This window comes from Phoenix dactylifera, unplaced genomic scaffold (genome assembly GCF_009389715.1).
Source record: "Phoenix dactylifera cultivar Barhee BC4 unplaced genomic scaffold, palm_55x_up_171113_PBpolish2nd_filt_p 000277F, whole genome shotgun sequence".
Lineage (NCBI taxonomy): Eukaryota > Viridiplantae > Streptophyta > Magnoliopsida > Arecales > Arecaceae > Phoenix > Phoenix dactylifera.
The window spans coordinates 189,381-250,696 of record NW_024067762.1 but is presented as its reverse complement, the minus strand read 5'-3'; the positions used below and the strand labels follow the sequence as shown (position 1 = coordinate 250,696).

General features: G+C 42.8%; 4 protein-coding genes across 6 annotated transcripts; 1 reads left to right on the top strand and 3 right to left on the bottom strand.

Moving 5' to 3' along the window:
• Positions 1-1,885: 1,885 nt before the first annotated feature.
• LOC120105407 lies at positions 1,886-3,950 on the bottom strand. Its single transcript, XM_039117825.1, has 2 exons — positions 2,197-3,950; positions 1,886-2,141 (listed from the first exon to the last, which is right to left on the bottom strand). Exons 1-2 carry the CDS (start codon positions 3,948-3,950, stop codon positions 1,886-1,888), a joined length of 2,010 nt encoding a protein of 669 aa, XP_038973753.1.
• Positions 3,951-13,841: 9,891 nt separating this feature from the next.
• LOC103719116 (PHD finger-like domain-containing protein 5A) lies at positions 13,842-14,473 on the top strand. The gene has a single exon (XM_026809258.2). It carries the CDS (start codon positions 13,866-13,868, stop codon positions 14,196-14,198), a length of 333 nt encoding a protein of 110 aa, XP_026665059.1. The 5' UTR covers positions 13,842-13,865; the 3' UTR covers positions 14,199-14,473.
• Positions 14,474-17,048: 2,575 nt separating this feature from the next.
• On the bottom strand, positions 17,049-25,349 carry LOC103719127 (probable histidine kinase 3). Of its 3 annotated transcripts, none has more exons than XR_005507784.1 (11): positions 23,607-25,348; positions 23,074-23,355; positions 22,273-22,442; positions 21,959-22,171; positions 21,666-21,852; positions 21,481-21,532; positions 21,170-21,399; positions 20,977-21,075; positions 19,780-20,888; positions 19,175-19,536; positions 17,049-17,518 (listed from the first exon to the last, which is right to left on the bottom strand). XR_005507784.1 is itself a non-coding variant. In XM_039117829.1 (11 exons), exons 1-10 carry the CDS (start codon positions 24,000-24,002, stop codon positions 19,251-19,253), a joined length of 3,024 nt encoding a protein of 1,007 aa, XP_038973757.1. In that variant the 5' UTR covers positions 24,003-25,349; the 3' UTR covers positions 17,049-17,527; positions 19,243-19,250. The 3 variants fall into 3 exon arrangements, 1 of the variants encoding a protein (XP_038973757.1); XR_005507783.1 differs by having other exon boundaries at positions 17,049-17,526; positions 23,607-25,347; XM_039117829.1 differs by having other exon boundaries at positions 17,049-17,527; positions 19,243-19,536; positions 23,607-25,349.
• Positions 25,350-32,792: 7,443 nt separating this feature from the next.
• LOC120105406 lies at positions 32,793-35,078 on the bottom strand. Its single transcript, XM_039117824.1, has 3 exons — positions 34,397-35,078; positions 33,340-34,303; positions 32,793-33,168 (listed from the first exon to the last, which is right to left on the bottom strand). The coding sequence occupies exons 1-3, from the start codon at positions 35,076-35,078 to the stop codon at positions 32,793-32,795; spliced, it is 2,022 nt and encodes a 673-aa protein (XP_038973752.1).
• Between the last annotated feature and the right edge of the window lie 26,238 nt (positions 35,079-61,316).

Here is a 61,316-nt window from a genome sequence, read left to right as displayed (position 1 = left end):
TTCACCAAAATGGCGAATGAGGGAGCCCTCACACATCCCATAACCCAGCTAATCCATATCTCGGGGAAGCCAAACCCCTGCATGGATTGCTGCAGAAAATCCCAGCACATCCTGTCGTAGGCCCTCTCCATATCGAGCTTGATCCCCATCAAGCTCCTCCTCATCGGGGCTCTATGCAGGTCAAACATAAACTCCTGGGCAATCATCACATTATCTGAGATACTCCGCCCTCTCAAGAATGCACTCTGCTCCGGACTGATCAACCTCGGTAGAATCTCCCTCAACCTAACAGCAAGAATCTTCGCCGTCGCCTTGTACAAGGTCGTGCACAGGCTAATCGGGCGAAAATGGCCCGGCTCCGAGGCGTCCTGCCGTTTCGGTATCAGTGTGATAAAGGTCCGCTGCCACTCAGTGGGCATCGCAGATACATCAAAGAACTGCTGTATGGCCGCCGTCACATCATGTCCGACTATCATCCAGTACCTCTGAAAAAATAACGGAGGAAAACCATCTGGCCCCGGGGCCTTATCCCCCTCAAGGGACCAGACCGCCTCCCTAACCTCCCTCTCCAGTACCGGCCTGATCAATGCTGCAGTCTCCTCCTCCGTCACCCCAGCTAAAGGCGCCGGTATGTCCTCTGTGCTCCCACCCCCTAACTGCTCAGTCCATCGCGCTCTGAAAAAACTCTCCACAATCCGACTAATCTGAACAGGATCCTCCATCATCTGCCCATCCTCACCCCTGATGGCTCTGACCCTATTCTGGTGCCTTCTGATAACTGTCGCCTGATGAAAGTATCTGGTGTTCCGATCTCCCTCCAATAACCACTGTATCCTTGACTTCTGTCTCCAAAATACCTCCTGCTGTCTGAGTAAAGAATTATGCAGTGCCAAGTGAGATCTAAGCTCCCCCACCTCCTCCTCCGATAAACCTCCTCCCTGGGTCTCCTGAAGCTGTAACCTGGCAATCGCCCCCTCTAGATCCTCCACCCTCCTAAAAATATTCCCCACCTCCTCACGGTTCCACCTCCGCAGCCGTCTCCTCGTCATCTCCAGTCTACGGGATACTCGGTACATAGCATCTCCCCTAACAGGTACCCTCCAAGCCTCCCGCACCATCTCCCAGGATCTAGGATAACTGAGCCAAATCTTCTCGAACCTGAAAGGAGGGCGAACTAGTACAGGTGCATCAGTGCTCACCAGTAGTGGACAGTGGTCCGAAGCAATCCTCGGCAAATGACTAACCTGGTAATCCGGAAAACACTGGACCCACCCCGCAGTAGCACAGGCTCTGTCTAGCCGCTCCCATACTCTGGCCTGTCCCTGCTGATTATTACACCATGTGAACTTTGGGCCAGAAAAACCCAAGTCAACCAAACCATTCATCATGAGAAAGTCCTGAAACTCCTTAACCTTCCTATCACAAGAAAAAGGCTTCCCACCTCTCTTCTCCTGAGGATCCACAATGCAATTAAAGTCACCTGCTATTAACATTGGATACCCCTGACTGATCAACTGAGTGGCCTCCACCCACAAGTTCCGCCTCACCCTATACTCTGTACTTGCATACACCGCTGCCAAAACCCACGGGCTTCTACCCCCTTCCGAAATAACCATGATTACCTCTTGATTGCAAACATTGAATATGTCCATTTGACAACACCCCTGAGCCCAAGTGACAATGATACCGCCAGAAAGCCCCTGAGATTCGATAACATAGAATCCCCATCCTCTCGGAACTGCCCTCCTTGCCTTCTCAAGACTCCTCCCAGATAATCGGGTCTCGAGGAGGACACAAATATCAGGCCTATATTGGTACATCAATCTATGAAATGCCGGGGTAAAAGACGGCTTCCCCGCTCCACGACAATTCCAAAAGAGAGTCTTCATAAATCACCCGACAGATTGGCGTGGCTTACTTCCCCGAAGCCACTACTACATGCTGCCTCATCTTCCATCTGCTCTTTCCTCACAGAACCCTTGGTGCTCACCCCCTTGATAGAGGCCATCAATAGGACCACAGCCTGCTTATGCTTCCCCTTGGTATCTGTCTGAGCCGTAGTCACAGGGCCATCCTCATTGCCATCTCCCAACAAGCCTCCATCACCCAGGGAACCGTCATCAAGCTTGAACTCCCCCCCCCTGAAAGAGATTAGCCACAAGGTTCGGGTCACTGTTGGCCCGTGCCAAATGGCACGGTCTGTCAACAGTGCCTTCCCCGGAACCCCCTGCAACCGCGCCAACCAGACCGTCACCATGACCAGTCTCCTTCCCACGATTCCTTTCTGTCAGCTCCGAGGGTGCACCAATCGTCACCGCCGGCTCCAGCTCCGCCGATTCCATCGTTGCACCCGTCTTGGTCCGCGTCGGCTTCCGTCCGAGCGTCGTCCCACCTCCAGCACGCATCACTCCCCCCGCTACCCGAAGCTCCTGGTCCACCCTGGGGGGACGGTTGCGCACCGCTGACTGAGGCGGAGGTGAACTCCGGCTCCGCCACCGTTGGAATCCCTCCGTCCTCCTCAAAAGCCCCGATGATGGCCGCTGCTGCCCCCCACCAACCTGGGCCCGGCCTCCCACAGGGGCTCTCGCCCGCTTCAACAAGCTTGGGCCCGGTCCTCCAGCCTTCTCCCACTTGGGCCCTTCAGCCTGGCCCGTTGAGGAACTGGCCCCACTCGAGCCCAATTTACTCCCCGACTCGGTTTGCGGCTCGGAGCTGTGACCGAGTTGACTTGGTCCCTCCCCAGTTGCCCCGGCTCCGGCAGCCACGATGTCCTTCTCAAGCGTCCGCCGTCGGGCGACCTTGGAAGGCTTCTGCCATCCCTCGAGATCAATCGGCGATGTAGAGGTAGAATCCGGTGTATCTCCGGTGGCCTTTGGGGTAGCTCGCCCGGGCGACGACACCGGATCCGACCTCCCCTTCTGCTTGGCTGCCTCCTTCCCCCACCTGGATTCATTAGCCGGCCGCTGAAAGCGGAGGCGGTTCGTGACCAGCCAAGGGCCAAAGACACCCTGCTCTCCCACCTCATCTCCTTCCCCATCCGCCTTCGCCGGAACCTCCGAACGGCTCTCCCCAACCGTTTCCTTCCTGGTGCTTGAGCTTCCTTCCACACCTCCCCCCCCCATCGCCGGTGACATGGGAACACACCCCTGCATTTGATGCCCAATCCTACCACATTTAGAACAGGGAGCCGGCAGGTTTTCATATAGAAAACCTTGCCAAAACTTATCCTCAGACCTCTCCGAGCTCCCCTTCAAAAAGATCCCCGGCTTCAGCGGGGCGGAGCAGTCCAACGCTATTTTAACCCTTGCAAAACCAAATCGGCCCCCCCCCTCCGTGAAGCTGTCCATTGCCAAGGGTTCACCGGCCCTCGCCGCAATCCGGAACAGGGTAGACCCTTTCCAGTAATCCAGAGGGAGCCCCGGAAGACGTAGCCACACAACCACCCGGCCTAACCCAGCAGCTCCCGGGACAAAGTTGGGCCGCCACCGTTCCATTGCGAGCAGCTGCCCGGCGACCACCCATGGACCATTCAATAGAGCAGCCTCCCGGTCTTCTTCGTTGGCAAACCTCACTGCAATGAAGCCATCCACCAACGGAAAACATTCAACATCATACTTCAACTTGCCCACCCGGCGGATCTCCTTCGCAACCCAGACTGCCGGAACACTCCTCCCCATACTCCGGACGATGACTGTGGTGTTCCGCCACTCCGACCTCGTCCCCTCCAACTCCTCTGCCGGAACCTCCAATACCTCCGGATACTTTCTCTGCATCGCCTGTAACTCCCTTGGAGAAATCCGATGGGTCGACCACACCGGCTGCCTGGGAGCTCCCTTCGCCACTTCTGACCAAGTGGGAACCTTCACTTCCTCCCCAGGGACCGGGAGGCGAACCCCACCCGTCTTCCCCGGCGTCGTCGTCGCCGCTGCACCAACTCCGGGCTCCGCCATGTCGCACACCCACCGACCGTTCGGCAAAAGGTCCCAGTGACTCCGGAACGGTTCGCGAATCTTAAAGCTCCACCCGCTCACACCCACCACCCGCTCACACCTCACACAAGTTCACACATACAAAGTACATGCCCCGTTTCAGTGTTCCCACTCCATCACCCTCCAAATCATGATCCGGCTTGTCGTTCTCTTTGCCTGAATACTTTTGTTGTTTTGTGTTTGTAAAATACAAGAGTAGGTTTTTTTTGGAATCTGGGGTTAAATTTGTAATAGGTATTTCACATTGTTATCTGGAATACTGGAACCCACCTATGAACCATCAAACATGTAGCACCCATGTCAATATGGTAGAGAAAATTTATGTAATTGTATTCATGCTAGGTTTTTTAGATTTGTGGTTGTCTCATGAACAGTTATCAATCTTCCTTTCCCTACAGATTATTGTTCGTGGATTTCTGGGATGATTAGTATATCTTGAAATCCATCAGGAAGAAGATAAAACTAGATGTACGCTATAGTGTAATTGATTCATAATTCTTTATGCCAAGTTTTTTGAGTATCAATGTTAGTAGGAGCGCTTAGGCAAGGAGCAACACAACTCACCATGCCATGCTGATGGTAGGGCCTGGCAGGGAAAAATATAAATACAAATAAATGTTTTTACAGTTCAAAAAGTTAAAATATTATTTAATGGGTGTTTTGTCGATCATGTGCCAGCGACAATGCTAGCCTGGCATGGTATGCTAGCCAGCATGGATAGGCATGGGTTGACACTTATGACGTTGCTTTACACCAAATCATTGATAAATGCTCTTTCTAACCAGTATAGGCCAATTTACTAAAGCCTAAGAGGCATTATTTACCCTATCCTTGACTAATCCTATGCGTTCTTGACTCAAAAACAATTTAAAGTTCTCTTAGTAATACTCAAACTTCTACCCTCATCCCATGCCTAATGTTTGAAAATGGGAAATATAACTGGAAAGTCATTGGTAAAGCAATTTAAAGTTCTCTTAGTAATACTCAAACTTCTACCCTCATCCCATGCTTAATGTTTGAAAATGAGAAATATAACTGGAAAGTCATTGGTTAACAATTAAATGAATGTGGTCACTATTCAGTGATGGCCGTCAAAAAGCAAAAAATTCAGTATACAGACAATATGTTTATCTTGCATCAGTCACTTTCTACTGTACTGAACTGATCCTCCATATTGTCATGGATGTGACTCTATCTGAAGATTACATCAGTCAAATTACTTATAGCTACCAAGAGGAAAGAGAGGAAGCCATGCCCACTTTTCCCATGTCCAGTTTGACACCCAAGGATTAGCTAGTTCTAGCCTAGAATTGCACAAATAAACCGGAATTGGCCTCTCCACTTTCTTTGTGGAAAATAAAATATGCTACCAAAGATAATCACAAGTCTCCTCACCTCTGATCCTGCATCACTCCTTTTATCTGTCTCAAGCCCTCTTCCCACCGCAAAGCTTCTGGCAGCACCATGTCTTCTTTCTTGTTTCTTTTTCTTTCTCCATGCCTCCTTTCTCTCTATCTCTTTCCTTCCTATCCTCTGAACAAGAACTGCTCTATCCCTATCCTCCTGAAATTTGTCTATTTTTGTAATTTAGTGGGCTAATCCATCATACATCCAAGATGCTGTCTCATAACCTTTTGCGAAGGGAATGCATTTGTTGTATTTAAACTAAAACCACTTGACCCATTGTTGATAAGAAGTTGCTCTATTACTTGATGAAAGGCTAATCATGTAAATATAATCTTGCAAGAAAAAAATTCTCACTTTCTAACAAAACTAGGTATAGCCAATAGATTTTGTATCTGTCTAATACATTCTCAAAGTTTCAGCAAGACAAACACTTGTTATTAACAGTTGAATTAAATGCTATCTGGTGATTTCTATTTGATTATTCATAGTTATTGGATGTCGTGTATTTGAGAGTATTAGGGATGGTTGCCGAGTGGGTCTTTTCGGATATCCGACCCATTCCGAACCCTAATAGGACCTATTTAGCAAAACCTTATAGGGTTTGGGAATGGATTTGGGATTTAAAATTTAGACCTCTTAGGATTTGGGACGGATTTGGAATTTGCCCCTCGAGTACCCGCTACATGAACCTGATTATATATAATATATATTTTTTATAAAATTTTATAAAAGTATGTATATTGTGAGGGGATTCGAACCTCAAACCTCGAGGACATCTAACCTTTACCTTTATCACTAAGCTACAAAACTCATTTGTATTTAGATTGTTTGCCAAATTATTTATACTCATTTTTAGGTTTTAAATACCCGATACCAAACCGCGTATTGTTTTTCCATCAGAATTGTACAACATCAAAACGATACTGGTATCGATAGTGCATACAGAAACTGACATATTTTAAAAAATTGAAAAACCACCAATCTGACCGATACGGTATTGTCAGTATACATCGATATGGTTTGGTATAGATTGGTATGGCTGGTATGTATCGGTACAACTATTTCAACATTCTAGCACTTATACTAGTGCCAATTTTATACCAGAATGATACGGTACCAATTGTACCATCCAATTTCAGAGATTTTTCAAAATCATGGTGTGAAGTATGTTTAGTTAATAGGAGAATAGTTATAATGGACTAGAATAGTTGTATATTCAGCATATGTATGGAAATGGTTATTGAAAGATGCAATTCACAAACCGCACAATCCAACATCCAACATAAAATCTTTTTCTATTCCTAGAAGAATCATTTCATATAGATCTAACTAATCTCCTCATGATTGGAGAGCTCCATGGGATGAAAGCTTCAGATTTTGGTTGGAAAATGGGGCTAGATGAGTGGAAGTGGCCAAGCATCACTCCTGAGTCACTTCCGGAGGGTCAGGATTAGGGAGTGACCAAGCAGGACCTCGAGGGGATGCTGGGGATAGTAATAGGAGTCCAGGAGCAAGAAAGGGGGTGGCTTTAGGGAGGAAGTGAAGATAGGGTAACTACTACCTTCTTTGAGGGGGGACATGCTCCAGGAGTGAGAAAGGGGGTGGCTTTAGGGAGGAAGTGGTAACTACTAGCTTCTTTGAGGGGGGACGTGCTTCAGGAGCGAGAAAGGGGGTGACTTTAGGAAGTGGAGATAGGGCAACTACTAGCTTCCTTGAGGGGGGGGACATGCTCCAGGAGCGAGAAAGGGGGTGACTTTAGGGAGGAAGTGGAGACAGGTTAACTACTAGCTTCCTTGAGGGGGGCCATGCCCCTCAACTAAGATTTGGCTTCACCCCTGGGAAAGTGGACATCTTGATCATGTATAAAATATAAGAAAGGAATGAAAATATTAGTTTGGTGGTGTAGAGAGAGGAGATAAACTAGCAAGCCATTTTTAAGGAGAATAAAGATTCAAGGGAAACATGAAATAGAAAAAAGGAATAAGAAGTTTTGGACTGATCAACCCTATAAAAATAAGATTTATATTGGATAATCAGACAAATAGGAAGGGTCAAGGAATGCAGAAAGAGGTGAGAAGGAGGGAGATAAGTAAAATTCAAACAGGGAAGTCCCATTCAATTATAAAAACTCAAATTTGCAAAGCTTAGATTTACATATCCAAAACTCATGCCTGGTGAGTGTATCCAATTTACAGGGTAAATATGGACTTCTATGTTATTGTAAATAAGACTAAAAGCGAACAGAATTCTTGTCATCTAATCATAAACCACTTTGTAAATACTCAACAGAAAAAAGTCTCTTTTTTTTTTTTTGGTACACAAAGAAAAGCTAATTATATCTCGACATATAAATTGAAGATGCCGTCTGAGTACCTTCCTAATATTTTCACTTTATTGGATGTGAGATAACTATGAGACCTCCATAGCATAAGTCATTCCATTTTTAGAAGAGAATATTAGAAGTTTAGAACGAAATGTAATAGCTGCTCATGACTATCTTCATTAGAACATTTTCAAGATTGGTTGTGACTGTTTTTAGGTCTGCTCTTCCTTCTACCAAGTCTTGGTTTCTTTTTCCCTCTTCCTCTAAAGCAATATACCAGTTGATAGTTTTTCTTTTTTTTTTTTAATTTAAGAAAATGAAAAAACTGAAGAAAGTTATATAGGCTTCTTTTTGAAGGATTGGGAAGAAGGTACTCATACGACAGTTAATATCATATTTACTCTTAACGAAACATCTAGTCTTTAGGAAATTGAATTTTTTATTGGAATGAGAAAACTTTGAAATATACAGTGTATTTGTCATGCCTCAAACCCAGCCACAAGAGCTAGACATGTGACATGGCCATATATCCCACGAGACTGAGCCCCATGATGCATGCAAGCATTAAAACCAGTAAATCCAAAATAATGCAATATAATAAAAAATTTACAGGCAGCAGTACAAAGTCAGAGCTGGTTAAACCTCAAATAATAATTTAAAAAGTTTTAAAACCATCAAAAACCATTAATAATTTGTAATTCACAGATTAAGATTCCAAATAAGTTGCAACTACTCAACAAAATTAGAGAAGATAATCTCAATTAATTTTTTGTAAAGGTAAATCTAGTCCACACTAAAAATACCAAGCCTTGTCTCAAATGACACTCTGACCATCTTAACCTGCCAATCTAAAAGACTCTAGATCAGAAAAGGAGGGAAATAAAAATAATGAGCTTAATAGCCTAGAAAGTAATGAATACCTTCACTAATTTGTTCAACTAGTAAATTAATAAATTTTCTTTTCTAGTACTAAACATAAAAGGCAAAATCATTTATCTTAACAAGAATATATATATATATATATATATATATATATATATAAAATTAAAACTATTCAGGTATGCTTACTCAAATATTCATATTCTTAAGAATAAATTTTGTATTTCCACCCAACAGACTATGAGACTATGACCACATTTATACTCTATAGCAAGGCCAAAGTTTTGTATTTATACCTTGCGAAGGGACCAGAATACTGTATTTAGATCCTGCAAAGCAGGCTAGAATAATATTAGTTCCAAAACAACCAAATATATAACCCCTATGGTGGGGTCCAAAATCAAGTCCGGATAAGAGTCAAAGATCAAAGCATATTAAAGGTATTCATTTATCATTTTAGATGGCAAATTCTAAAACAAAATATTTATTTGTATTAACAAAATATTTATTTGTATATTTCCAAACAAAATATACATAACATTTAGTAATAAAAGTAGAAGTAATTCTTTTAACTTACAAGTTGTATTTTCCATACAAATCATAATTTTAACATAATTGCATAAAATCCAAAAGATTTTCTCATTTAACAATACTAATCAATTTATAATTTATTTGATATCAAAAAAATTTTCCATAGGTAATAAAATGGAAAGCTTGTAGGAAAGGTGAACTATTACTTACTCTGCTGGCATCAATAGTAAATGAACCCAACTAATCCAGAAAGGTCCCTCCAGGATCTAGTAATCATTTACAACCTATTCAAATACAATCAAGATAATGGTAATAAATTTCTAGAATTTGCACAATCTGCGAGTAATTTCCCTGAATTATTTCTAGAAACTTGGAAGTCTTGTAAAAGGTTATAGACCTTAGCAAGTCGTATTCAGCCCCAAAATTAAACTTAGCTACAACTAACTTGATACCCCTCTAGATCTTTTTCAAATTGGCCAATAGTAATAAAACCTCAAAATTAATTTGTATATATTTATTTGTACAAAAATAATATGATGTAGGATCAACTAAATTTAAAAATCTAACCTTATAGTTTTATATCCTGAATTTCAAGAAAATACTTTCCCAAATTTTAGCAGCTTAATTATATTTTAAGCAGAAAACTGATGAATGGAAATTTTATCTTGGAGAAATCAAGTTGTAGAAGTATAATATACAAAATATACTATTCAGTAGTTTAATTTGCTGAAATTTATTGTTCCAAAATTATTATGCAGAATTCTTTCTGTCGACAAATTTAGTTATAGAATATAATATACACAAATATACTAATTAGAAATTTGAGAACCAAAATACAGATATCTACAAAATTATTTTGCAGAAATTTGAAACAGAATTGTATTTTTCAGAAATTGTGTTGAAGAATTCTAATAGACATTGTCCAATATACATAATTTTAAAAAGCTGGAGAATGATAGTCAGAAACTTAAAATGCAGAAGTTCAAAATAAATTTATTTGTTGGAAATAAGTCTGAAATTATTTCATACACAATCTTTTTTCTTTAAAACAAAAAATCAACATATACAAAAGTTGTTTAAATAATTTAAAGTCAAGGTTTGTAGTACCAGTGTGTACTGGACTATATTGGAGCCAAATTGATACTCAGTAGGGGGGTACCAAGTTTTGGTACGCCAACCCAACTTCTATACCGAGCATATCGCCACTGTACCAAAATGTACTAGTACGAGGTTCAGTACAAAGATTGCAAACCTTGATAAAAATGATATTGGTAAGGAAAGGCTAGGCTTACTGTCATATTAAAACTTCCAGAACTACAGCCCCTCTTTGAAGTGTACTATCTCTGGGTGGCCGATTGGGGCGGCCACGTTTGGGTGGCCGCGTTTGTTGCGAGCCACTCTGGAGGCACCCTATGGGCTGGGGAGAGAGAGATGCCCGGAGCTCTTCGGGACATTTTGTATTCTGACTTTTTAGGGTGTATTTGTACCCGTGATGTATGAAAAGCCCGCTTAAGCAAAAAAAAAAAAAAAAAAAAAAAAAGTGTACTATCTCCCTCAACATCCTGTCCAAACACACAAGATATCGTACGTATCCTAAGCTCTTGGCCAATGCACGGGCACTCTTCACACACACTCTAGATGCCAAGGAACATCCACTGTGGCCTTTTATAGGTCATAAACGAGATAGTCCAACAAGGACTGTGTACTTCCTAGTCAAAGACGTTATAACATACTCTCTCACCATCCATTTGTCCTATTGACAATATTCTATTCTACTAAGTCACTAGTAAATACAATTGTGTTGGATTCCTGCATGTACTTGAACGCATGTAGACTTGATCCTTGATTGAGAACAAGGCTATGGCCTCTAACTTAATGTATTCTAAATAACAACTAGTAGCACACAATAGCATCCCACCACAATTTTAGATGAAGACCACCCAAACCTACTAGTAACAAGAAATTATTCACACCCTATTCTTTACCCTCTCCAATTCAAAACTCTCGGCCAGTCAAACTCTCTTTACTTGGTTACAGCCACTCCCTGATACCTTAGATACATTATCTATAACAGGGCATAACTTACCTATCATGGTCATGGCCAGTTACTATTAGGATTCCTAACATAAGTCAAATCCATTACACTGAACACTAAGCATCAATGTATCAAAATAGTTCCTAATAAAATCATTACTGTAGCCATGACTCAACTACTAAGCTCAAACCAAACTGTTAGCAAATGCCATGTCTCAAACTGAGCCTAATTCAAACAATTAACTAAAGTCTAGTTTGATCAATTTTTTTGTATCAAAAATTTGTGGATATTACAATATCTATAAAGGTTCTTATTCCTTTTATAGAACTTAATAAGTATGGCTCATTTTTCCCATGCTCTGCATGAAGAATCATGTATTATATTCTTGTACAGGTTTCCTGTCTGTAAGATGACAACTCCTAACATAATCATCCCTTAAATCCCTCAATGAATCTCAATGATATTACCTGTATATTTTATGTAATGTGGTGATAGAAGCTTTTGATATGATAAATCCAACTCATGATGCACTTCCTGTGAAGTTTTTGAACAATCAACTTTGTTGATTTTCTTTTAAATGATATATGTATTGTGTGTATTGCTAAAGTGGTCAGTTATATATCACAGATGATTTTTGTATTCGTTCATGTTTGGGCTGTACAATGCCTCTAGTTACATAGGGAGCAGGGAAAGCTTTATACTCTGGGGGCTCCAGATCAAGCATCCTATAGACTTCGGTGGAAATTTGGTGGACTTCCACTTTGCTAAGGTGATACAAAAATTTTGTAGATAATGCAATTTTTGTTTTATATATATATATTTTTCCTTGTTTGTAGTGCCAAACCAGCCCAAGTGGCTGAAGGCCTGGCTTGAGAACTCCAAACTTCAGACTAGGTATTAGGTTCATGAGGTAGGCTTGGAACTTATTACAATCGACCAAAATTACATTGGTTGCCAAAGAAGCCAACTTCCAAACCAACATATAGGAGTGAATAATCCTCAACTATATTTTAACCTGTACAGGCCACTGAGTTTAGCACCAACAGCAACTATGACCCATCATCAACACAAGGATCGCCGAACCGGTACCGGTAGGCGTACTCTGGACCGGTTTGGCCTGGTTCATGCATCCAAAAGCCCAAAAAAATATGGCCTAGCCGGTACCGGCTGATACGAGCCAATACCATTTTTTAACGCCGAACCGGATCGGTCAGAGACTGGACTGGTTCGGTACGGGCCGAACCGGCCGGTACGGGCTGGTTCAACAGTACGGGTTGGTTCAGCATTCCTTGCATCAACATAATTTGATGTATAACCCATCCTATACTCTACATATCAATCTATCATCTAACATCGGCCTTTGAATCTTCATCCCTCCCAACATCAACAATATCTCCTCTGAGGGGCATCTTCATCTTTATCCCCTTCTTTTCACTTCCTCTTGGCCCTTCTTTGGCAATTCACATATAGTGGTTGCTTTTGGAGCCAATGGCCTTGGGCAAGCAGTGGTACTGGAACTTTTCTTTCCTCCATGTTTCTCTCTTCAATGCCATTATGTTGGATGCCCTAATGTACTCTTTTGGTCTCTCTCTCCCGCCCTCTCTTTCTCTCTCTGCACTGTGCGCATGCGCATGCTTGTATGCACACATATAGGTGCACACATATGCATGCTGTATGAGCAATACGAGAATGGCAAGGCTACCTATGGTTAATGACCTTGCATAGGCCATGACAACATCTTTTAGTTTTCACAAAATCGAACTCAAGACCAAGGGTTCTATGCATGCACTTTTTGTTCAAGCCCAAACTTCATTTGTCAGCTTTTGCTTGAAATCCTGACGGACAAGAAGCCTCCTCCCTTCAGTTTGCAGTTGACTGATTCATGTCATGTCATCTAATTTAGAAAGCATTCTCAAATTAACTTGCTCACCATGTCCATCCAAATATATTTTTTGGTCTCTCCCTGCTCTTTATCAAACCCCTCCTCTTCTGACGTGAGTCATGCCACCATTACAAATAGTTTTCCCTTGTGTCAGCTTCATTTAATGTCTTTCTTAACCTTCCTCTGATATGCTCTCTTAACCCTATCTTTTCTAATTTATCATTTATCATATGTCTCACTATCCTCAGCACTCTAATATGCTGATCTTATACTTGATTCATGCAGTCTTGAGCCTTAGATCTTACACTAAGATTGGATCATTTTGTCAGCAGCTGTATTTTAATTGAAACTTTAAGAGTTTCAATGGTCTTCCGATTGTCACACCCCTTTGCTTAAAAACCAAAGGTTCAAGTGAGTCTTGGGTGGTACTTCCCAATTATTTGGACTTGAGCAATTATAGTTGTCTCTCTTTTTTGTGTAAAAGAGTTTCAATAAAAGTTATGAGAGGAATGCTAGGCAGTAGCATCCAGATGCATCTAATATTTGGACTCATCACTGCTGATTGGTTTCCTGTTTTTTTATGACTTTTTTGATCAGTAAATAAAGATCTAGTATTTTCTCACTTGCAGCAGTTCATCTCCTCTTGCTTTCTAGATTTATTCTGTTGAGGCAGTCTGCCCTTTATTTACTATCATGCTTCCTGTTGATTTCCATTAGAAATGATACGGTGAGCTCTAACAAATAAGTTAACCTTACCTGCCTGATTTCTGATCAATGAAAGCTTACTTTATCCAGGATTTCTGTTAGCATCTAGACATCATGGCCAAGCACCACCCTGACCTCATCATGTGCCGGAAGCAACCGGGAATTGCCATTGGCCGCCTGTGTGAGAAGTGTGATGGCAAGTGCGTCATCTGTGACTCATACGTGCGTCCATGCACACTTGTGCGTGTTTGTGATGAGTGCAACTATGGCTCTTTCCAGGGCAGGTGTGTCATCTGCGGGGGTGTTGGCATTTCCGATGCATATTACTGCAAGGAGTGCACCCAGCAGGAGAAGGACCGAGATGGATGCCCCAAAATCGTCAATCTCGGGAGTGCCAAGACCGATCTCTTCTATGAGCGTAAAAAATACGGTTTCAAGAAAAGATGATAGGGGACATGGATGGGTGCAAGTCTGCCATCCCAAGTCTGCGATTTGCTTTTGCTGCATGTTGGTACCATTGAAATCTGAAGCTTTTTGTATATTTGAATTACTTTTATTCTAGATTGGACTTTTGTAAGGTGCAGAGACCCACTTACTAGATGGGTGGAACCTCATGTACTGGAAACTGTGAGGCCCAACTAGCACAGGTGATGTGTTAATTATCCATGCAGAACTCTCTTGTGATATGACTATCTTAGTGAACTTTATTGTTCTTGTGTTTCGTGGAGGGGTGATAGCTGATATGCAACTTTTGGTTTTGCCTGACATAGCTAGAGAAAAAAGGGGTGTTTTCATCTCGACATGAGTTTGCACTTACCAAGGAGAAACAGTACAAAAGCTTTTATTAAAATTTTGAAGCATGGCTGGCTTGTGTCTCTTACTGGATGATTGGTTGTATCCTGGTAAGTAGCCGAGCAATTTGCATGGATGTGGACCTGTGAATTTTTATCTGGTTTTTATTCTCCTCCTAACTGATGGAGTAGAAGCCATACCATCGGGAGTCTGATTGGATGAAGCGAGGGCTGCTAAGAGAATCATTCAACAAGTTGCTTCCATCATCCAAATGCTGTGAGGTTGCCCTAAGGTGATGATGTTTCGAAAGTGTTTTTTTCCTGCTGTCCTAAATCTCGTCATTTCAGACTGGCCGATGATGAACAACAAATAATTAGATTAAAGGGTCTTACAATTGAACTTTAGATGAACACTGTACAATTACGCTTTGAAGATTCTGTGTTTAAAGGTACCCAGCTTTTACGTTATCAATTAAAGCTGCAAAAGTTTTGTTGCAGCCAAGATCCGACCTTACAAAGTTGGATGAATAGGTTGTAATGGTGAGCAGCGGTTGGTAGGCTTTGTGGTCTGCTCGGATTGGAAGGTCGGCTCAGAGTAGAAAATCTAACCTGCAAACAAATAAGAGAAATACTATAGGTTGTTGGACTTGATCTGGCGGGGATTTTTCGATGCTCAAGTTAGGTCAAGTTAGGTCAAATGTTGATGGAATAGTAAAAATCCAAGAGTATGAGCTATGTAAAATAGAGTTAGATTCTATATATATAGAAGTGAGAGCATGGAGCCGTTGTCTAACTTTGTCGGGTCGGATTTTAGCGGCAACAAATTTTATTCAACACCTCCAAACATCATCAGCAGGTCTCTTTTAAGTTTTCTCCAAGAGTATGGGCACTCCAAATCTGTGAACCCCACTTAGTTACTCAGTTTGCCGGACTGGGGGCCTTAATGGATCTAGCTCTGGTGATGATGATTGAACTAAAGTAGCCTCTGGAAAAGCTGCTTAACCTCCAAAGCTTGGGTAGCCACTCATGCTTCATCAAAAGAAAATAATAGGGTAGGTATTGGCCCTTCTTAGGATGGTTCCGTGGGCGTGGTATGGGTTAGGTTGCTATGTCCTCTCATCAAATAGCATGCCCCTAACTTTGATTTGAATGCTTTATCAAATAGTATGTGCTTTTTATGATTGCAAGATGCTCTTGGTACATGCTAAAGGTGAAAAAAAGAAATTTTAGTACAAGTTTAAGGGTGTAAATAGGATGAAGATAAAAAGAACCCCAGGTCAAATCTTCTAGCTGTACTAGTTTTGTTCATTTTCTGGAAAGGTGAAACGGATATTATTAGTGATGTAGATTTATTAAAAAAAGAGATGGAGAGACAAGGTTGTCGCGACCAGAAAAGCATACTAAAATGAAGATGGACATGATACCATAGAAACGTGGATAAGAGATATTTTTAGAGCAGGAGTGGTTAGCGAAACGGAGAGTACATGAACATAGGACGAATGCAATGACAGCAGAGATGGTGGATTCAAGGACATATGGTAGAAGTGGAATTAGAGTTGGAAAGAAACATGATCAAAAAGATTGGCTATGTGGACTCCGGAGTGAAATAACCATTTGGGATGATATAGACTAAGCAAGGGAAGAGCTTCAAATGGAGGGGCCAGAGACGACATCAATAGCTCTAGCATGAAACAATCCGCAAGAAAATTAAGTGGGCTTTATTATCAGAGACCATCACTTTAGACTTAGGTGGCCGGTGGACGGCGGATCTATGACACCTCTGTCAACGGCACAGAGCTGAGAGCGGTGTGGGATGCACTCCCATACGAGGCATAATCTAGGTACAGATTGCATCCACCTCGAAGGAGATTCGGATGGGCAACTTCTGCTCTGTGACATCCGAAGGCTCAAGGGGGGTTGTGATTCATTCCGAGCAACCCATGTTTATCGGAAGGTGAACAATGCAGCTAACTGGGTGGCCTTCTTTGTGGCGCATCACTCCGGTGGATTCCTCTAGTGAATCAAGCGGATGTTTCTTACTCTTTTCATCAGCTTTTTTTTCTGACCTTGTTGGCTATACTCATGCATGTGTTGTGTGAAGCACTGGTGTACCGGAAAAAAAAAAAAAAAAAAAAAAAGGAGGAGGGGCCAGAGAGTAGACAGTGACAGCTTGGATGGATTTCATCCATCCTAAATAACTGGACCAAACTTTATTGAAATTATGGCTATATTAGGTAGCCAACCGTCAATGTTCAAAGCCATCGAACAGTTAGAAAATTAAAGAAAATCATGAACATGGATCAAGCTAGTCATCCATCAGCAGACTACATTTGGATTGTTATAATACAAGATGATCATTCTCAAAATGCTGTTCGAGTCAAGCATGCATGGGCTCTCAGCATCCTAGGATGAGTGTACATATGATGCAGCAATAAAAAATATTAACATGAAAGCATCCATAAACATTCAGCAGATCATAAAAGCCACACCTTCAGAAAGCAACTCATTGAACGAAAGAGGCTAAAGTCATTTTATATACAAGAGGAGTCTTACACTGCTTGATGCATCAATTTTTATTTGAATGTGTAATTTACATCCATGAATTTAATCTTTTCTGAAGAATACATGTATTATCACATATTCAAGAAAATAAACAAAAGAAAAAAAATCTGAACTGATTGTTCATCTCTGTACACTCCATATTTCTTGGGGGCAAAGAATTTTTCCAAGACCCATTTTATTTTACACGACAGGATAGTGGCGCTGCAATCCAGGACAAGTGCAAGGTGTCTCTCCTTCACACAGCGCTGATAGCGAAAAACTTTTTTGTTGGAGAGATAAAATGGAGTTCTTCACGAAGTTCCAGACAAAGGAAAAAAAGAAAAGTAGCACCTTATGCGTAAATTGTATCATATGTTAGATATTCCGAATTAGATGAGGAATAGAACATACTTCTTCCATCTTCAAATTTCATCCCTGGCAGGCTAATTCAAAAGGATATAAAAAACATAGTTCTATAAATTGTGCATCAAAATAAATACAAAACATATGGAAAATTTCTTGCAACCAGAAACAACAAATGTCTCAAGTTTTTGAATGTGGAAAGTTTAACTGCATGCCTGATGGAAGCATAAAACATGCTAAATCTATGAGCGCTTAAAACAGAAGCGAAAGGAGGGCATAATCTGATGGTGATTAATAGCACAAAAAAATTAATAGCTCCGGCTGGTTAGATGATCCGGCTGCAACAGCACTGCCAGTGCAACTGGAACAGTCAAATCATAGTTGCAATCAAGAAAGACTGAAGCTCAGCAGTCTAGATGCCGTGTTTCAAAACATGGAGCAGCCAAGACATTTAGGTTTTCAGGCACCAGGTTTGTTTAAGTCACATGCTAGATTAGATAATAGAGCTTGTTCCAAATACTTTCAGGTATTAGTTGAAACACAATTTGAGACTTTGGATGACTTTTCTTGGTAAAAGAAGGATATGCATTATTTTGTTAGTAGATGAAATGTCTAGACTGGTTAATATTTCTTATTATTTAGGTTATAGCCACTGTATATAGAAGTAATACCTTCAGAGTGAATTAACTGAAAATGAAAATCAAGTTATGTGGCTATACAATCTTTTCCATCATCAGTGATGACATCAGAAGTTAAACCCTGTAGTTTTTGGCATTGCAACTTAGTAGTAGTGATACATTAAAGTTTTTACTAAAAGGAGTAGTGATCAAGTGATCATCAACTTATATGAATTCAAGTGTTCTAAAGGCTGTCTTGCATAATTTCTAATAATTTGTGAAGCTTTCATTTTACGTTATAATATTTGCTGCATGTGATGTGAGATCCATGAATGGATACAGAAGAATCCTTCCTAAGTCGATCAATGGATGATACGAGGAAAAATCGGTCGGCAATCATCTTGATAGATTACTTTGGTAGACAAATAGCTATGAAATTTCATGGAATTAAAAGCTTCATCTCATACTTCCTCCCCTTCCACCAATGAAGCACCATGTGCCTAAAAATGGACATTGGAATTATTTCTGTTTCCTAATGAAGATCTTAGAAAAGGGGTGAAGTTGAAGTGATTTGTCATGTTCTAAATGAAGGTACTTAGTGTAGAGGATAGCAAAGCAATTGCTTCATGGATTGGTTATATCTTGTCATAAACTCAAGAAGGAATTCGCCTATGTTCTACATATTATATTTATCTTATCATCTCTAAAATTTTTAGCATTAACTGTTAGGAATACCAATGTGATAGTCATATTATTCGGTTCACCGAGTTACTTCAACACTTCCAAGTGACATTTATTGTGAGAAAAAAAATTACAGTGGTATCTCTCTCTTATTTCACTGCAATTGGACACCTTATCACAAACAAATACACTAACATACATTAACACGGTGACATACAGATGTAAATGATCTGATGTAAAAAATGTCTAAATCACCACATAAATATCTCAAGTTCAAGTGCATGCTTTGCTGTGTGATATATTTTAGAACATGTTACAATCCTCTAAACAATGAGATAGGTTAGTGTTATCTGAAGCTACATCACAGCATTTGAGCGAACAAAAATCAATTTGATCATAGAGGTAATCATATAAAATTTGAAGTTCTTACCCTTCAAAATAACTCTATATTTTATCAGGTCCCGCATGCTGCAACTAATGAACTCTCAAGCAAGTCTCCTCTGCTGTTATGCCATGCATATTTTTAACTCTTCTATTCGGTTCTTTTCATTTTTGAAAAAGCGAGCCGCTTCTCTGTACAGCTGTTCTCCTTCAAATGGCTTCGATACATAGCCATCCATTCCACACCTTAGGCACTCGTCATGCGTTGCCTGGATCACATCTGCTGTCATGGCCAATATGGGAGTGTGCCAATGCAAGACATTTCCAGAAGCTTCCAATGGTACTTCCCCATGTTTTATTCGATCGTTAAGATCACTTTCCATCTCTCGTATCCTTTTAGTAGCTTCAAATCTGAGCAATTTAAGAGTGAAGTTTCACAGTTCAGCAAACAACTAAATAAAAGGTTCAAGAAACACTTGAATATAACAAAAATATAAAACATAGTCAAAAAAAAATCCAGCAATACAAAAGATAACTGCAATGATAAAACGAATCTGTAATTAAAATTTGAAAAAAACATGATAACTGTAGTAGAAGTTTGCAATTCCAATAATATAAAGGAGATACTTGACCAAGCAAGTAAATGAGATGTACCCATCCATTTCTGGCATCTGAATATCCATGAAACAAGCATCGAACTCGTGTGGTGGCTTGAGCATTATGATTGCCTTCTTCCCACTCTCTGTACAAGTTACATCAGCTCCATACTTCTTCAAAGCACCGGCGGCTACTCTTAGATTCACGGTATTGTCATCTACAACCAGAATCTGCTTTCCATGAAGAAGACTGCACAACGACAAATGAGGGACCCCTCCCTTTTGGAAATTGTCCCTGTCTCCACCACCCATAGCCCGTCGCAGAGACACTTGTAGCAAACTTGCTCTGAGGGGCTTGGTTATTATAGTTGAAAAATGTTCTGCAGAGCCAGTGGGGCTGCTTTTGGGAGAACTGCTAGGATTTGCTAATAGAAAAAGTTTCGGAATATTTGTCTGGTCATCCTTACTTAATTTGCTAATAACATGAGGCCAGAGTTTAGCATCTTTCAACCATGTTTCCTTGTCGACAAGAACCATATTTACCATTAATGTTCCGTCAGTTATTCTAGAGAGAACTTGATTTAGGTCACTGGCCAGTTCAGCATGAATACCAAGCCTTTGTAGATGGTACCTTGTGACCTTTGCACTGGCCGGTCTGTGGTCAATCACCAATGCGGTCATCCCTTGAAATTCAGATGATTTGTACTCATTTGAATTGCTGCATGCTCTCATAAGAACAGCAGTAAAGGTGAAAGTGGAACCAATCTGGGGTTCACTCACAAATCCAATCTCTCCCTTCATGAGACCAACCAAACATTTACTGATGCTAAGTCCAATGCCAGTGCCCCCATGAATGCGTGAAATTGATGGGCCTACCTGCATAAAAGGAGTGAACACCCGGGACTGGGCTTCTCGGGGGATTCCTACCCCTGTATCTTCAACAGATATGATTAAGTTAATAAGATCAGGATAGGTTGACAAAAGAGACAGCTCAGTCACGGGCAAATCCTGATTGAATATCTTAAAGCTCTCCCAGCTATGCCTTTTTTCTGCTACAGGAAAGCCACTCAAGGTACTAACTGACTGAGCTTCTGATTCCACTTCCAATGAATTCATCACCTCTTCGACGAGATGAACAGTCACATAGATATGCCCTTTCTCTGTGAACTGCAAAAGGAAAAAATGTGCAACTGCTTATTTATTTAACTTTATAAGAATCAATCTACTTCACATATAAAGAAAGGCAACTACTTACTTTTATGGAATTTCCCATGAGATTTGTCATGATTTGCCGTATTCTTCCAGAATCACCGACAAGAAATTCGGGAACTTGATCAGAAACATAAACTGCCAACTTTTCTCAGGGATCCCATAAGAACAGTGGCATGCAGTCAGGGGATGAAATATTGATAAATAGGGATAACAGAATGCTTAAAATTATCAGTTACCTCTATTTGTTTTTCCTGGGACTTTCCATAGAAGAGTGACAAGACATCATCCAGAACTGCCCGCAAGTCAAATCTGACAGCTTCAAGCTCAAGCTTGCCAGATTCAATCTTTGCTTGATCCAGAACCTCATTAATAAGTGATACAAGAGCTTTTCCACTTTCTTGGGCAATTCTCACATAATCTTGTTGTGTGATATCCAGCTCAGTGTCCATAAGCATTTGCAGCATGCCTAAAGTTAAATTTTGTCAATATGCATCATTCTAAATTGCTCTAATGTTAAGTTGGTTAAGGACATGTTTCGGTTCCTCACCCAAAACTCCATTCATTGGAGTTCTGATTTCATGAGATACTGTTGCCAAGAACTACAGAACATAAAACGGAACCATAGGTATTAGGAGGACAAATTCAAACTAGAACTATTTCAAGAAAAGATTAATAAACTGAAAGGCTACAAAAAAGGTATGTGGTTTCCAGGGTTAACATGGCACAACCTACCTGAGACTTTGCCACATCTGCTGCTTCTGCGCATTTTTTAAGTTCCATCATCTCCCGGTAATCATCTTCCACTTTGGCAATGCGGTTGACCGTAGCATGAAAAATATATCCAATTAGCAAGGCAATCACAAGAGCTCCAATTGATGTTGTTATGGCAAGCCATGGCAACAGTGGCTTGTATTTAAACCTAAAACAAAGTTTTAGAGGAGTGCCAGCAGTATTTCTCGTTGCTGTAAACAAATGTGTATACATATTTTCTACAAGTATTTTATAAAACAAAGTATGTCAAGTACCTGCACTGCATCTCATGATTTCTGAATGGATCACCAAAGTGAAGGGTGCTGCAATGGTATATACCACTGCCCATCATGTTTGAACCATACATTCTGATAGGTTTGTTAGGTTTGGTGGTATCATACACATTGACCATAATGGATTGCTTACACGCAAGTTGGTGAAGCAATTTATCCACCAGTGCTTCTATATCAAAGATTCCTCCTAAGTACCTGCTTAAGCCAAATTGAATGAATCATTTTTTTTTTATGGCATGGATGAATGACTTGTTCTTAAGCAGGAACTTTTAATGAATAACATGTTGGTTACTCACCCTATGGCTGCTTGGATACGTTCCAGTGGGGATGCATTTGAAGGAAGTTCTCTTTTGTACACCGCATACGTCAGAATAACCCCAAGGCGTTTTGATTTTAACAGCGGAAAAGGAGCAGTTAGGACCCCCTTCTCAGATTCCCTAGCTCGTAGAATGTTTTCACAATCCTCCTGCATATGTGCAGATAATTGTAGGTTGATGGTCAAATGTAACGAGGGAAAACACAAAACATAACAAAGTCTGATCTAATTGAAACAAAGTTTTCCAGCATTTTCCAATGAAAACAGGATCGGAAAAATGACAATTTAGTAACCATCAACAAACATAAATAACTATCAAGCATTCCATCCACAATCTGAATTATGACTGACACACTTCAATGATTCCAGAAATTCGTCGTGCTACAACTCCCTAAGCCAAAGAATGGGGTAACCACCCAAAAAGCCCCAAATAGATTAGAAGTTAAACATTTCTTTGCTTACATCAGATTAACCTAATTTCACAATAGAACGAACAGCTCGGTATGCTTATTACATGCTTATTAGATCTGCCTAACAAAAGATGATCATTTTAGCAAATAAGCCAAGAAGGTGCTTCCTTACTTGCCAACACACATGATAAAAAATTGGAATTAAATCAAAGAAAGAAAGCCTTTATGGAAACTGTTTTATGAAGTGTCTCTTTTAGAACCTGAGCAAATTTCCTAACTCCACTATCAGGGAACTTTCATCCAGAATTCTAAAGCAAAATAGGAAATCTAATGGAAGACATGATGGACATGGAACAAAAGTCTGTCTCTACCTTTCCAGACAGCATATCCAGAGATATCACATGCTTATAGGCATCTTGAGCAAAGATGACAGGAGCATATTCTTCTTCAACCGGTGATACCTCCTGGGCCTCAGGGGCTGAATCATCTTTACAAGCCGTGGATTGCTCTGTGGAGTCCATTCTCTTGATAGTCCATCCTTGATTCCTCTCAAACTCTTCTCTTTCTGAATGCAGCACCTTCACAGCATAAGCCACACCGCTCGTCAGTGGCCTCTCGAAAGCAGTTCTTTCTGCATATCTTGCAAAAGTCATCTGCATACCAAGAATCTAGTTAGGCATTTTTCACTTTTCAGACTGTCAGGAAAGGAGTCAAATAAAACAAATCACTTCAAAGGATTACAATTCATTAACAATTATTAACATTTCTTTATGAAAGATTCGATCAAATTAGCCAACCAAACATATTCTAGTTAATCATTACGTAGTTCAATCTAACCAGCAGATTAAGAAACAGTGAGCCAAAATACTTTGAAGGGAAGAGAAAGCTGAAATGAAGTTAGTGCCTGATCAATGGCAGATGGCTCCTTGGAGTGATAAAATGTTGAAATGAGGATTGCCAATGCCTGAAGATGGTTCATGCTCACATTGAACTGGTCCTGAAGCATCCTGGCACGCTCGTCGCACATGCTAGCAAGTGTTTCCCTCCTCTTCTTGATCCCCTGGGAATTCATCACCCAGAAGATCCACAGAGACACTAAGAACCACCCAACCACCCACAAGATCAGAAGCTTCCTCCACCATGTTTCTCTGACCTTCTTCGACCCAAAGTAATGGTTATAAAGGTGACTCTTCCAGCCTCGCAACGAGAATTTGTCACAGGATCCCAACCAGAACTTCCTCTTATCACTAAGGAATCCAGCCTTCTGCTCCATCGTATCAGCATCGAGGAACCAAGTCATGGGGATCTCAGAGAACAGCCATCAGCAAGCATCAAAGCTAAGCAAAGGAACACTATATCCAAGCCCAAATGCATGCAAAGGACTCATCCAATACTTATCTGATATAACACCGCGAAATTAAAATAGAGGGCAAAGCGATTCAATGGCTTGGTGGGCAGAGAAACAGAAAGGTGGTCAGCACTGTTGCCTCTGATGCAAAAAAGGAAAAAAAAAAGTTCCTATTGAACCTTTTCAAACAGTCCTATTTAGTTCAAACAAGAACAGTAACATACTATCCTAGTTGCCTACCACAGGGGCACGTAAGTAAAGTGCCTAAAAAGAGAAATCCTTCCTTTAACCCTCAAATCTCAGATGGGGCAGGAACCAAATAAAACCCACCCAAAGGAAAACAACCCAAAACATCAAAGAAAAGGAGACACTCAAAAATCTCCTCTCTCCGCACAATCCACAGCTCCTTCTAAGTGTCTAAGCAAGTCCAAGCAAGATCCAATTTTGAGGTATGAAACAGGGACCTGAGCCACGAACAAGGAGGAAAAATGCAACAAAGGCCCAGGTCCCACAATCTACCTACAGGAATGCAACAAAGAATGGATCAAAACCCAGCAAGATCCAATTTTGAGCTGTAGAGAAATGAACTGGAGCACAAACCAGGAAATATAACCAAAGACAATGAAGGAATCAGCCAAAACAGAACACAGCTCATCTCCTGCAACCAAACCTCCTGGAATCAAACAGGGAATAGGCCAAACTAGTGAGTTTCAAAGATTGACTAGGAACAGGGGAAGCAAGGGGGAGGATGATGGGGGATTATGGGGGTGGTGGGGCGAGTGGGACGGAGTTTGATTCATGGGCTCCGGGAAAGGAAATTCCTGAGAGAGAATGATGGGGAATAAGGTGGGGAGAGGTGTCTGAATGCCAAGGCCATTATCCTCCCAAAGGAATTGGATTAAAACAAAACAAAACAAAAAAACAGACCCAATAGAGCAATCAACAATAACAAAGGACCAGAAAGGCATCCCCCCCACCTCCACTCAGCACAGATCAGTTGCCTTTCTGTGTTCCCATCCCAATCAGAGCAGTGGACAAGCCCTGCACGCAAGTGCCCTGCTTCTTGTGGGAGCTGTACTCTTCTCTCCTCCAGGACCAAAATGGCCCTTTATTGCTCTCTATTCCCCACTGGAACAGGGGATGTGTTGTTCCAGTTCACAGGGACAGGGGTGTGTGCCACCTCTTGGTGTGGATGTGGAAACAGTGAGTTTGGACAAAAGGGTAGGTGGGTTCAGAGAGAGACATGAAGCATTTGATGGAGAGGGTAAGAACTAAGAAGAGTTGGGGGGGGGGGGGTGCGGGGGGAGAGAGAGAGAGAGGCAGGCAGGGGAGGGTAAAGGAGGCTCCTTGAGAGCGGGCTTGGACTTTGATGGGTGGAGTTGAGCTTGGTGTAGTTTTAGCTGCTTTTGGAATTTGGATATCTTTGATGAGATATGAGGAATGACAGGGTGTGGGGCCACCATAAAGCTCCACCATTTGAGGCAGCTGTTGTTGTTGTTTTTTTTTTTTCCATCTCTAACAAGAAAAAGTGGAATATTCTTAGCTAGTGTGACACAAGAGGATTAGTTCTATTTGGTATGTGTTGAACTGTTGATGCTTGTTGAATAGAGTTTTACAGGCCACTAAATTAGATGTTGATTTCTTTGTCAAAATAAATAAAGTTCATAGTATTGTGATAGGCTTGTCATGTCGAGTAGCCAGTTCAAAAAAACAATGCAGAGCTAGTCCTTGTAGGTAAGGACAAAGGATTATTAGCTAAGAAGCAATTACTAGTTCACTTTATGTTGGCAAAAATTAGCTAGTTCATGTCACATGTATGCCTCACTATTGTCAAGCAAGCATGCACATCAAACAGGCCTAGACTCCTGCTGATGTAGCCTGATTTGAGTTGGTTTTTGTTAGAAATTTGAACATGTAGTAGTTTTTGAATAAAAACCCAGCATAATCTTCAATTATTTCAAGAACAGTTCAACTAAGATTTTATATGAAATTAAATTATTTTGATAGAAGTGTTTTGGGGAATCAATCAGGTCAGGCTTGGGATCCAAATCTAGACACAAAACCTACTTGCTAATTATCTATGTCATTACAAGCATCTTTTAACTTTGATCATCATGAGCATCTACTCACCATTTTCATCTAGGTTTAAAAGCATATGTAAAATTCCATAATTTAGTGATTCATTTATACTTGAGTATTATCTCTTGCTTTTGTTAAACATGATCAAACTCCCGTTCTTGCTATATTCATTTGGTAGACCTAATTATCTGTCTTCTATACACAGACAACAAGCCGGCCTCAACTTATCAGTTCAAGGTCGAGGTCTTAGGAATAAAAAAATTCCTTCATATGAACATATAAGCCCATTTGGACTAACCTTGTCATGAAATAACTTTCACGAGCTTATGCGTGAGATAGCTTCCACGGGTTTACACATGGAATAGCCTCCATGGGCTTATGTGTGTGATAGCAATTTGGAAATCTTACTAAGCTAGAAAAGTCCATATCCTTCCTTGCATTTTTTTTAAAGTCAAAGGCGGCATAGTTTAGAATAGGAGGACGAGGAGTTTGTGCTGCTAGTAGTTAGTTAGCTTGTTATCTCTTTTATTTTGCTAATACCGATGGACATTGAAACTTTGTAATTGAACTAGTTGATTAATTAATGTTAGTGGTTTTATTCGATTGATTTGATTATTGTTGATTTTATGTGGATATTATTCATCTTAGGACTTACATGATCTCTAGGGCTTCGCTTTAGGGATTATGTGGCCACATCACATGTTCGACCCGAGTGACGAGTTTGGGATGTGACAACAATATTGGTATCAAAAATTTGTTTAGCATGGAAATGACTTGAGAGAAAGATATATTATGTATATATGCACACAAATACATACATACATACATATACATACACACACAGATGTGTGTGTGGAACACTCATTCATCCATGACATTATTTTAAAAAAAGCATTTCATAATATTTCCAATTTTACATAAAATGCCTTTCCGAAAACAATACAAAAAATATAAGTGAATCTCTTTATCCTCTCACAACTATAATTTAATATTTTATATCACATTTTACATGATATAGTAGGGCCGGCATAATTCTTAGGCAACTGAGGCCCCGGCCCAAAGAAAGCCCATCGTAGGAAAGGCCTCAAAGACAAAATAAAAAAAAGCCTCTCTGTGAGTTCGCCTTAGGCCGGCCCACTGCAGAAAAGATCTCAAAGACAAAATGACCTTAGGCCCTCAAATACATTGTGTCACTCCTGGATATAGAATGGGTGCAAGAAAACAATAGGTGAAAGTAGGTGGTTGTCCGTCCACTATATAAAGTTCTATTATTATCTTATTAGAAGTAGGAACCCAATAATTAAACTATAAATTTGTAAAAATATTTCTATTTTAGGCTATTGCATTGCGTGGATGGCGAGAACAAAAGCTGGCAATGAAAAAGTGTAGGTGCATGATGACTGCAGCCATATCAATGGGATATTTTTGTCATCGAAAACCTTCCCGTCAACCTCTGCTATTTACCATAACCATCAGTATAACTTTGTAATGGTTGAATGCTGATTTCAAATGATCCTGTTGCTGGAAATTGGACCCGGGGGCGACCGTTGTCCGGAAGGGGGAGGCTCCGCCGCCTGAGTGGGGAGTGGCAGTTCGCCGGCGGGTGGCGTCTTCCTGGAGACCTGCAAGAAGCCGGTGGCCGGGCTCTCCGGCACCGGCCCTCCGATGCCTAAGTCAGCACAGGGGGAATATGTGGAGAGAAATGGAATGAGCGAGGGAGAGTCAGAGTTCGAGAGAGAGAAAGAGAGAGAGAGAGCGAGAGCGGAGAGGGTCCCTCCTTCAGTGGAGAAGTGCTTCTCTTATAGGAGGGAGCCAGTCCACCTGGGATGTGATAGAGTTTGCCGTACGATCAGTCTTTTAATGCTCGATCACGTAAGTCAATGTCATCATCGCAGGAGGTTAGGCCGGAGCCTAAGTCAATCATGGAGTCATGCCGTCATTTATGGGCGCGTGAGTTTGCCGTGAAAGGCTGGACGTCCGTAGGCGATGGAAGCCATACGCCTTAATTGTTGAGTAAGCTGAGGGCCTGTGAATGCCATGCGTTTTAATTGTTGAGTAACCTGGAAGTCTGCACGACTCGTAATCGGTTGTTGGAGAAGTCAACACGTAATCTCCCAACTAAGCTGTGGGAGGATGTGGCCTTAGGATATGGTTCGGGCGTCCTTGGGTTGGCCAAGTGCTGCTGGGCCGGGTCCCGCCCAGGGGTCCGCTCGGCCGGCTCCTGGTCGGAGGAATGCGCTCGGCCGGCTCCTGGTCGGAGGAATGCGCTCGGCCGGCTCCTGGTCGCCTAGCTATAGCGGTTTTTCCCTTAACACTACCCCCCGACTTCCGAGCTCGGGCTGCTCGGGAGTTCGAGCGCGGGAAGTAGAAATATGTTTAAGAAAATTTTGAATTATCGCGCGCTTCAAGGTGCTTTAAATAGGCGACGACTTCTCTTCCCGGAAACGTTTTATCAAGGTACCCTTCCGCCTTTCAAGGCGTCCTCGCGTTGTGGACTCATAATGAGACTGCACGGCCTGATGAGACGTTTCTGCGTTTGAGACGTCGGTTCGGATTGAGGGCGGCTCTTTAATTTTCAAGCGGACGCGCGTCATGATCTGAACGGGGAGCAGCGCTCTGCTCCGCAAATCTGGTTCGTCGGAAGGGGCTATATATACACACTCGTTTCTCTTTCTTCCTGCTTTCTTCCTGTTTTCCTCCCAGTCCGAAATAATCGTTCTCCGGCGAACTTCCGACAGGTCCTTTGTTTGCTCGTCTTTCCTCCTCTTCTTTTCCTTCCTAATGGGGTCCGGTCCAAATGATTTTGGGTCCACCATGACTGAGGTCGAGGTCGGGATAGTCGAGGAATGGTTTTTTTCCTCGGCGGGGGTTCCGCTTGGAACCCGCCGGACCGGAGGATCGAGTATCGAACCCTCCGGAAGGCCGGATCGGAGTGTATCGTGAGGCACTCTAAGCCGGCCTACGGTTCCCTCTCCACGGATTCTTGAACTAGCTGCTCGCGGAGTACCAGTTGGTTCCGGGGCAGCTCGCTCCGAATGCGTGGAGGACGATCGTCGGATTCCTATCGCTGTGCTTGGCGCATGGGATCCTGACATCGGTCAATGTCTTCCGGCGGCTTTTCGTGTTAAAGTCGAACCCGGAAGACGGGGAGTGGCTCTACGTCGCCCTCCGGGCGGGTCGGCCGCTCTTCCACGGTGCTCCCTCGTCCATTCACGACTGGAAGAAAAAGTTTTTCTTTCTGGCCTCTGAGCGGACGTGGGGGTTCGACCCCAGGTGGAGGCCGTACCGACTCAGGGCCGCTAATAAAATCCCCAGGCTCTCCACGCGCGAGCAAGAAGCCCTCGACTTCATTCGCGGTCTCGGGGACGGAATTCTCCTAAACGGCCTCATAAGCGAGGACGCTTTGGTGAACGTGGGCCTGAGCTCGGCGCGTCCTCATGGTAAGGGCAAGAGTAGAAAGCCTTTATTTTTTGTCTTTTGATACTTCGGATCCCTTAGGGTTTTTTCTCTTTCTTTTTTTTTTTGCAGACGTCGCGAAGATGGTTACCAAAAGCGAAGTTATGTACGCTCGGTACAGGAAGAGGGCGGCCGAGCTTGGAGGGGAGCCGCTCGAGTCCAAAAAGAAGGGGAAGGTCGCTCCCCAAGTCGACCCTCCCGAGGTCGCCAAGGGGGGATGTTCGAGCTCCGAGCCCGGAGGCTCGGGGGAGGCGACCCTGGCGCTCCCGTGTCCGACGCCCATCCCCCGGGCTCCTGATCGGGTTCCTGTTCGATCCGAGGGCCCGGGGTCCGAGTCGAAGAGCAGCCAAAGGGCTGCAAGACCAGAGGTGGCGGGTGCGAGCCTTCCCGACCCGGCGGGAGACCAAGAGCGGCGATCTTACGTCGTCGAGTGGACACTGTTCGAGGACGACTCAGCCCTCGAAAACATCAAAACGGCGCGTCAACTTTTCCGCGTCGTACTCCTTCCGGCCGACAGAGCGAGGATTCAGGCCATGAGCCAGAATCAGTTCTTGGACTCGGCCCGCTTCTTCGCTGTTCGGGTAAGTCTAGTATTTTCTTCGCACAACTTTTCCTTCTTTTTTCTCCCCCCCCCCTTTTTTTTTTTTAACTTTCATTTTGTTTGCAGCACCTCCACGAGACCGAGACCTTGATCGCTCTCGTCGCAGACTACCGAGATCGGGCCCGTCGGAACTCGCAGGCATGGGAGGCGGCCGAGAAGAGGGCGGAGGAGGCCGAGAAGAAAGCGGCAGAGCTCGAGCTCCATAAAAAGGAGCTCTTGCTTAGGGTGGGCGCTGCGAAAGACGAGGCCAAGCTCCTGACGATGGTGCTGGACGAGGAGAAGGCTACCCACTCTCTGGCCAGGTCAGAGTTGCGGGGGGCCGAGGCTCGTCTGGCCGAGGCGCGGTCCTTGCTCACCACGCGTGAGCAGACAATAAAGGAAGTGGAGCTTAAGATCAAGGAGCTTCAGGCTCAGCTCGGAGCCCAGGAGGAAGAGGCCCAGAGGCGGGCGGTTCAGGTCTTCCGGGAGTCGGAGGAGTTCCGGGAGCTGCTCGAGGAGGAAGCCGTGAATGGCCTCGTTCAGGGGTTCACGGACTTTCGCAACCAACTACGCCGGCTCTGTCCCGACTTTGATCTCGACCAGCTTCAGCCCGGAGCCGGGGTCGAGGGCCTCGAGGGGGAGTCGGCCGAGGCGGCCTCGGAGGTCCCTGGGGGAGAGGCAACGTCTTCAGTCCTCGAGACTGCGCTCGAAGGCGATGAGGTCGGCGAGCCCGAAGCTACCGCCGAAAGGGTCGAGGCCGAGGGCGCCGCCGGGATGATTCCAGCCGAAGACGCCGCGTTCTAACTAATAATAATATTTTTTTTTTTTTTTTTTTGTAACTCGGGGCCGGTCCGCGTTTGTCGCACGGCCGACCCCCAATTTTGTACTATAGCCTTTGGGCTTTTTCCAATGAATGCGCTTTTTCCCAACCCCCCTTTTTTTCTTTGACTTCTCAAATGTTCGTTCAAACCACCAAGGCATTTTAGGTCGGGCTCGGATTTGCCGAGCTCCTGAGTTTAGATATTCCACGATCGTAGGGCTCGGAGCCTTAGGGAGCGTCTTGCTCTGACCACCGAGCCTCGAGCTCGGCCGCGAAACCGAGCTAAGGTTTAAGTAGACGCGTTTGACTTTTGGCTGAGGACCCCCGCTACCAATCGAGGTCAAGGATATAAGAATGAACGGAGCATGCATATCGAACAAGGCGAACGCTATTGGGGCGTACCTTTTCGGGGCTATATGCCCCGTGCTGCGAATTGGTCCCTGGAGAACGGCTCCGAGCTTAGTCCAAGGCACGGGGTCGTCACTTTCGAGCTTGCACACGGAGCAGCTACTCTAGCGCCAGGTTCAGGATGCCTAGATCACTTGAGCCGGCGAGGATAGGCCGAGCATAACGGCTGTGGGGGATCGTGCCGAGCACGATGGCCGATGGAGATCGTGCCGAGCACGATAGGTAATGGAGATCGAGCCAAGCTCGATGCCTGATGGAGATCGAGGCGAGCTCGATGGTCGATGGAGATCGTGGTGAGCACGATAGGTAACGGAGATCGAGCCGAGCTCGAGGCCTGATGGAGATCGAGCCGAGCTCGATGCCTGATGGAGATCGAGCCGAGCTCGATAGTCGATGGAGATCGTGCCGAGCACGATAGGTAACGGAGATCGAGCCGAGCTCGATGGTCGATGGAGATCGTGCCGAGCACGATACCTGATGGAGATCGAGCCGAGCTCGATGGTCGATGGAGATCGTGCCGAGCACGATAGGTAACGGAGATCGAGCCGAGCTCGATGCCTGATGGAGATCGTGCTGAGCACGATAGGTAACGGAGATCGAGCCGAGCTCGAGGCCTGATGGAGATCGAGCCGAGCTCGATGCCTGATGGAGATCGAGCCGAGCTCGATGCCTGATGGAGATCGAGCCGAGCTCGATGGTCGATGGAGATCGTGCCGAGCATGATAGGTAACGGAGATCGAGCCGAGCTCGATGGTCGATGGAGATCGTGCCGAGCACGATAGGTAACGGAGATCGAGCCGAGCTCGAGGCCTGATGGAGATCGAGCCGAGCTCGATGCCTGATGGAGATCGAGCCGAGCTCGATGCCTGATGGAGATCGAGCCGAGCTCGATAGTCGATGGAGATCGAGCCGAGCTCGATGCCTGATGGAGATCGAGCCGAGCTCGATGGTCGATGGAGATCGTGCCGAGCACGATAGGTAACGGAGATCGAGCCGAGCTCGAGCTCTGATGGAGATCGAGCCGAGCTCGATGGTCGATGGAGATCGTGCCGAGCACGATAGGTAATGGAGATCGAGCCAAGCTCGATGCCTGATGGAGATCGAGCCGAGCTCGATACCTGATGGAGATCGAGCAAAATGGAGATATCGGCGTTCCGAGTTTTGGTGGCGGTCTGGCCTCGCTCGGTTCTATTTACATCCGAGCAGGGTCGTATACACGAACTGGGCCGGGCCATCTGGGAGCATGTAGGCACCAGGAGAAATTTATCACAGTTAGATAATTGTAAATAAGTCTCAACTTGACAATCGATGTGGGGGGATCCTTCGGGACATCATTGGTAATACACCCGAAGATTTTCGGAGCTCCAGCTCTGAGGGATGGGAGTCCCATCAAGAGATTTTAGCTTGTAAGCTCCGGGTCGCTGGACACGTGCGATCCGGTAGGGTCCTTCCCAGTTCGGGGCCAGCTTCCCCTGCTCGGTCGGTTGGGAGGCCCCGCCCTTCTGAGGACGAGGTCCCCCTCTCTAAAGGATTTGATCTTGACTCTGGCGTTATAGTACTGCGCCGTCCTTTGCTGGTATTTTGCCATGCGAACTCGGGCGGCCTCTCTTACTTCTTCGACCAAGTCGAGATTATTCCTGAGTTGCAAGGAGCTAGAGCTGGCATCAAAATGCTCTACCCTCGAAGAAGGGAGCCCGACCTCCAGAGGGATGACGGCTTCCGTCCCGTACGTCAGATTGAAGGAAGTTTCGCCGGTGGGCACCCGGAACGTGGTCCTGTAAGCCCAGAGGACGTTGTACAGGTCTTCGACCCATTGTCCTTTGGACCGGTCGAGCCTGGCCTTGAGCCCCTGCAAGATTGTTCGATTTGTTACCTCGGTTTCTCCGTTTGTCTGCGGATGCGCGACCGAGGTGAAACGGTGGTCGATGCCGAGTTCGGAGCAGAACTCCCTGAAGCGGGCGTTGTCGAATTGGCGGCCATTATCTGATATGAGGATGCGGGGGAGCCCGAACCTGCAAATGATCGACTTCCAGACGAAGTCCCACATCTTCTGCTCGGTGATTCGGGCAAGCGGCTCGGCCTCCACCCACTTCGTGAAATAGTCAATGGCGACAACGATAAATTTCCTTTGTCCAGTCGCCAAAGGGAATGGTCCCAGGATGTCAATCCCCCACTGGGCGAATGGCCAGGGGGAACTGATTGAGGTCAGTAGGGCTGAAGGTCGTCGTTGGATGCTGGCGTTCCTCTGGCACCGGTCGCACTTCTGGACGAAGTCCAGGGTGTCCTTCTGGAGTGTAGGCCAGTAATATCCTTGGCGTAGAATCTTGTGCGCTAATGCTCGTTCCCCCAGATGGCTTCCACAAATCCCTTCATGGACTTCGCGTATTGCATAATCCGCCTCGGACGAGCGGAGGCACCTGAGGAGGGGGGAGGTGAAGGACCTTCGATAGAGATTACCTTCGTACCATATGTACCGGGTGGCCAAGCGCTTGACTCGGCGAGCTTCTCGTTCGTCGCTGGGGAGGACATCATCCCGCAAGTAGCTGATGAGCTCGTCCGTCCAGCTTGGTTCAGCTTCGATGCAAAGGGTCGACTCAGGCTCCTCCGTGCTGGGTCTTTGGAGATACTCCAAGGCCGCTGCCTTCGGGAGTTCGCTCATGCGGGAAGACGCCAGCTTTGAGAGTTGATCTGCTCTGGAGTTTTCCGTTCTAGCGATGTATTGGATGTGGAAGGAGTTCAGAGCCGAGGTGAGGTCCCGCACCTTCCGGAAGTATTCTTGCATAGTGGGCTCTCTGGCCTCAAAATCACCCAAGATTTGGTTCACGACCAACTGGGAGTCGCTGAAGGCCCTTAGGTCTTTCACCCCCAGCTCTCTGGCCAACTTGAGCCCGGCGACAAGTGCTTCGTACTCTGCTACATTGTTGGAGGTGGGAAATTCGAAGCGCAAGGCCTGCTCGGCGATCACTCCATCTGGACTGGTGAGGACGAGGCCTGCTCCGCTACCCCCCGAGTTCGAGGAGCCATCGACATGTAAAGTCCAGATCGGGCTCGGGGTCTGCTCGGCTGGAGCTGGCCTGGCTTCGGGCTCGTCTGGCACTGTGCACTCGACTATGAAGTCGGCGAGCGTTTGCGCCTTAATCGCTGGCCTGGGTCGGTACTCGATGTCGAACTCCCCAAGCTCGATGGCCCACTTTGTGGTCCGACCGGCGCGATCTGATCGCTGCAGGATCTGCTTCACTGGTTGGTCGGTTAGTACGGCTATAGTGTGGGCTTGAAAGTACGGCCGGAGCCTTTGGGCTGAGACGACCAGGGCGTAAGCGGTCTTTTCCAGCTTGGAATATCGGGTCTCAGCACCCCTCAAGACCCGGCTTGTATAATAAACCGGCTTCTGGAGCTTGCTCTCCTTCCGGACCAGGACCAAGCTTACTGCTACAGGAGAAACAGCTAGGTACAAGTAGAGGAGCTCGCCCTGGTGAGGCTTTGTGAGCAAGGGAGGAGAGGCGAGGAGATGTTTGAGCTCCTCAAAGGCTTGCTGACATTGGGCCGACCATAGGAAGTCTTTGGGCTTCTTGAGGGTCGCAAAGAACGGGAGGCAGCGCTCGGCCGATCGGGAGACGAATCTTCCGAGGGCTGCGACCCGGCCCGTAAGCCGCTGCACTTCCTTCACCGTCCTCGGTGGCGTCATCTCCTGAAGTGCTCGAATCTTCTCGGGATTGGCCTCGATTCCCCGCTGAGAGATCACGAAGCCAAGGAACTTGCCCGAGGTGACTCCGAACGCGCATTTGGCCGGGTTGAGCTTCATTTGGTACCTCCGGAGTATGGAGAATATTTCGCTGAGGTCGGTCACATGGTCTTGCGCCACTTTGCTTTTTACTAGCATATCATCCACATAAACCTCCATGTTTCGGCCTATCTGATCTTTGAAGATCCGACTGACCAGCCTTTGATAAGTCGCTCCAGCATTTTTTAAGCCGAAAGGCATCACCTTGTAACAGTAGGTGCCCCCATCAGTGATGAAGGCAGTCTTCTCCTCATCCTCTGGTGCCATCCGGATTTGATTGTACCCGGAAAAGGCGTCCATAAATGTCAGCAGCTCGTGCCCCGAGGTGGAGTCCACGAGCCGGTCGATGCTAGGGAGCGGAAAGCTGTCCTTTGGGCAGGCCTTGTTCAGGTCGGTGTAGTCCACGCACATGCGCCATTTCCCGCTAGCCTTCTTGACAAGGACCACGTTGGCGAGCCACTCCGGATAGGATATTTTCCGAATGAAGCCAGCCTTGAGGAGCTTATCAACTTCCTCAGCTACCGCCCGCTGCCGCTCTGGGGCGGTGTTACGCTTCTTCTGCCGCACAGGCTTACAAGGCTTCACCTGGAGTCGGTGGACCGCGACCTCTGGATCTATCCCCGGCATGTCTGCCGGCGACCAAGCGAAGACGTCCGCGTTGTCCCGCAGGAAGTTGATGAGGCGATCCCTCTCGCGAGCGTCAAGGCCGGAGCCGACCTGCACGGTTAGCTCGGAAGAATTTTTTTGGAGGGGAACTTGAATGAGGAGCTCACCAGGCTCCACTCGATTCTTCTGCAGGCCGACCCGCGCCTCTAAGGTTTCGGCCGGGGGTTCATCTTTCGCTGTGGTCGACGCCTCGGCCGGCTGCCTCGCCTCATGGGTCGCCACGTAGCACCATCTAGCTACCATCTGGTCTCCGCGGATTTCGCCAACTCCATGGCTGGTGGGAAACCGCATGAGCAAGTGGCGGGTTGAGACTATGGCTTGGAGAGCGTTGAGTCCTGGTCGCCCAAGGATGGCATTATAAGCCGAGGGCAGGCGCACCACGAGAAAATTCATCTTCACGGTGCTCTCTCGGGGGGCGAGTCCGACCGTGACCAGGAGGTCGACCTCGCCCTCTACTGGGACTGAGTCCCCAGTAAAGCCGACCAGCGGGGCGTTCATCCTCCGCAGTTGATTTTCCGTCCTTCCCATTCTGGAATAGGCATCGAAATACAAAACGTTCGCCGAACTTCCATTATCAATCAAAACACGTTTTACATTAAATTTGTTCACAACCATGGAGACGACCACAGCATCATCATGGGGGGCTTCAACTCTCTTCAGGTCCTCATCTGAGAATGAGATGGCCTCCGAGGCGCGTAAGCGCTTGGGGGCAGTTCCTTCTGGAGCTCCTCCAGCCGAGGCCTCGCCTCGGATGGTGTTGATGGTGCCGGCGATGGGCCTGTTGGCATTTGGATCTTCGGGCTGTGGGGGATTCTCCACGGGCCTTCCTGCGGGCCGGTTCTGCACGAACCGGTCGAGCACTCCTCGGCGAATGAATGCTTCGATCTCGTCCCGGAGCTGGAAGCATTCCTCCGTGTCGTGGCCGTGGTCCCGGTGGAAGCGGCAATACCTACGGGGGTTGCGCCAGGCCCCGGGATCCCGCCTCGGGGGCGGGGGTCGGAAGTAGTCGCAGCCTTCGATCTCCATGAGGATCTCGGTCCGGGGAGCGGTAAGGGGAGTGTAATTTTCGTACCTCCCGTTGGGTGTGCGGGGCCGTTGTGGTGGCCTTGGGTGAGGAGGGGATCTCTGCCGAGGCGGTCCTTGCAGCCGGGGTAAGTGCTTCAGGCGAGGGGGGCGTTCGGCTTGGTGCGGGGACGGGCTTCTGGGGCGACCGCGGTCCTCGTGACGCCTTTTCTTAGAGGTCTGCTCGGCCTCGCTCCGCCTAGAAGCGACGGCTTCTTCAGCCTTCGCGTACTGTCGCGCCCGAATCAACATCTCCGTGAAATCAGCGGGGAAATTCTTCTCGATGGAGAAGAGAAATCTGTAAGACCGGGCCCCGGTCTTTAATGCCGACATGGCGATCGACTGGTCGAGCTCCCGGACCTCCCACGTTGCAGCAGTGAAACGGTCCAGGTAGTCCCTGAGAGACTCTCCCTCCTTTTGCTTTATGTCAAGGAGGGAGTCGGAGGTCTGCCGTTGGGGTCGGCTAGCGGCGAAAGTGCTGGCGAACTGCCTACCGAGCTGTTCGAAGGAGGAGACGGTGCTAGGCTTTAGCCCAGTGAACCAGAGCCGGGCTGCTCCTCGGAGTGTTGCTGGGAAGGCTTTACAGAGCAGGGCCCCCGTGGCTCCCTGCAGGGCCATCAAGGCCCGATAGCTTTCCAGGTGGTCAAGAGGGTCGGTCCTGCCACTGTAGGGCTCCACTTGGGGCATCTTGAACTTCGGCGGGACCGGCTCGTCCTCGATTTGCTGGGAGAAGGGGGACCGCGTGCTGAACTCGAAATCACCATCGCGTCCCGTCTTCTTGCCACGGAGCGCATCAATCTGACGCTCCAGGTTCTCGACCTTCTTGTCAAGCTCATCGCTCGGCGGGATCGCCGCGACGGTGCGCCCTGGCGCAAGTCGTCCTGGGACCGACTCGGCTTCCGACGGTAGTGGCCAGTCTCCAGGGCCCCTTACCGGGTGTTCTCCCCAGGGGGAGACGGGAACACGGTGATCTTGGCCGGGGAGGGGTGGTTCACTCGCAGAGGGCGCCGGTTGAACTGGGGCTGGAGGGGGCGGCATTGTCGGGACGCCCCTGGGCTGCAGGCCTTGGACAACAGCGGCCAAAGCCTGAACCTGCTGTACCAGGGCGTCAAACTGCTCCGGCCGAACTTGGAGAGTTGGGTCAGCCGGAGGTGGCGAGTTCTGGACAGAATGTCCGGGGCTAGGTGGAGGACGTCGGGAGGCATTGGAAGCTCCCTTGCTTCTCAGTCTCATGGTCGCAACTCGGGCCCTTCCTCTAGCGCCAACTGTTGCTGGAAATTGGACCCGGGGGCGACCGTCGTCCGGAAGGGGGAGGCTCCGCCGCCTGAGTGGGGAGTGGCAGTTCGCCGGCGGGTGGCGTCTTCCTGGAGACCTGCAAGAAGCCGGTAGCCGGGCTCTCCGGCACCGGCCCTCCGATGCCTAAGTCAGCACAGGGAGAATATGTGGAGAGAAATGGAATGAGCGAGGGAGAGTCAGAGTTCGAGAGAGAGAAAGAGAGAGAGAGAGAGCGAGAGCGGAGGGGGTCCCTCCTTCAGTGGAGAAGTGCTTCTCTTATAGGAGGGAGCCAGTCCACCTGTGATGTGATAGAGTTTGCCGTACGATCAGTCTTTTAATGCTCGATCATGTAAGTCAATGTCATCATCGCAGGAGGTTAGGCCGAAGCCTAAGTCAATCATGGAGTCATGCCGTCATTTATGGGCGCGTGAGTTTGCCGTGAAAGGCTGGACGTCCATAGGCGATGGAAGCCATACGCCTTAATTGTTGAGTAAGCTGAGGGCCTGTGAATGCCATGCGTTTTAATTGTTGAGTAACCTGGAAGTCTGCACGACTCGTATACATCGGTTGTTGGAGAAGTCAACACGTAATCTCCCAACTAAGCTGTGGGAGGATGTGGCCTTAGGATATGGTTCGGGCGTCCTTGGGTTGGCCAAGTGCTGCTGGGCCGGGTCCCGCCCAGGGGTCCGCTCGGCCGGCTCCTGATCGGAGGAATGCGCTCGGCCGGCTCCTGGTCGGAGGAATGCGCTCGGCCGGCTCCTGGTCGGGGGAATGCGCTCGGCCGGCTCCTGGTCGAAGGAATGCGCTCGGCCGGCTCCTGGTCGCCTAGCTATAGCGGTTTTTCCCTTAACAGATCCCATAATATTGTACATTTTTGTAAATAGCACTCAGGCCTATCCTTGTTATTACTAGCTAAGAGAGTAAGTTTTGAAATAGAATAAGCCATTATTTGATTTTATCACCATTTAGTTTTAATATTTATAATTATAATTATAGGAATTCAAGTAATATTGTAATATGTGAAAATTATTTTAACAACTAGAATTCTTAAATTGCTATTATTATAATATAATTGTATTATTTTATGTTAAAAAGATATATATATTTTTTTTCCTTCCGAGAAAAGATGGGAGGCTCATCGGCATTATAAATATAAAAGTTTAAATACTTGAAAATGCACTATCCATCACTGGAACCTAAGACCACTGCTATACTAGACAAAAGGGTGTGATTAGCACAGTCTAAAACTCAAAATATATGTAGCTTGAAATGTCTCAAAAATTATGGCTAATAATAAGTCTAGAGGATCCAATATATCAAAAAATTGCTCCAAGTCCCAACTATGAGAGAGCTCATTAAATCTCCATCTTCATAAAAGTAAAATGCACAAGTCTAGCTTACTCGATCAAGCATAACTTAAAACTCAAAAAATATGAAGCTTGAAATATCTCAAAGGTTACGGCTAATAATAAGTCCAAAAAGTCCATATTCCGTTAAGAGTTAAAGGTGACCTTACATATAAAAACCATCAATATTTGCAAAGTAATAGCTTTTATATTTACCATAATCTTTTGGTCACACATACATAATACGAATACTAGGATTCCATCTTTACACCTCACCTGTAGTAGAATATAAAAATATAATATCAAAAAGAAAAATATTTTTGTTGGGGGAAAAACCCCAAGTCATACCGCCACGGAGGCGCTCGGCCAAAAAGCGCCGACCGGAAAGGCGCTCGGCCGAAGAGTGCCGACCAAAGAGCACCAACTAGAGGGGTGCTCGGCTAGAGAGCGCCGATCTGAAAAGATGCTCGGCCCAAGAGTGCCGACCGGAGCGCCAAGAGGCGCTCGGACCAACCAACGACCAAAGTAGGGATGCTCGGCTAGAAAGAGCCGACCAGAGGACGCCGACCAGAAAAGCGCTCGATTAGAAGGCGCTGACCAGAGAGGAAAGCGCGCGAAATAAAGGCGCTCGGCTAGAAGGCGCTCGACCAAAGGGCGCCGACCAGGAGCATTAGAAGCGACCCCGCCACAGGGCGCCCCATTGGGCGACCAGCTCGGCTCGGCACTCCTGCCGAACCGATTGCCTTGACCAGATGTTCAACTCCTACCTAACCCCCTGAGGGACTTGACAACTCCACTACAACCTGCCGCTATCTCCAAGCCGTCAAGGCATAAGATCTCCGCAGGTATTTGGCACGACCTGCCATTAATGCATGAGACCTCCTCAAGTCTCCGATGCGCTCAGTCATTTAATGAACACGGCTCAAGACGATCTCCGGATCACTGAACCATCAAAGCGTATGGCTCTCCCTGACCGCCGGTTCATTTGGTAATAAATGCGCTTACCATCCATGGACCCCGGGCCTACCACGGCCGGCGGTTCAACCACTCCAACAGGTCCGATCGACCGTGACAACTCCCTGGTTCCGGTCTGAGTCGGCCTTATTTTCCACTATGCCATTAATGGGCCAAATCGTGCCCAATTATTACAAAAGAGGACAAACTCCCTGTCACCTCCCGGGCAACATAAAATCCCTCTATAAAAGGGAGCCTGGGAGGAAAGAAAAAGAAAAAAGGGACCGGAACACAAGTAAACAGCACAGACACAATTAAGCACCAATATCCTCTTCATCTTCTTCACCCTCTGGCTTGCTCTCTCCACATATTTGCCCCCTCTGACTTAAGCATCGGAGGGCCGGCGCCGGGGAGACCGGCCACCGGCTTCTTTTTTGCAGGACGGGACAGGACAGGACGCACTCTCCTCTCCGCTCTCTCACACACCCCAGGAGGGCACAGGAGGACGCAGCCGGCCGGCGCACCGCCGTCCGCCCTCCCCGCGGCGGAGCTCCTCCTTCCCCGGCTTCGTGGCGGCCCCCGGGTCCAATTTCCAGCAACAATTTTTATAGCAAAAAAAATCAAATTTAGCAACTAATGTATGACCATGCCGTTGCTCCTTAGCTTGGTAAGCCCCAAGATTCTAGTTAGAAAGAGAACAACAAAGAAGCTATAAATAAATATAAAGAAAAAACCCAAGGGCTCCTTAACCCATCATACCTTCTTTTTCTTTTTTTTTTCTTTTTTGTTCTTTCTTTCTTTTTTTGTTTCTTTTTTTGATACAACGGTAGTTCATGCCGGCCTGGCATGAATACTACCCTCAGCATCAATAGAAAAAAGGCTACATAAAGGTGAGGGGACAAAGTCGGGCTACGTCCAAAGAACTTCTTCCAAATGGGGAACAGCAAAGGAGGCGACCCAATCTACAATCCTGTTCGCCTGCCGAAACACATGGACAATCTGAATCGAACGACAACCTGCCACTAACCTCTGGATGTCTCTGAGAATAGGGTGGCCATCTCCCTGGAGCTCGACATCCCGAATCCACTCGGTCACCGTAGAGGAGTCTCTCTCCAGGATGAGGTTGTCGGCCCCTAGGCTCCTCCTCGCATAGGTGACTCCTTCCTATGCTGCCCTGAGTTCGGCTCCAATAGCCATCATATCACTGGTGCATCGCCCACTTGCCGCGACTAGTTTGGAAGTATGATCCCGAATCACAAACGCAGTCCCTTCTCTATCTCTTCCTGCCGAAGCACTGCCTGAAAGTTTACCTTGAGATGACCAGAGGATGAAGATAATTAAAGTAATATTTTATCTTTATAGGAGAGTACAAAGAAAAGACTTGAAGAAAAAAACTAGATAGGATTGAATATGGTAAGATGCTAGTAGTATTAAAGTACTGCTAGCAATCACCATTCCATTCTCCACTTAGCCTTCCATCTTATCTGATAGCCAAAGATTCACTTAGCACCACGCTAAAGCAAGATATAGAGAGGGCTCCTTGGAAAAAGCTTCGCGAAACTAATATTTTTTGAAAAAATAAAGTTTTCCAAATATTTAGATAGTGAAAAATAAACAAATATCTATACTTTATAAAAAATAATAGCTTTAGATTTAAAGAATATTACGGTCCATTTCTCTTTTTTTTCTTCTAAAAATACCCTTCTACATCTCTTACAATATGTACCAACTCTTATTTAAATAAATCGAACTACCTTTTGAAAAATAAAATAAAAAAATTTCTAACTCCTAAAAGGGAAAAAAAATTATTAGTTTCAAGATGATAAAACGAAAAAATAAAATAAGAGAGATCTTACCATTCTATTTACATTTTTTTTATATAATATAGTTTAAATCTCCATATTTTTCAAACAAGTATTGCATCGTATCTGATTGCTAATTAGAAGAAAAAAAATTTAATGTAACTTTTTTTATATTCTTTTTTCTGCATCATAATTTTCTAAATAATCTTTTTTTGAAAATTTTCATGGCATCGTGACATGTCAAGGAGGGGAAAAAAAACTGTAAAAAGGAATCCTATGATGCCAATTTAGGCAAATAATCTGATGATGGCATGGCGGTGCGGTGACCGGGCCAGCCGCCAGCCGCAAGGCTGGAGCTGGTCTCCATCATGGTTAGCCCATCACCACCACCCACCTTCCCAAAAGCCGACAGCGACGGGCGCCGACGGTGATCATTGGATCCACGTGGACAGCTCCCAATGGTTCGAATGCGACAATTCGACGGCCCGCACCGACGACTAGATCTGGGACGCAACGTGTCGACCAATGAGGACGCTTTCTCGAATGTCGGGTGGGAAGGCGTCAATCGAGTCCCGGCCAAACACGGAAATGGGCGGTTCGTGCACCTCGCATGGTAAGGTTACCCCCATCCTAGCTAAAGCGACTAAATTGACCTTTGTCAAGGTTGAAATCTGTTACATTTTTTTCACAGCACATCCCTAATTATATGGTAACAGGTGGAAAAACTTAGATTGGATTTAAAACTATGTGATAGATTAAAGATCTATCAATTCAAACTTAATCTGTTTATTTAATGGATCAAAATTCAAATTCCAATTCGACAATCTTATTAAACAGATAATCTAGCTCGATCTACAATAGGTTAAAATAAGTTAAATAGATTAAACGGTTAAGTATTGCCACCCTTATGATTAAGTGGGCAGCTACTCCTAGAAGATCCTAACTGGCCTCATTTTCAAGAAGGGCTTTTTTTTAATTATTGGAAATAACATAAAGAGTCTCTAGCTTGCTTGGTTGAGATGGAACCCTCATCGGGAATGTTGGATTACTTGCATACCCGTAGTGTGTTTAATTTAGTTTGTTTTAAAGAAACTCCATCTATGAGAAAGAAATAAAGATGATGTAATTAGTTGATTTGAAACATGTTATAAATTGCACTACCTTTGGGTTATCAGTTTTTTGAATATCTTGAGTTATGGTGGGACCTAAATTGGTTAGCTTATACATGACTCGAGCACGACATGCATGCATAATGCATGTCAGAGGGATGATAGGACCATGAGGAATGTTCCATAAAGAGAAAAGGGAGAATAATCGTAATGCTAGATATAGATAAAAGGAGAAAAAAAAGAGATGAAACAAAATCATCATGGTCTCTTGGGGTCTATTGTAAATTCATTAAGAGTGGAGAGTAAAGAGGAGGTATGCGCATAAGTGAACTAGAGATCAGTTTAAAGATTAATAAAACTGGGGTAGAATATAAAAAATAGAGTCCCACCTTAAAAAAATAAAAAACATTATAGATGCATGTGAGAGGAGGATGGATGATTATGATCCCTAATAAGATGATAGGGTTCATGGCAAAGTCACCCATCTTATTGTAGAGCTACACTTCAAATAAGAAAGATATGTATTGAAGGATTTTAGCATGTTATAATGCGCAGCGGAAGTTAGGAATTTTAAAAATTTCTTGATAAAGTTCCTTAACATAAAACCCTTATAAGCCAAGATCACCTTAATGAAAGCAATCAAATAATATAATATAAATGCAGAAATAGAAGAATACCTCTAACGCTAATCCAATATGCAGAATTTCCACTAGGTGCCCAAGTGTTCACCCTCCAACGTTGATCCACACGAAAACTTGATTTAAGTCTTAAGCTCCAAAGACTTTGATCCTTAATGCAGAATTCTTAAAGAACTCTAATGGCTTGCTTTCCTTTCTTTCTATTTTTCTTTAACCTTCTAAAATCACTTCTAATCCTTTTGTCCTAAAGAAGACCACCTTGTCTTGGCTTAGGACACACTAGAAGCAATGCTAGAAAGAAAGAAACTAATGTAAGAAAGAAAGAAGAGAGGAGTGGGGTGGAGTTGGAATGATGAAACCCATGGAGTGCTAGCCTATTTATAATAGGTGTAGGGATGCATCTCCAAGGGATGCATCCCATCCACACATCCTTTCATGAAAAGACATCATCTAAGGGCCATATCAAATAAGAGGAGGTGCAGATCAAGTGAAGAGGTGTATCAAATGATATGTCCTTTCATGTGGTGTCATATTTTGACCAAGTCAACATCACATGCTAATCACATGTCCATCACGCCTCACCTCTTGATCTTTCATGATGATGATCCAAGGGCTCCAATGCAAGGCGCCATTCACTTGACCCATTATGTCTTCATCCAATGGTGGGATTAAGATCCAATGGTCAATTATGGTAGCCATCCTCTAACCCAATCCAATTGGGTTAAACCAACTCTCCATTATGTCTTCATCCAACGGTAGATCAAGATCTAACGGTCTAGATTGAATGATTTATTAAATCTAATCCAATTAGACTCAAACCAAGCCAATTAGGTGCCAACTCTTGGCTAACCCATATTAGAATATGATCTAATCAAATTAGATCAATTAAGAATCCGATTCGAATCCAATTCGAATCAGATTCGAATCCAATTCGAATTAGGAGCTAAGGTTTGCAACACCTACTAGGATGTTTATCTTGCAAACATGATCTAATCCAATTAGACCCTTGATAAGTTTTCTTGTGTGTGACCCATTGGGTTCCATACTTAGCCAGCAATAGGTGTGAGTGCGAGTTGACCCAACTTGATTAGAACTCTTCTAATCGATTTAAGTCCAAACTGCGCGAACCCGAACTTAACAATTAGAATCCTTTCTAATTGGTGATCGAATTAACTCTTTAATTTGATCAAACCTATAAAACAAGATTGACGTCTAGCAACGTGTCATGTCTACCCGGAAAATATGGAATTTGGTGGAAATACCAAAAATACCCTTCAGTGGCAAGTTACCATGCAATTCAATCCTTTAATCAAACTGCATCCCAAATATGCATATGAGTATGAATATATGTCAAACTCAATTTCATATTCATATTTTTCTCAATCTTTTAATGATAATTCAAATAATGAAACATTAGAAACTCTTTCTAATTTTCATTCTACTTTGATCAAAGGTTTCCTGAATTATCATATGATTAGAATAAATAGGATGCTATCTTCTCTTACTAGAAGTGATTAATTCCTTGTTGACCTACTCATAATCTTCGTACACAATTCACCATATCCAGAAGACCTCGTACATAACTTATTGTCATGAATGAGTGTAAACCAAAATATGGGTTCATGTGCACAAGATACCATGGTGATCTCAGGTCATAGGATCAGTTGCACAACTCCCACTAAGAGAATCATCTTTTGACATGTAAGTAAGACTTCATAAGATTTCTCTTTGTAGGTCAATTCAGTGAACTCATTCCTCTAATGAGCACCCACATCTTTGTATTAGTGTCTCCACACAAATGATTGTGAGATCAATCATCCTCTGCATCGAGCATACATAAGACATGCCAGTCTTTCCGGTAATCATTGATCCCCGACTCAATGTACCAATGACTGGGAATATTTAAGATTAGGATTTTAGAATTTTAAGTCTCACTAGTATGATCTCATCATAGTCTTAAAACCATTGCCCTAAACTAAGGAGTTTATCATAAATATAATCAACAGCATATGATAAAACATAACGCCTTTATTCATATTTAAATGTCATGTACATGATTTGGACAAATCAAAAGAAAAAACCTTTCGCAATACATATTGCGATTCGCTTGTAGGGCATCTACTCTTTCAATCTCCCACTTGCACTAAAGCCAATCGCTCTTATATTTTATCCCCATACAATCGAGGTGGCGATCGAACTGCTGTTGTGGTAGAGCTTTAGTGAACGGGTCTGCTAAGTTGTTCTTTGTGTCTACTCGTTCAATGACTATGTCTTGTCTCTCGACGATCTCTCGAACGAGGTGAAAGCGTCTTAGAATGTGCTTGGATTTGTGATGAGATCTTGGTTCCTTTGCTCGAGCAACAGCTCCAGTGTTGTCACAATAAACTGAAACTGGTCCAGCAATCTCAGGAACTACTCCCAACTCAGCGATGAACTTCTTCATCCAGACAGCTTCCTTAGCGGCTTCACTTACAGCGATGTATTCTGCCTCAGTAGTTGAGTCAGCTACAGTTTGCTGCTTGGAACTCTTCCAGCTCACTGCACCACCATTTAGGGTAAAGACATACCCTGAAGTGGACTTGCTATCATCTGGATCTGATTGAAAACTAGAATCAGAAAATCCTTCTAGTTTCAACTCAGATCCTCCATAAACTAGAAAAATATCTTTAGTCCTTCTTAAGTACTTAAGAATATTTTTCACAGCTATCCAATGATTTTCTCCTGGATCAGCCTGGAATCTGCTTGTTATGCCTAAGGCATAAGCAACATCAGGCCTAGTACATAGCATAGCATACATAATTGATCCTACTGCCGAAGCATAGGGAATAGAATTCATTCTATTCCTCTCTTCAGATGTCTTAGGAGACATCTTCTTAGAGAGACGTATGCCATGACTCATAGGTAAGTAACCTCTTTTACTTCCTTCCATGCTGAATCTTTTTAGCACACGATCTATGTACTTAGACTGGGACAAGCCTAGCATCCTTTTAGATCTATCCCTATAGATCTTTATACCAAGTATATAGGATGCTTCTCCCAAGTCTTTCATGGAAAAGCTTTTTGATAGCCAAGTCTTGACCGATTGTAACATTGGAATATCATTTCCAATGATTAGTATGTCATCTACATACAATATTAAGAAGACAACAGCACTCCCACTAGTCTTCTTGTACACACATGGTTCATCCACATTTTTGATAAAACCAAACTCTTTGACTGTTGTATCAAAACGGATGTTCCAACTCCTCGATGCTTGCTTTAATCCATAAATGGATCTCTTAAGCTTGCATACTTGATTTGCTCTCCCACTTGAGACAAATCCTTCTGGCTGTGTCATGTAAACCTCTTCCTCAAGATAACCATTAAGGAAGGCGGTTTTGACATCCATCTGCCAAATTTCATAATCATAGTATGCAGCTATTGCAAGCAAAATCCGAATAGATTTAAGCATGGCAACTGGTGAAAAAGTTTCATCATAGTCAATTCCTTGCTTTTGCCTGAAACCTTTTGCCACCAATCTAGCCTTGTAGGTTTCTACTTGGCCATCTGCTCCAATCTTCTTCTTATAGACCCATTTGCAACCTATAGGGTTAACACCTTCTGGTGCATCAACCAAAGTCCATACTTGGTTGGTATACATAGAGTCTATTTCGGATTTCATAGCTTCTAACCATTTGTTAGAGTTATTACTCATGATAGCTTCCGAATAGGTCAGAGGATCATCATTTTCGATGATGTGGGCTTCATCATTCTCAATGATAAACCCATACCTCTTAGGTGCATTTCGCACTCTATCTGACCTTTGGAGAGGAGATGTGTGTTGTGGTTGTACTTCATCAATGGGTACATTTGGTTGAAGAATTTCTTGTGTTTCTATTTGTAGGTCTTGAACTTCATTAAGTTCAATTCTTCTTTCACTGCCCTTTTCTAAGATAAACTCTTTTTCTAAGAAAGTGGCATGCCTACTAACAAATACCTTTTATTCAGTAGGGTGATAGAAGAGATATCCAATGCTTTCTTTGGAATAACCTATAAATGTACATTTATCTGATCTAGCACTTAGCTTATGTCCAAAATTTCTTTTGACATATGCTTGGCAGCCCCATATTTTAAAATATTTAAGATTGGGCTTTCTACCTCTCCATATCTCATATGGAGTACTAGATACAGATTTTGAAGGTATCCTGTTTAGCACATATGTAGCAGTTTCTAAGGCATAACCCCAGAAGGAAATAGGAAGATCTATAAAGCACATCATGGATCTTACCATATCTAATAGAGTACGATTCCTCCGTTCAGCTACACCATTTAGTTGTGGCGTATACGGAGGTGTCCATTCAGAGAGAATGCCCTTTTCTTTAAGATGATTTAAAAATTCACTAGAAAGGTATTCACCTCCTCGATCAGATCGAAGGATTTTAATACACTTTCCGGTTTGTTTTTCAACCATACTTTGATACTCTTTAAACTTATCAAAGGCTTCGTATTTATGTTTCATAAGATACACAAATCCGAACCTTGATAAATCATCAGTGAATGTGATGAAGTAAGAGTATCCACCTCTAGCTGGAGTTGTCATAGGACCACATACATCTGTATGTATAAGTCCTAATAACTCACTTGCCCTTTCTCCATGTCCAGTGAATGGAGACTTGGTCATTTTTCCCATAAGACAAGATTCACAAGTTCCTAATGATTCATAATCATAAGGATCAAAGAACTCTTCTTTGTATAACTTGTTAATTCTTGATTCACTTATGTGACCAAGTCGGCAATGCCAAAGGAGGGTATTATTCACTTCCTCTCTCTTTCTTTTATTGCTTTTATTAATATGAAAGACATTGTCATTAATTAATAAAACTAGAAGACCATTTTCCATAATGCCATTGCAAAGATGCTTATTAGAAAAATAAATAGAGCAACCATTGCCCTTTCCATTAATTTCAAAACCTTTCTTTAACAACAAAGGAATGGAAATTACATTTCTAATAATTTTGGGCATATAATAACAATCTTCTAATTGTAGGAGCTTTCCCGAAGGCAATTCCAAGTTGTAGGTTCCAACAGCTTCAGCCTGGATGGACTCTCCTCCAGCGCCATACAGCTCGAAGTCACCTTTCTTCAAAATTTTAATTTTCTGTAGTCCATGCAAAGATTTGCAAATGTGAAAACCACAGCCGGTATCCAATACCCATGAATTTGAATTTGAAGAACTTAATGACAAGTTGGCATGTAACATAAACATACCTTTTGATGCAACTCTTGCATCGGTCTTCATACTTGCAAGAAAACTCTTGCAATTCCTTTTCCAGTGGCCAGCTTTGCCGCAATGAAAACAGGTACTTGATCCGGAGTTTTTCTTTCCTTTTTTCTTTTTGATGCTACTCTTGGGGTTCAATCGTTTCTTAGAACCCTTATTTCCCGATTTCCTCATAGAGGTGCTATTTATAAGAAGGAGTGGACCTTTATCCTTCTTAATATGCCCTTCAGCTGTTTTGAGCATATTTAACAGCTCGGGCAGGGAGGTGTTCAGCTTGTTCATGTGAAAGTTCACAACAAACTGAGAGAATGAATCAGGCAGTGATTGCAGGATCAAATCCTGACTGAGCTCATTATCCATAGCAAAACCTAATTGACTTAATCTGGTGATCAAGTCTATAACCATAAGAACATGGTTTTGCACTGGAGTTCCTTCATTCATTCTAGCACGGAACAACTGCTTAGATATCTCATACCTAGCAGTCCTGCTTTGTTCTCCATACAACTCTTTTAAATTGAGAAGTATGGATTGAGTATCCATGCCTTCATGTTGCCTCTGTAATTCATTGTTCATAGAGGCAAGTATGATACATTTGACAGTCACACTGTCATTTTTCCACATCTTATGTGTGGCAACCTCCTCTTCTGTAGCATCATCCCCTAGATCTCCAAGATCAGGGGTTTCAAGTATATAGAAAATTTTCTCCTGAGTGAGTACTATCTTTAAATTCCTCAACCAGTCCACATAGTTTGGTCCGGTCAACTTGTTGGCATCTAAGATGCCTCTTAGTGAAAGTGAAGAAACCATTTAATAATTCTACATATGCAAAACAAAACTAATATAAGCAGACCAATCATGATGACATGTTTGCAACTAGATAAGGACTTTAATCTAATTTGTCTTCTACTATTTTTATCGAATATCATAGCCCTCTCCTATGATAAACGTGAAAATATAATTTTTCTTAGTAGGGTTGAGATCCTAATTCATCATAAAAAGCCTTGTGTTTACACAACAAACTCTTATGAGTTCAAAGGTAGGAAACTCTTTCCAATTGCATCTCATGCAATTCTCAACTTTATCTTGTCCTCTTAAAATACTTATTGCCTTGTGTTAGCACAACAAACAATAATATTTTAGTTAAGTCAAACCCTTCATTTCCATATAGTCATATTCGAATAATATTGCCCTTGTGGTTGCACAACAAGGCAATATATTAAAATATGCCATAAGCATCTTAATGCACCAAGACAGTATAACATCAGTCCCCATTGCAAGTCTTGTGTTAGCACAACAAACTAGCATGGATCTTGACATAATAATATCGAGGCATGAAGGAAGGCTATCAATAGTGTTATATCAATATTAAGCTTATCCATAATAGGCAATCAAACAATTGGCCAGGTAAGCAGGTGGGAGGCTCCCCTTACTCAGAGAGTAAGGTCCTAATTAAGTAACCACCTTTAGTGCTTTCCTTAGACACCAATTAGATTAATTGTTCTAAAATGGGTTAGCTCAAAGTTTTTCAACACTATGACTTAATATAATTTTTATTGAGGGCTTACTAGTCTCTAGCACATTCTTTAATTGTAACATACATTTAACATGTCTAAAATAAACTATTATGCATCATGGCTATCTCATAGCATGTATAAATCATAAGCAATTAATTAACATGCTTCAACATATTTTCATATGAAAAATTTCATATCATGATATTTTATTACATAACATATCATATATTAATCATACATATCAGCATTTCTCTAAGCATATGACATTACTATCTCATAGTAAATTAATAATCATACATCATACATAATTATTTGATTGAACCAATTAAACCTGGCTCTGATACCACTTGAAGGATTTTAGCATGTTATAATGCGCAGCGGAAGTTAGGAATTTTAAAAATTTCTTGATAAAGTTCCTTAACATAAAACCCTTATAAGCCAAGATCACCTTAATGAAAGCAATCAAATAATATAATATAAATGCAGAAATAGAAGAATACCTCTAACGCTAATCCAATATGCAGAATTTCCACTAGGTGCCCAAGTGTTCACCCTCCAACGTTGATCCACACGAAAACTTGATTTAAGTCTTAAGCTCCAAAGACTTTGATCCTTAATGCAGAATTCTTAAAGAACTCTAATGGCTTGCTTTCCTTTCTTTCTATTTTTCTTTAACCTTCTAAAATCACTTCTAATCCTTTTGTCCTAAAGAAGACCACCTTGTCTTGGCTTAGGACACACTAGAAGCAATGCTAGAAAGAAAGAAACTAATGTAAGAAAGAAAGAAGAGAGGAGTGGGGTGGAGTTGGAATGATGAAACCCATGGAGTGCTAGCCTATTTATAATAGGTGTAGGGATGCATCTCCAAGGGATGCATCCCATCCACACATCCTTTCATGAAAAGACATCATCTAAGGGCCATATCAAATAAGAGGAGGTGCAGATCAAGTGAAGAGGTGTATCAAATGATATGTCCTTTCATGTGGTGTCATATTTTGACCAAGTCAACATCACATGCTAATCACATGTCCATCACGCCTCACCTCTTGATCTTTCATGATGATGATCCAAGGGCTCCAATGCAAGGCGCCATTCACTTGACCCATTATGTCTTCATCCAATGGTGGGATTAAGATCCAATGGTCAATTATGGTAGCCATCCTCTAACCCAATCCAATTGGGTTAAACCAACTCTCCATTATGTCTTCATCCAACGGTAGATCAAGATCTAACGGTCTAGATTGAATGATTTATTAAATCTAATCCAATTAGACTCAAACCAAGCCAATTAGGTGCCAACTCTAGGCTAACCCATATTAGAATATGATCTAATCAAATTAGATCAATTAAGAATCCGATTCGAATCCAATTCGAATCAGATTCGAATCCAATTCGAATTAGGAGCTAAGGTTTGCAACACCTACTAGGATGTTTATCTTGCAAACATGATCTAATCCAATTAGACCCTTGATAAGTTTTCTTGTGTGTGACCCATTGGGTTCCATACTTAGCCAGCAATAGGTGTGAGTGCGAGTTGACCCAACTTGATTAGAACTCTTCTAATCGATTTAAGTCCAAACTGCGCGAACCCGAACTTAACAATTAGAATCCTTTCTAATTGGTGATCGAATTAACTCTTTAATTTGATCAAACCTATAAAACAAGATTGACGTCTAGCAACGTGTCATGTCTACCCGGAAAATATGAAATTTGGTGGAAATACCAAAAATACCCTTCAGTGGCAAGTTACCATGCAATTCAATCCTTTAATCAAACTGCATCCCAAATATGCATATGAGTATGAATATATGTCAAACTCAATTTCATATTCATATTTTTCTCAATCTTTTAATGATAATTCAAATAATGAAACATTAGAAACTCTTTCTAATTTTCATTCTACTTTGATCAAAGGTTTCCTGAATTATCATATGATTAGAATAAATAGGATGCTATCTTCTCTTACTAGAAGTGATTAATTCCTTGTTGACCTACTCATAATCTTCGTACACAATTCACCATATCCAGAAGACCTCGTACATAACTTATTGTCATGAATGAGTGTAAACCAAAATATGGGTTCATGTGCACAAGATACCATGGTGATCTCAGGTCATAGGATCAGTTGCACAACTCCCACTAAGAGAATCATCTTTTGACATGTAAGTAAGACTTCATAAGATTTCTCTTTGTAGGTCAATTCAGTGAACTCATTCCTCTAATGAGCACCCACATCTTTGTATTAGTGTCTCCACACAAATGATTGTGAGATCAATCATCCTCTGCATCGAGCATACATAAGACATGCCAGTCTTTCCGGTAATCATTGATCCCCGACTCAATGTACCAATGACTGGGAATATTTAAGATTAGGATTTTAGAATTTTAAGTCTCACTAGTATGATCTCATCATAGTCTTAAAACCATTGCCCTAAACTAAGGAGTTTATCATAAATATAATCAACAGCATATGATAAAACATAACGCCTTTATTCATATTTAAATGTCATGTACATGATTTGGACAAATCAAAAGAAAAAACCTTTCGCAATACATATTGCGATTGGCTTGTAGGGCATCTACTCTTTCATGTATATGGTATAAATAACATAATTAACAAGAAACATGATGTAGTTCTTTGAGCACATTATGAAAGAGGTAAAATCTTCTTGAGAGGGAATATCGAAACTAGAGTTGCTTAGGGATAAAGCCATATGACTTGAAAGATTGCATTTTAATAGCAGAGGAAGATAAAGAATTTGTGGAGAGAAGGTACGTCCAATTCACAAAACTCCTATCATTACAAGATTCAGGAAAAATTAAATCTATGCAACCTTACCTCCACATATGGAGAGTCTTCGTGTTTCAAACCCATGAACTCTAGTCATTATGAAGCAACCATACCATTAAAGGCTATGGTTAAATGTAATCAAAAGTATAAGAAAACAATAATTTTCCCCACCTCTGTTGCGTTGAAATTCAAATCTTAACAAGCTCAACTCTGGTCTTAGGGTGGGAAAGAAAAATTCTCTAATATTTGTCATTCTTGAGTCATTTTAGAAGTGATTTTAGGAGAAATCTATGGTGTAAAAAACTCCTATCACATGCAATGAGGAGATTAGTGCCGATTCATGGGAATTGATGTAATATAATGGTGGACGTTGAATATTAGCATTTATGCATATAACATACTTTTCATGTGAACTAACATGCACCCCAAAATATTTTCATATTTTTCTCTCTATAACATACTTGCTATTTGTTACCTCTAGCACTTGATTAATTAAGCATTGATTATGATTGAAGCAAACACTTAAAAGTCAAGGTTTGCAAGTAATTAAATTATAGTGGATATACTAAAGTATTATTTGGTTGGTGCGAGAAAAAAATAAAGAAAAGAAAATTTAACAGAATAAAAGGAAAAATGATAAATTTATCTTATTTGGTTAAGTTAAGAAAATCGTAAAGCAAGTTGTTAGGGTATGAATAAATCATATTAATCCACTTGCTTCTTCTTCTTTTAAAAAGCTTGTATTAATCAATTTTTAATTCCTATCCGATGTATGAAGAGAACTTCCTTTTCTTAGTTTCTTAGCAACCAAAAGTAGCCTAAAACACCACACGACCAGTTTGATGATAAATTAAGCTACATGTGCATGGGCATAGACATGAAAAGCAAATCAAACAACTTAAAATGGTGGATTGATATTTGAATATCTAAAAAAATGAGAACAAATTAATGTACATTGCTAGCTACCACAGGAAGAATTATATTGGAACGTGGTAATTAAATAAGCAAAAGCCACCTGTGCAAAATGTTCCCTAATCCAAATTAGCCTTACAAAAACTAGTTGAAAATCAGTTGAGGCTACTTGGAACTCAAGCCATAGTTTATTGGTTTTTCAAAGCCTATAAAATATTATTTCCAACTTATAGAAATGAATTTTCGATCACTACCTGAAAGAGGTTCTTCATGGTGATATAATGGAAACATAAAAAGGCATTAGAAGTGTATATATTTCCATATAAAATGGAGGTAATATGTATCTCCACTCATCTCATTGATAGTAAGTCTATATCATTAAGAAATGTTAAGCCTCTCCATCAATGAGATACTACAATTTGAATTTATTAAAAACAACATTCCTTGTATTTAGCATAGGTAGCTGCAGTAATGAGTCATCTTATAATTCTTAATTTAGATGCAGTCATAAGGTGCAACGCCATCCAACTCAAGCTAGTTGGCCATTAACTTGTACTTTTGCATACCATATGATGCTTCGCGCATCATGTCCACAATGCGCGCCATTGCACGAACGATGTCATGTGTGATCAATAAATATGATGGTTCAATGCACCCAAGTGAATCAGAATGCTTGACTTCCAAGGGTTGAATTTTGTGAGGAGGGGTGTATACAACCATAGTTAGGTTGAATTATGGGTCTCCTTGGTACTTATAGACATCAATACATCTAGTTGAACTTTAGCCCAGAATGACAAATAGAAAGATATCTCAAACATTTGCATTAGCCTATATCACTACACAGACTAAAAGGTCCTAAGACATAATTTAGCAGCTCTTTCTAAAAGCCCTAGTCTATTGAAGCATAACTTTGTCTTGACATATATATATCTCCTATGTAAAACGAATGATTTGAGAATAAGCAATACCATTATACAGTCTGTTCATGTTCGCTCTTTCAGAGATGTTCAGAAGTTATTTTGAAAAGCAATAATAGATAATAAAAGAGAGATCTGTCATAGGGTGCCAACGGCTAAAAATTTCAGACACAGATCTGACTGCAAAACAGGGGTCAATGAATCCAACAAAGGGATCTTTTGGAATGAATAGCCGCCTTTAAGAAGGAAGGGTTCAAATGCAGCACATGCCACCTCAAAGGGCTCCAAGGACTACTTGTACGCATTGATGCCACCCTCCATCTCTTTCCCCTATCTGGTCACCCACACAGTAGTATAAGACATGGGTGAATATAATAATAAGATAGAAAGATTAGACAGAGAGAGCTTTTTTTTCCTCACTGCTTGATGATTTTTTTTTTTTTCTACAACAGATGGCTTATACCAGTTTAGTATAAATACCTCCAAAAAAAGTCAGAAAGTAATAGGTTATGGAGCGCTCTACGCGGCTTCCTCTTACTAATCCAGAAAACTTCGAGAATGATTTGCCACAAACGAAGCCACCCAATCCACAGCTCCATTAGCTTTCCTAGAGACATACTTGGCCCAAAAATTAATGTCTCCCCCTACCATGCCCCAAATATCCTGGAGTAGAAAATGACAGCCACCGATATCACCAGTGCACCTCTGAATCCAGCCGATCACTGTAGCCAAAGCATCTTCGAGTAGGATTGCATTGGCCAGCACCTCTACTACTTTAACTATAAGAAAAGGTGGGTCAAGAAGAGCCCACCAATATTAACCCATTTTGCCTTTTACTTATTTGATTGCTATAGTAGGGCCTATTTTAAGAAGGCCCACCTAAGAGAGCCCACAAAGTTCCAAGAACAAGCAACACCCATAAACTCAAACATGCACATGACTCAAATAATATAATTAAAATATAGAAGAAAAATATTATGATTCATAAAAGTAGGACACTTAGATCCTATGTCATTGCAATTTGATCAAAGCCCAAGAAATTATGCAATGCCATGACACCCTCTACAATGTCAATATGGAAGTAAACGTGAAAAATGATCTAATTAGGGCTGTTAATGGGCCGAGCTGCTTGGGCTCGGCTCTTTAGTATTTGTCTTGTTAGTCAAACGAGCCCAAGCCTGAGCTCAAAATGAAGCCTGTTTAAATCCGAGCTCGAGCTCGAGCAGCTCACGAGCCCAAACAAGCTCGTGACTTAACACGACCAAATGAGTTCGGAATTCGACAGTCGAGATCATTTGGAAACCCCACATCCAATGGGCCAAGGCCCTCCTCTCCAGCTCTTCTAGTCTCCTAAACCATTTAGGGGGACAGAGAGAATGATTCTGTTTAACGAAGGACAACGAAGTAAATCAAGTTGTTGCAAATACTTTGAAATCTCTTCCCTAAAGTTGCTAGCCCCTAACCTCCTCTCCAGCTCTTCTTGATTGATATCCACGGTGTCCCCACCCTTGGCAGTGGAGAATGGGAACCTTGGGTAGGAGCTGATCACCGTCGGGTGCAGTTTGGTGGGTGCGGAGCCGTGGCTGCCACGGCTGCCCTCCTCGTTGTTGTTGTCCTCGTCGTCCTCCTCCTCCTTCGCGACGAAGATTATGTGGGGCAGCACGACGCCGTTGGAGTTCCCACCGGCGCCAGCACCGCCACCGTTAGGGTTAGGATTCGTGCTTCGGGCGCGGGCGCGGCAACAGATGTAGGAGGCGAGGAGGATGGTGGAGAGGAGGACAAGGATGCCGAGGGCGATGATGATGGCGTAGCCGAGGCCGAGGTTGCTGAGGTTCTGGAGGAAGAAGGAGGACGAGGAGGTTGGAGGGGAGGCGGCGGTAGTGGCGTTGTCATCGGCAGTGGCAGCGGAGGAGGAGGGGGAGAAGGACATTTTGGGAAGATGAAGGGGAGAAGAAGGGAGTCTTGTAGCACGACGGAGAGGTGTGACAGGGAGATTTTATTTTGGGAGAGCCTAAGCCCGAGCTTGGAGCTCGGGCTTGAGCTCGTAATTGAAACGAGCTTTACGAGCTCAAGCCCAAGCCTTTGCTTTGCCAAGCAAGCCCGAGCTCGAGCCCAATACAAAGCTCGGTACCGAGCCAGAGCCCGAGCCCGAGCTTCTGTGAAACGAGCCAAGCCTAAGCCTCCCAGGCTTAGGCTCGGCTCGACGCGTTAACAGACCTAGATCTAATACAGATTCTAGTATATCCATAATAGTATTTATATTTTACTAATGGTGCAAATACAAAAATATAAATGGATACAGGTTTGAATCAAGATATTAAGCATAACTATATTTATTCTAAATGGATATGGGTACACGCCAATTATTAATTATATCTATATTTTTCCTCTCCAAATATAAATTAGATATTATTTGGATATAAATTATATTTTTGATTGGAATTCAATAATAAAAACTAATATAAATGATTATTATAAAGGATGGAAATGGATTCTACTATCCAGATTGCATGCAATGCATAGGTAATTACATGGATGGAGATCGGCTTGGCTAACAATTGGAATCACTAATTCGATATAGTTTGTATTAGAATATTAAAATCTAAAAAATACTGAAAATAAAAAAAATATAATATAAACTATTAGTAGAATTTCTATATTAAATGCCACTATTAATGTTTAATTGCAGCATCAATAAAATATAATAACAAACTTTCTAGTTTTAAGAGAATTAGTAAAAAAAATATGTATAAACATAGGAATATGTGGAAGTCATTTTTTAAATATTTCTACCAACAAAGATTTGAAAATATCATAAAGAATAAAACTAAGCATATCCATTTTTATTTTTGATCAAAATAAAAAAGGATTATTACCTAAGCGGTTGAGTACTTCTCACTTGAGCTAAAGGTTTTGAGAATTTCTAAACTTCCGGATTTGGATCCAGTGAAATTATAAGTGGGAATTTGAATCCAGATACGGATTCAATGGAATACTAGAATTTTTATCTAAATCTAATTTAAATCAGATATAGAACTAGATATGGTTGGATATTACTGATCTGTTTCCAGCTCTACATGGAAGGTTTAGCTTGTCATAATTGTGAGTCGTCTAACCCCTTTTTTCTTTAAAAAATTATCAGTTTTGGTTTTTATATGATGTAGCTCTAGCTTCTAGATGAATTCCTAGTCAAAATTCTATCATTTAAAACCATTCTTCATATCATAGTCTTGAGTTAGTTCATATTCAATACGCTAATCTATATGCTATAATATGGACTTGATTTGTCTCACCATATATTAGTCTATTTTTGGGTACAGAACCATTATTCTAATGACTAATAAAAGCAGTATTTGGATTATTGAATTGTTTGATAATTGGAAGTGGCTGTTGCTTGTTGGAAAATGGAATTTAATGAGGTTAAGCTACCCACTGCTACTACTATGCACCTCTCCTCTTCCCCTTGAAGGAATCCCTCCAAATGCCCCCATTTAATTGCCCTTCTCAAAAATATTAAAGGTATCAATGTTGTTCTTTCCTAAGGTCAGTAATGTGTCCTTGTGATCTACAGCAGCCATGATCCTTCATTCCCTTCTTCTCACTCTTACATTTGGAATTTATGATAAATCATAAAAAAGTTTCTTATTTTGATGTATGCACCACCATGAACGGCATAAAACTTATAATTGTACTCAGAACCGATCTGTGTTTAAACATAGATAATGCATATATATGATTCAAGAAGCGTTACACATACACATTATGACTGTTGTAACAGTGGTAATAGTTATAATACTCGTATAATTGTCACATCCATATAATTCGTAGTATTTGTTTTGTTAAATACTATTGTTATTATTTTGTTAAAACAATAATACTTGATAAAAAAATTCATCATCATAATGCACTCTGTTGTTTTGATAAGATGTTATAAACATCCACTTTAATACAGTAATAAATAAATTAAACTAGATGTTGTGAACATTTATTTTAGCTAAATTCATTCTTAGTATAACATTTGATAATGGTACTGGGAAGAGCAGTATGAGATAGATAGATAGAGAGAGAGAGAGAGATGCATTGCATCCATTTGTTTGGCTAAGGAATCTAGAGTTGATTGGGTTTGTGTTTATTTTTTTGCATCTCAAGTGGCAGGTCATGCCAAACCCAGAGGGTGATAACAACTCACCTATGATGAACTCGCTGAATAAGGTGGATCCAAAGAGTATTAGAATGTTGCTGGTCACATATAAACTTATGCATAGCAACAATATTATCATTTTTATTTACTGTAATTCTGCAATAATTGGTGAATCTTCTTCGCCGTGCATGCGAATGAATGAACCGAACAGAAATTATTCACATGCTATTTACTTTTTTCAAGATCACAACTTCAAGCCTTGTTTTGCCAACATCTATTGTGTGTGAATTATTAGTTTTACTTTCTTAATGTTCTGTAACTATAATAGTGTTCCTCGTTCTACAGCTCTTTGGCTTTAATTCTTCGTCAATCATTAAAAAAGTTATCTTTCTGAATTCAAATTATCAAATACTAAGACACAAACTAAGTGATGTCGATACGTTACGGGCTTCTGATGGAAGAAAAAAATTGCAGAATAGAAGCCAGATTAAAATCATTTCATCATCATTTATTGGGTTTGGGATCCATGAAACCAACACAATGAAGTCCATCTCTAGTTTCCACAACAATTGCATACACTGAGCGGTCTATATATAACAATTCCAGGAAAAGGAGCTGACAAGTAACTGTTTTGTCAAGTAATTGGAGATGATTTCAAGCTCGTAAGAAGACCTTCCAACCTGGAGATGTTGATGGATCAGGAGGCAATGCCAAGTTAGGAGCCCTACTGGAGGTTTGCATGTCCAATCTGGATGACTTATCAGAGCCATCATCAGGTTCTTCTCAAATGATTGCAAAAGCTTGCTTGCAATTATTGTGACATGGTTGTCCCCTGTGTATCTGCCATCAATCTAGACCTCAGAAAATTAGGTTCTTCTCTATTTGCTTGATATGATAGATTCACTTGTTAGTCACTGTTGTTTCAGTGGTTGCTGTGCTGATCGACGGCATGATTACTCTAAAATAGAAAGGGGTTAAAATCTTCGAAGTTTGAAATATAATGCAGTGGACTAAGTGTCGCTCAATGCCTAATGGCTTCATTAAATCATTAGAATTCAAACCTTACCAATAAAATAGAGCTCAACCAAGAAGATATTTGATGACACCCTTTCCAAACCTTAGGCATATGAAGAAGGAGACTTTTTTTTCTGTACAATCTTTCCGTAAAATTGCAGTCTCTCGGAGTGTTCAGGCCAATCGCTGCCACTTTTGCTAGGGGCATTTGGTAGTTTTTCTCTCTAGCATTCCTCAGAATATGAAAAATATGCTGCAATGTTCTGAAAGACTACCATATTACTAATTGATGAACAAACAAATCATATTGAATGATAAAATAGGATCTTGATCACAAGACCAGCTGGAATTAATGGTGTCAAGAAGTCGTATGTTCCTTCTTAGAATGTTGTAGTACGTACATTAGTTTTAGAAAATCAGTAGGTGTTCCTTCCAGAAAGGCACAAGAGAGCAGCTTCTACAGTTCACGTAGTCATATTAACAACTGAGACATGAAGTAAGGTGCTTAGGACTTTAAGATCTCAACCCAATGGAAAGTAAGGTGCTCCACAAGGAGCTCACCTGGCGGTCTGGCTCATTATCACTCACTGGCAATCGCACCTATGATTTTATCAAAATTATCTATAACTGGTCTATAACTGGCAAACCAAACCTATGATTTTACCAAAATTATCTATAACGATGTTTCTTTATCACAATCCAGGACCTCATAAGCTTGGACGTCCTCATTGGGTTAAAGGT

What these genes read in the sequence shown, in the direction of transcription:
- LOC120105406 (XM_039117824.1), bottom strand. Translation starts at nt 35,078, where the DNA reads ATGACGCCACCGAGGACGGTGAAGGAAGTGCAGCGGCTTACGGGCCGG. An exon ending in TGGCTCCTCGAACTCGGGGG is followed by an intron (nt 34,304 to 34,396) that starts GTAGCGGAGCAG and finishes ACAATGTAGCAG; the next exon opens with AGTACGAAGCACTTGTCGCC. An exon ending in GACAACGCCCGCTTCAGGGA is followed by an intron (nt 33,169 to 33,339) that starts GTTCTGCTCCGA and finishes CTGGGCTTACAG; the next exon opens with GACCACGTTCCGGGTGCCCA.
- LOC120105407 (XM_039117825.1), bottom strand. Translation starts at nt 3,950, where the DNA reads ATGGCGGAGCCCGGAGTTGGTGCAGCGGCGACGACGACGCCGGGGAAG. An exon ending in GAAGGCACTGTTGACAGACC is followed by an intron (nt 2,142 to 2,196) that starts GTGCCATTTGGC and finishes AATCTCTTTCAG; the next exon opens with GGGGGGGGAGTTCAAGCTTG.
- LOC103719116 (XM_026809258.2), top strand. Translation starts at nt 13,866, where the DNA reads ATGGCCAAGCACCACCCTGACCTCATCATGTGCCGGAAGCAACCGGGA.
- LOC103719127 (XM_039117829.1), bottom strand. Translation starts at nt 24,002, where the DNA reads ATGACTTGGTTCCTCGATGCTGATACGATGGAGCAGAAGGCTGGATTC. An exon ending in CAGATGTGGCAAAGTCTCAG is followed by an intron (nt 21,533 to 21,665) that starts GTAGGTTGTGCC and finishes TATGTTCTGTAG; the next exon opens with TTCTTGGCAACAGTATCTCA. An exon ending in TCATGGGAAATTCCATAAAA is followed by an intron (nt 20,889 to 20,976) that starts GTAAGTAGTTGC and finishes TTCCTTTTGCAG; the next exon opens with TTCACAGAGAAAGGGCATAT.